General features: G+C 56.8%; 3 protein-coding genes across 12 annotated transcripts; 1 reads left to right on the forward strand and 2 right to left on the reverse strand.

Moving 5' to 3' along the window:
- The first annotated feature begins 6145 nt into the window (after positions 1 to 6145).
- Pick1 (protein interacting with PRKCA 1) lies at positions 6146 to 24190 on the forward strand. 7 transcript variants are annotated; one of them, XR_009225441.1, is made up of 14 exons: positions 6146 to 6471; positions 6618 to 6715; positions 7781 to 7892; positions 13796 to 13924; positions 15581 to 15647; positions 17009 to 17098; positions 19325 to 19378; positions 19730 to 19792; positions 20430 to 20563; positions 20885 to 20977; positions 22203 to 22253; positions 22870 to 23014; positions 23442 to 23695; positions 23846 to 24190. XR_009225441.1 is itself a non-coding variant. In XM_058574306.1 (14 exons), exons 2-14 carry the CDS (start codon positions 6675 to 6677, stop codon positions 24029 to 24031), a joined length of 1344 nt encoding a protein of 447 aa, XP_058430289.1. In that variant the 5' UTR covers positions 6147 to 6321; positions 6618 to 6674; the 3' UTR covers positions 24032 to 24190. The 7 variants fall into 7 exon arrangements, 5 of the variants coding, with proteins under 5 accessions (XP_058430291.1, XP_058430289.1, XP_046285153.1 ...); XR_009225442.1 differs by having other exon boundaries at positions 23926 to 24190; XM_058574306.1 differs by having other exon boundaries at positions 6147 to 6321; positions 23437 to 23695; positions 23926 to 24190.
- Positions 24191 to 25931: 1741 nt separating this feature from the next.
- Positions 25932 to 30288, reverse strand: Slc16a8 (solute carrier family 16 member 8). Its single transcript, XM_046429201.2, has 4 exons — positions 30075 to 30288; positions 29237 to 29380; positions 28174 to 29019; positions 25932 to 26426 (listed from the first exon to the last, which is right to left on the reverse strand). Exons 1-4 carry the CDS (start codon positions 30286 to 30288, stop codon positions 26116 to 26118), a joined length of 1515 nt encoding a protein of 504 aa, XP_046285157.1. The 3' UTR covers positions 25932 to 26115.
- A 2023-nt stretch (positions 30289 to 32311) lies between these two features.
- Baiap2l2 (BAR/IMD domain containing adaptor protein 2 like 2) lies at positions 32312 to 60715 on the reverse strand. Of its 4 annotated transcripts, none has more exons than XM_046429203.2 (14): positions 60487 to 60714; positions 59416 to 59491; positions 58465 to 58551; positions 58033 to 58094; positions 47178 to 47249; positions 46911 to 47027; positions 46131 to 46277; positions 35560 to 35712; positions 35156 to 35294; positions 34831 to 35059; positions 33805 to 33918; positions 33338 to 33536; positions 32889 to 32932; positions 32312 to 32742 (listed from the first exon to the last, which is right to left on the reverse strand). In XM_046429203.2, exons 1-14 carry the CDS (start codon positions 60535 to 60537, stop codon positions 32667 to 32669), a joined length of 1566 nt encoding a protein of 521 aa, XP_046285159.1. In that variant the 5' UTR covers positions 60538 to 60714; the 3' UTR covers positions 32312 to 32666. The 4 variants fall into 4 exon arrangements, with proteins under 4 accessions (XP_046285159.1, XP_058430294.1, XP_058430295.1 ...); XM_058574311.1 differs by having other exon boundaries at positions 46131 to 46289; XM_058574312.1 differs by lacking the exon at positions 58465 to 58551 and having other exon boundaries at positions 46131 to 46289; positions 60487 to 60715.
- Between the last annotated feature and the right edge of the window lie 233 nt (positions 60716 to 60948).

Consider the following 60948-nt stretch of genomic DNA (forward strand, 5'->3'; position numbering starts at 1 on the left):
ATGGCTCAGGGGTAAAGCACCTGCCTAGCGTGCATGAGGCCCTGGGTTCAATCCCCATCACCATAAAAAATAAACAACAGCAGCTAAAAGTGTTGTTGGAAAACATTAAAGAAGACCCCACATGAGGAGTGCTGGGATGGAGAAGGGGTGCAGCACGGACAGGTTGTGGCTGAAGACAGATGACCACTGGGGACCCTGGTGAAGATGGATGTGGGTCAAAGAGCCTTGTTGTTCTCTAATTATGTGCATTGAACATTTTCTAGTATTGCTCTTCTTTTTTCTTTCTTTCTCCTTCTCCTCCTTTTTCTGTACTACAGGGATTGAACCTAAGGGCACTTTACCAATGAGCCATGTCCCCAGCCCTTTTTATTTTTAATTTTGAGAGACGGTCTCAGTAAGACACTTAGGGCCTTGCTAAGTTGCTGAGGCTGGCCTCGAACTTGCAATCCTCCTGCCTCAACCTCCTAAATCGCTGGAATTGCAGTGTAAACCACCACGCTTGGCTGAAAATTTCCTTAAGGTGAAAATTTTTTTAAAAGGACCTCCCTTGATGCAGAGAATCAGGCGATGTGCACAGACTCAACGTGAAGATGTCAGTTCTTCCCAAATTAATGTCTACATTCAATTCAATTCTGACGGAAACCACCATAGGGTTTTTGGTGGAGTTTATCAAGCAGATTCAGAAAACCAGCAAGAAAGAGCTAAGTATGAAGACTGGCTGAGATGCCCCCGCAGGGGCAGAGGGACCCTTGCCCTGCCACCTGGAGGCTTAGGATGGACTCTAGCCAGCGTGATACCCGCTGCCCTGCGGGACCTGAGCACCAGGTACAGAGCCTGGCCCAGGCCTCTCCCAAGTGGATACGGAGGTGGGCGTGGAGAAAGGAGGGCAGGCCTTTCGTCCATCTTCAGGTATCAGAGCCTTCTTGTGGGGTTGGCCTGGCTCTTAGAGTCCAGCATCCCAAGCTCCCATTTCACAGTCGATGTCACCAAGGCTCAGAGAGGGCCAGTGACCCCCAAGTTCTTCTGGCCCTGATCCGACCAGCCTCCCCAGCCTGTGCCTGAGCCTCTGGCCCCAAGCCAGACTGCGTTCACAGTCTCGGGTGGGGTGGGGGCAGGGAGTCTGAGCGCCCCTGGCAGAGAGACGGGGTGGGCGGTGGGGGGAGTAGGAGCAAAGACCCGCCGCTGCTGACGAGGAGGGGTGGGGAACAATCGGGCACTGTCCCTCGCCCCCTCAGCCCCTGGGCTCCCAGCAGCTTTCATCACTAACCTAACCCCGAGGGCAGGGTGCTGGGGGGGGGCCAGGTCAGAGGTCAGCCCACAGGCCAAGCTGAGCTAGGAATGGAGCCTCCTGGGGGTGGCTGCAGGGACTTTGGGCCCCACGGAGGCCCGTGTCCACCTCTGTGAGGGCAGCTGACCAGAGGCAGCCAGTGAGGAGAGAGGAGAGGGCAGCCCTGTGACCAAGGGCGGTGAGACCCCGGCTCCCCCGGGAAGCTAGGGATGGCTTCGGGAAAGAAGCAAGCAGCCCTCGTCCCTTCCCCAGCCAGTCCCGGGGTGGGGGGGACACTTTCCTGCCCCTAGGAAATCTGGCAGACCCACTGTCCCCCAGACTGGCCCACCTGGAGGTTCCCTTCTTCCTCTCCTGCCCAGCTGCCCTGTCATGCTGTCCCCTCTCCCACATTAAGTCAAGCTGGGGGATGGAGACAGTGCCCCCACCTCTATCATTGGGCCCCTCTGGACCCCTCAATCTGCTCAAGTAGCCAGTGGGCTCTGAGCTCTTCTGACAGCTCTCTCCCTCCCCCGCTAGGGTCCCAGAGTCAGGCACATGCCTCCGGGTCTGGTTCTGGTTGGAGGCCAGTGGCAGCCCAAATTGGCCCATTTCCTTGTTTAACGGGCCCTTGCCTGCCCGTCCTGTGAGCTTGTCTCCTTCCCGGATGTGTCCTCATGACCTGGACATGGTAGATGCTCACTACATGTCCACTGGACAGTGCGTGGAGGAGCGAAGGAGTCAGACCCCAGGTGGATGGGAGGCTCTAGCCATGGCCGGCGCTCCTAGGCCGGGCTGCTGGTTCTGCTGTTAGTCCCCTTGGGCTTGGAAACCACACTCTCACCTCCAGGCAGCTGGTGAACTGAATCCTCATGACCCACCCTTGGTTTTTTTTTTTTTGGGGGGGGGTGGGGGTACCAGGGATTGAACTCAGGGGCACTCGACCACTGAGCCACATCCCCAGCCCTATTTTGAATTTATTAGAGACAAAGTCTCACAGAGTTGCTTAGTGCCTCGCCATTGCTGAGGCTGGCTTTGAACTCTCGATCCTCCTGCCTTGCTCAGCCTCTAGAGCTGCTAGGATTAAAGGCGTGAGCCACCGCACCTGGCTCACCCTAGGTTTCTTGACCTTTATTTACAGAAGACTTCGATGCTGGGTGGCAGGTCAGACAGTGAGGATTGCAGACCTTGTGCTGGGGAACAGTGATGACCTAGGGGCCAGTAGTTAGGCACAGCCCAGCTGTTGACACCAGCCTCATCCATCATCCTTAAACTACAGTCTCCAGGCTCAGCACCAGAGAGGATGGTGGCGGTTCTGGTTTCCCAGGAGCTATTTCTCCTAACAGCCACCAGGTGGCAGCACTTCCTCAGGGAAAGAGTTGGCGGGCCACCTCTTGCCATTGAATCTGAGGCTGGGGGTCATAGGGATGGGGTCCTGGTGGGAACCCAGGCCCAGAGAGGGGTTGCAACTTGACCTCCTTCTCACAGCTTTCAGTGGCAGGGCTGGGCTGGGTGAAAGATCACCCGCCTTCCTGGAGAGACAGGAGCAGCAATGGGGAGAAGAAAGAGACGCTGGGAGAGAGGCTCGGAGCGCCAGCCCCGCTCAGCTCCCTGCAGTGGGTAGCTGTCCTCCCCCTGGGTCAACTCCCAGAACCCCTCGCTTCCTCAAGGAAGGAACTGCAGCACTGCCTTCCGAGGCCCTGGCTGACCTTCCTCACCACCATGCTGACAGAGGTGGGCTCACCCTGAGCCTCCCTAAGGACTGGCAGAACAGCCACCTCCTGTCAGTCACCATCACACCACAGACTGTGACTCCCTGATGGCAGGGACTGTGCCTTGTACCTGCACATCCTGCCTAAGAAGCCTGTGCACCCGCCCTCCCTCTGCCTGGGCAGCACCAGCACCTCCTTCAGGACTGCAGATGCCCTTCCTCCAGGGAGCCTGGCCTGCGGCTCTGGCAGCTGCTCCGCTTCTAGGACCACACAACAACCTGGCCCCAAAGGGACGCCTGGTGCCCTAAACAGCCCGACCCCAGGTGTGGAAATGCTGTGCACCCTGGGCCTCCGACACAGTGGTGTGCAGACCGCTCTTGGCAGGATGTCACCCCTAGAGCTTTGAGAAAATGCAGACTCCGGGGTCTCCCTCTCCCCAGAGATTCAGGTCCACAGGTCTGAGATGGAGCCCAGGAAAATACATTTAGGACGGTTCCTGAAAGGGTCTGATGCCAAGACCCGGGCACCAGTGGCCCTGCCTTCTGAAGTGATTGGCAAAACAGTTACCCTTCAGAGCGACAGTGCAAACCTCTGACACGTGCCACTCACCGCTCACAGAGCAGCATTTCCCTTTTATCTTCTTCTTTGTAGCTGCTCTCTGGGGAGGACTATCGCTCCACGGGAACCTGAGGCTCAAGGGTGACCTTGTCCACTATCCCGACCTGAAACCAGACCCCTGGGGAGGGTGGGCGATGGTCTGCATGCAGGTCTCCAGATTTGGAAACTGTTTCTCAAAATCCAAAATTCAGGACCTTTCCTTAGTCTGGTGATTCCAGCTTCATAGAGAAAATCTGGGACACTGCCAGGGTCTCTGTCCAGTTGGGAAGACAAGAAGCATTTACTTTGCTGATGAAGCAAGGTACTTGAAAGCTCTTACCCCTCAGATAAATTGTGGTCCCAATCAGGCCTCCTCAATTGGCCAGAACGTGTTCCTGTGCTGGGTGGGCTGACCCAGGAAAGCCAGTCACCAAAAATAAATAAATAAATAAAGTGGGTCATGGTATTAATTACAAAGAAATCTGGTTTCCTTTTTCTTGTTTGTCTGTTGATGGATTCCTAGCATCTATGGAAGACAGGAATCCCGGGATGGTAAAGTCAGTAGAGAAGGAAGCCCAGGAAGGAGAAAGTTGGGAGAAGTATTTTACAATTTCTCAGGATATGAATCCTAAGCCTGAATTTTAATTATTCTCATTTTTTCAACACTGAGGGATTGAAGCCAGGGCCTCACATGTTCTCTATTACTGAGCCACATCCTCAGCCCGCTAAGCCCCAGTTTTAAAGGGGAAAAAATCCTCCCCCCACAAAATACAGCATGTAATAAGTCAATCCCCTCAGAAGAGGTTCAGGGAAACCATCAAAGGATTTCACAAGACAAAGTTGCCAAAAGAATGATCCAAATAATAACTGCTTCAGGAGCTTCAGGGAAAGGAACCAGATTTGAGGCTGCTGAGAGAGAGGGATGGCAGCTGAGCCTGGGGGACGGTGCGAGACAAGGCAGAAATGGGGGGGGAGGGAACAGAATAGGTTGGGGGTTTGGAGGTTCTGGAAACATCTGTGTCATATGAATTGTTTACAAAGCACTTCAAACCTGTTTCTCCTTTTAATCTTGACTTTCACAAATATCTGTGGGAGGGACTATTTTCCCATTCAAGGCTCAGAGTTAGCTGTGACTTGCCCACAATCTGCTACAAAATGGCAGGGCCCGGGCTTGAGCTGGGGCTGAGTGGGTGGAAGAGCCACAATGCACATTAAAGCACCTGGGCTGGGAGGCAGCCATTCTTCAAGACTGAAACTGTGGCCTGAAAACAGGTGATCCCAGCTTGGTGATCCCAGCTCTGCCCAGAGCATGTGAAAAAGGCGGAGCTGCTTCTGAGCCTCAGTCTCCCTGCTTGCTCTCCTCTCAGGGTGGTGGTGAACTTTAAAATTCTGTGAAAGTGATCTCAACTCCAGAGCAGTGGGCACAGGGAGAGCTGTTGCCACGGCAGCCCTCTGCATACCTGCCCAAACTCAGGTCAGCTCCCTACGGAAGGGGTGGGAGGGCTTCCATCAGACCTGGGATATGTAGATAATCATCCCTCTGCATCCTCTTCCCTCATGGACCCTGGGGCAGCTGGGGAAGGACCCTGGATAAGTCGGTTCCCATGCAGCCTGAATGTGGTGACCAAGAGAGCGGTGGTCCTGTGACAGCCAACCTCCTCCAGGGAACCCGTTTTACATAATATCAAGTGGGAAGATAAGATGCGGATTCCTCCACTGGGAAACACTGATGGCGTTTGTTGAGTCTCAGAGACGTGGAGGCTAAGGTCACCTCAGTGTACTCAGGACTTAGGGAAGGAGTGGGGTATGAGGAATCTTTCACCAAATACCACGGAAAGCATCTACTCAATGCCATTAGTTTGTATATGGGGAAACTGAGGCTCATAAAGAAAAAGTGACAAGTCCAATCAGTCCTTATCAGAAGTGAATACACCTCTCCTGGATCCAGATTTAGTGTGAGTGTTCAAAGGGCACTGGACACCTGGGCACACTGCACACGCTTGTAATCCAGCTACTCATGAGGCTGAGGCAGGAGGATGGCAAGTTTGAGGCCAGCGTGGGCAACTTAGTCTCAAAAATAAAAAGAGCTGGGGATGTGCGCAGCGGTAAAGGAGGAAGGGAAGGGCGGGGGAAACCGAGGCGCCAACGGCGGCAGGGGTGCTCGCGGCCAGGATCTAGATCTTCCTCCAACTCCTTGTGGCTCTGGACAAAATGACTTCCTTTCTCTGGTACTTCGTTTCCTTGTCTGCCAAGCTGGCTGGGGCTGGGACCTCCAGGGGCCCTTCCGTCTCTGGTACCGTCACTCTAGTCGACAAGTCATGGGCTTTTCCTAGGACGACACGGTGACGACGTGAAAGGCAAGGTCTCCGAGTGTGTGGTCCACTGAACTCGGCCGGAGGTAACTCCGGACCAGGGATGCTTCCGTTGCCATGGCAACCGCCAGGGCCGGCGTGGTCCCCAGCGTGCCGCGGAGGAAGCCGGGAGGACCTGCCCTCCGGTGATGGCGGCGTCCGCGCGAGGGACGGGGCCCGGCGCTGTCGGCCGGTGAAGGCGTCTCCGTTGTTTCCGCTTTTCCATACAAAGGCGAGCTCCCTCCAGCGCTTTTCTCTGCCCCGGTCCTGAGAGCCGGGGAGCGGGAAGCGAAGGGCGGACGGCAGCCACCGGGGCACGTACCCGGGGGAAGGCGGGACTTCCGCGTCTCGCCGGAAGTGACGCGACAGTTGCGGCCGCCGCCAGGTGGAACGACAGGTGGGTTCAGGTGCCAGCCCGGCCCCGACCCTACTGTGGGACCGAGTCTCCCGTGAGCGACAGAGGCAGCTCCCAAGGGCCTGGAGACCCGTGGGGCTGGCTCTGGGATCCGAGCCCGCCGCCCTGGCCTGGAGTCCCTCCCTGTACCTAGTAAGAGCCGCCGCCCACCCCGCACGCCGCGCCCCCTGCCCGAGGCCGGGGAGGCCCTGGGTCCTTGATGGGGTGTGGGGGCCTGGGGCCGGCCTTCGGGCACTCCGGTCCCCTGAGCCCTGTGCTCCTTTCTTTCCCTGACCCAGTTCCCCATTCCCCTGCCGAGCCTGGCCGTTGGCCAGCCCACCCCGACTCTCGGAACCATGTTTGCAGACTTGGATTACGACATCGAGGAGGATAAACTGTGAGTACTTTGTTCCCCACAAGACCTAGGAGTTCCGGGGCTCAGGTGACCCCCATTTCCTTGAACTTCCCAGCTCCACAAACCCGTTCTTCTCAATGGGGGAGTCGGGTGTACCGTAGCAGAAACAGGCCCTACCCTTCAGGAGCTCATCTTCCGCAGGGGGTTGTGGCAGGTTAATAGACGACTACTGTGCAGGCCACAGGACACCTACAGCATCGGCCAGTGCTAAGGAAAGCAGAGCAGGTGGAGCAGTGCCTCTGCCTGCTGGGTGGTCAGGGAAGGCTTCACAGAGGTGGCCAGGCAGCCAGGTTTTGCTGCAGTATAGATAATTAGTAAGACAGAGTTGCAAAATTAGAGTTATCTGCTCATTAGAATGTAGTCTCAGACAAGGACTGGGTCTAACGCCTTTCTGTGTTCTCAGCACTTAGTAGGTTTGGGTTAACTAATAGCTTGTTAACAATTGTCTTTTGAATGAATAAGTTAATACACTTATGTTTTTTGCCATAGAATGTAAATAGCTGCTAATTTATAGTGAAACTGAGGGGTAATTGAGTAGAGGAATTGAGAGATGGCAGGAGAATAGTTGAATAACAGGGAAAGACTCTCTAGAGGTGGTTATAATGTTCCACATGTTTCTCCGAAGGTGACAGAGCCTGGCTAAATCTTTTGAAAGTTTGAAGTCAGGGAAGAGCAGGAAGGTGGTGATTTTCTATCAGTTGTGACCCAGGAGTGGGGACAGCCCTGCTGGGTTGGCCCTGGTGCCTTCCATGCCCGTTCTGTGGGAACTCGGATAAGGGAGACTCTTCCCGTTTTATGGACGAGGAAATTGAGATGCAGAGAGGGTGATTTACCAAGTCCCATGGCAGAGCAGTGGCAGGGCTGGGGTTTCTTTTCACCTCTGCACAACTCCAGGAGCAGCATATGTTCTAGCACAAATTGCTGTTTCTGGCCAAGTAAGGAAGAGGAGAGGCTGCGCAGCCTTTGGTGCCTTGTGGGCTGTTGGAGGGCCCTCCCCCTCCAGCTCCGTCCTCCAGGAGGCTCAGCCTCATTTGCTTCTCTTTCTAGTGGAATCCCTACTGTGCCTGGGAAGGTGACCCTGCAGAAGGATGCTCAGAACCTGATCGGGATCAGCATTGGAGGAGGGGCCCAGTACTGTCCCTGCCTGTACATTGTCCAGGTATCCGGCACTTTGGAGGTGGCAGTAGGGTCCGGATGGAGGGAGTCATCTCCCTACTGGGTATGGCAGGGGCAGGTTCACCATTCTGCTCTGAAGAACCTGGTTCCTTCTCATTTTTGAGATCTGACCTCAGCAAGGCCTTCGGACCAGCTGCTGCCCATGTTTTTCTCTGTCATTTGAACCCCTTCTTTGCCCGTGGCACTTGTCGCCATCTATAATCATTCCCTTGCTACCTGTTCTACAGCTGGCTGCCCTGCCAGGCTTTTGGCATTATGAGGGCAGGGTTTCAGTCTGCTTTTTCACCATTGTTGATGCCAGGTACAGTGCCTGGCATGCAGTGGACATTCAGTGAAAATGTCTTTGATGAATCAGCAGAGCTGTCAGCCTTGGGTGAAGTGGGAAGGCTATGAAATAGCTTCCCTGATTACTAGCAAGTTCTTTAACCTCTCTGGGCCTGTTTCCTCTCCCAGAAAGTGAGGATTTGAAATACATAGGCATAAACATCTTTGGATTCTTATAAAAATTGAACAGAATGACAATACACTGGTGCTGAAGAAGCCCTCCCTGAGCAGCAGCTGGCAACTCCTGGCCACATCACATTTCCTTAGCTGCTCTGCCTGTGATAATGGACAACTTTGTGGCCCCTGCTGAGGGAGCTGCCCTGATGTTTTTCTATCAGTTGTGACATAGGAGTGGGGACAATCCTGCTGGGAGGTCTCCTTACCATGTGGCAGTTAGTCAGTGACTTTTCTATTGCCTTGGAAGGTCTGGATTGCAGCTGTTTCAGCCCTCCTGGCCAAGTAGCCATTGGGGGACGTGGGCACCATGGCTTTTGGGAGGATCCTCTGGTCATGTCTCTGCCCAGGGTGTGAACTTGGCCTCCTCTGACCCAGGAGGCTCTAGAGAGGCCTCTTCCAGGCCTGGTCTTCTTGCCATGTGCCTGTTCAGCCTCTCTGGTACCTCCCTCTCCCCGTCTGTTGGAGCCTTGGTGGGCGGGTTTGTGTAATATGAACTGGGATTATAAACTATTAGAGTGTCTCCTCTAAAATTCAATTTTGTTTTTATCAAAGTACCATCTGACTTGCCTCTGACGCGTCAACAGCACTGAAAGGCCTGTGTGTGGCTGCGGCTCCCTGCCCCCCACCCCCTCGCTGTTTCTTCACACAGGGCCACACTTGTCTCAGGGCGCTTGTCCCGTTGCTTTTCGTCTATCACCTGTGAAGGTCGGTGGCCTGCGCTGGTGCACTCTGCTCCCTCCCGCTCCATTCTCCCCACATGGCCATCTTGGCATTTTGGGCTAAGACACTAAGTTCGACAGGTGTTTTGCTCAGCAGATCTTTTCTGAATGCCTGGCAGCTCTGTTGCAGTGACAGGGGTTGAAGAGATGGAGAAGACAAGCCCTTTGCTTCCTGAGCTTTCATCCTGTGGCTCTGTGTTGAACTGTTTAAGAAACCTGTTTCTCTTCTTAGCTCAGCCTCTCTTTCCTTTTCTTCATGATAGTCTCCTGGTTTTCTCGGTACGCTTTCCACTCAGACCTTCCCCATCCTCCTGCCGTCTGTTCTCTGCCCCCGTCTCCCCACCGCGCCCTGGGCCCTCTCCCTCCCTGTCCTCTTTTGGAATCCTCTTCTCCAGGGTCCCTGTCTGGGTGGAGACCGGCCTATAGCTTTCTGAGAGAGGTTGTGTGGAAGATCAGCTTTGAGATCTTTGTCTTTGAATGCCCTCACATCTTTTTTTGACATTGTCACTTCCATATTCTTTTCAGTTGACATTTGGCTTATCAGACTCAAGAATAAATGTCAGAATGCTAAGTGAAGTTAGCCAATCCCAAGTGGCCAAATGCCAAATGTCTTCTCTGATAGAAGGAGGCTGACTCATAGTGGGGTAGGGAGAGGGAGCATGGGAGGAATAGATGAACTCTAGATAGGGCAGAGGGGTGGGAGGGGAAGAGAGGGGGCGTGGGGTCAGAAATGATGGTGGAACATGAGGGACATTATTATCCAAAGTACACGTATGAAGACATGAATTGGTGTGAATATACTTTGTATACAACCAGAGATATGAAAAATTGTGCTTTATATGTGTAATAAGAATTAATTCTGCTGTCATAGATAAATAAAAAATAAAATAAATTTATTTTAAAAAGAATAAATGTCAGGGGCTGGGGTTGTGGCTCAGTGGCAGAGTACTTGCCTTGCACACATGAGGCACTCGTTTCTATCCTTAGCACCACATAAAATTAATAAACAAAGGGGCTGGGATGTGGCTCAAGCGGTAGCGCGCTCGCCTGGCATGCGTGCGGCCCGGGTTCGATCCTCAGCACCACATACAAACAAAGATGTTGTGTCCGCCAAATACTAAAAAATAAATATTAAAAAATTCTCTCTCTCTCTCTACCTCTATCTCTCTCACTCTCTCTTTAAAAAAAAAAAAAAAAATTAATAAACAAAGTTATTGTGTAACGTGTAACTAAAAAAAAATTTTTTAAAAAGAATAAATGTCAGGCCAGAAGCCTGTTTGACTAGAAGTCTGATGGCGTGGCCTCCTCCCTGTGGCCTCCGAGCTATCGCCCTTCTCTTTGGAGACCCTTTATTTCTAATGTGCCTGTTATTGCTCTGTCAAGGGTTTTGGGAACTCCTCACCCCTGGGATCCTGAGGTGTCACGGGGACCACTGCTGGCATGGGCCTTCTTTGTTGTCTGGGCTGGCTCCCCAGGGGACGGCTTCCTCAGAGCACTGCTCTCTTGTACATGAGAGTTTTTGTGTTACTAATAGAGGACATCCTGCCCTCCATGGTCTTTGCTCTCGCTTCCATTTTGCAGTTTTTTAATTGTAGTAAATGTACATAACATAATACATAAACTTTACCATCGTAAGCTTTTTTCTTTTTTTTTTTTTTTTTGGGGGGGGGGGTACCAGGGATTTAACCCAGGGTTGCTTAACCACATCCCCTTTTTATTTTTTATCCTTGAGACAGGGTCTCGATAAGTTGCTGAGGGCCTCACTGAGTTGCTGAGGCTGGCCTTGAACTTGTGATCCTCCTGCCTTAGCCTCCCGAGCTGCTGGGAGTACATGCATGTGCCACCATGTTTGACTATCTTAACCATTTTTTTAAAATATTTTTTTAGATGTTGGTGGATCTTTATTTTATTCATTTATTTTTATGTGGTGCTGAGAATCGAACCCAGTGCCTCGCACATGCAAGCGCTCTGCCACTGAGCCACCACCCCAGCCCCTATCCTAACCATTTTTAACTACACAGTTCACCGGTATTAAATATCTTCATAGTGTGGTGCAGCCATTGGCACTGTCCAGAGCCCTTCATCTCATGACATTGGAACTCCACACCCATTAAACACGAGCTCCCCAACCCGCCCCCTCAGTCCCCGGCAGCCCCATTCCACTTTCTGCCTCTGGTTCTGACTGCTCCAGGCCCTCGTGCAAGTGAAATCGTGGGTGGTGTTTTTTTGTTCCTGGAATGTTTTACTGTAATGTCCTCTAGGTTCCTCCGTGGCATGGTATGTGTCAGGAGGTCCTTCCCCTCAAAGGCTGAGGAATGTTCCACTACACGCTGCTTGGCCGGTCCTCCCCTGGTGGACATCTGGGCTGCTTCCGCCTCGTGGCTGTTGTGAGCCGGGCTGCTCTGAGCCAGCTTGCACAGAGCTCTCCTCAAGACCCTGCTCTCAGTTCTTCTGGTGTCCACCTGGGAGCGGAATTGCTGGGCTGAGGGCCGTTCTGTTTTTAGTTTTCTGAGGATGCGCTGTGCTTCCCTCCACAGGCCTGTGTGGCTATTCGTTCCCACCAACAGCGCGCAAGGTCGTTTCTCGCATCCTCGCAGCGTGTGTTATTTTCTCTGTGGTCTGCACCAGCCTTCTGATGGGTGTGAGGTGGTGATTCCTGGTGGCCTTGCTTCTCATTTCTCCAGTGATTAGTGAGATTGAGCATCCGCTGTATTTACAGGCCACTTATGTCTCTTTGGAGAATCTCTGTTCAGTCCTTTGCCCATGTTTGAGTTGGGTTGTTGGCTTTGTTGTTAGTTCTCTGTATATTTGTATATTAATATCTTATCAAATGCCATTTTCTCCCATTCTGTGGATTGACTTTTACTCTGTTGATAGTGGTTTTTTTTTTTTTTTTTTTTCCTACCAGGGATTGAACTCAGGGGCACTCAACTGCTAAGCCACATCCCCATCCCTATTTTGTATTTTATTTAGAGACAGGATCTCAGTGCCTTGCTTAGCGCCTTACTGTTGCTGAGGCTGGCTTTGAACCTGAGATCCTCCTGCCTCAGCCTCCCAAGCCACTGGGATTATAGGCGTGCACTACTGCACCTGGCTGATAGTGGATTTTGATTCACAGATTTAAAAAATCTTTTGGACTGGGGTCGTGGCTCAATAGTGGAGCACTTGCCTAGCACAGGTGAGGCACTGGGTTTGATCCTCAGCACCACATAAAAATAAATAAATAAAGTTAGTGTGTCCATCTACAACCAGAAAACTTTTTTCACAAAGTTCTTTTGTGTTCTTTCTTTGTTTCCCATGCCTTTGGTGTCATATTCAAGAAGTCATTGCCAAATCCCTGGGCCGAAGCTTCTGTTTTCCTCTCAGTTTTACAGTCTTAGTCTTACATCTAGGTTGCTGATCCAGTTTGAGTTAGACTTGGCGTATCATTTTAGGCCACGGACAGGCTTCATTCTTTGCATGCGGATCCCCTTTCCCTCGGCACCCACTGTTGAAAGACTTTCCTTTCCCCATTGAATGTTCTTGGCTCCTGTCAAAAATCATTTGACCGTATACACAAGGGTGTATTTCTGAGCTCTCTGTTCTGTTCCTTTGGTCTGTCCATCTGCCTTTATGCCGGTACTGTTCTGTTTTAATTACTGTAGCTTTGTAGAAACTTGGGAAATCAAGAACTCTGGGTCTCCCGGCTTTGTTTTTCTTTTTCAAGATTGTTTTAGCCTTTGCAGTCCCTTGAGATTCCAGGTGGATTTTAGGGTGGATTTTTCTATTTCTGTTTAAAAAAAAATAAAAATCTCTTTGGGATTTTGACAGTGTTCGCACCGACTCTGTGGATTGCTTAGGGTGGTGGTGTCATCTGAGGGATGCTCGGGCTGCCCAGCCGTGAACGTGGGATGCACTTCCGATTACTTGTCTTTATTACTTTGAGCAGTGTTTCATCGTACCTGTCGTACCTGTCTTTCACTGTTGTTTTCAGTGTGATTCTGGGATGCAGCAGAAATGTACATCTTAATTATCTTATTTTTCCTTGTAATATTATAAGTTGTGAAGCATTCTTTTTCTTTTTGTAGAAAATTTAGAAATTGCAGGTAGGGCAGAAGGAATACAATATCAGAACCACTGCTGATGATGCGGGCCTCTCTCCTGGTGGCTTCTTGGGTACAGTCTGCTGTACACCAGGTGGCCGACTCTCCCTGCTGTGTCACTTGTAGTTCTGATCTTCAGCAGCAGACACACAGCCTCACACAGCCAGTGGGCTTGGATCCTATTGAAGGGGTCACTTGGGATTAGGGGCTCACAGGCATTTGGGGCCCCTGTTCATGACAGACATGGACTGTTCTTTGGGGACCAAAGTGAGGTGTAGAATTGATAAGAGGCGCTTTGGGATGCTGAGTCAAGAGGTAACATTGGAGGAGCAAACCCTCACATGGATGTGTGACGGTTGGTGTATTTGCCATTAGAAAAGGAATGTCTCGTCGGTTCAGATTTATGTCCTGTCCTTCTTCAGGAACGTGGGGTCATCCCTCCCTTGCTTGCTCTACACAAGAAGCCACAGGGCAGAGCTGGAGACTGAACCAGGCAGTGTGGGTGGAGGGAATGACCGTCTCCCAGCTTCACCTCAGTCCGTTGTGTCGTGTCTCCCCCCCCCCGCCCCCCACGTCATCTTCAGGTATTTGACAACACACCTGCGGCCCTCGATGGCACGGTGGCAGCTGGCGATGAGATCACCGGCGTCAATGGCAGGTCAATCAAGGGGAAAACCAAGGTGGAGGTGGCCAAGATGATTCAGGAGGTGAAGGTAAGGCCGCTGCGGTGGGGCCTGGAGCCGCCAGGTCTGCTCTGAGCCCTCTGTGCAGACTGCAGGGGGGCCGCTGCTCCCCTCCTGGTATCACAGTGTCAGGGGTACACCCGGGTCTCCCTCCGTTTCTCCCTCCTTTCTTCAGTAAATACTAATATTGTGCTTGTGCTGGGCCTGGTGAAAGAGCCCCAGGACACAAGGCATCTGTGGGGCGCCACTCTTGGGGGTTCTGACGCACTTGGGCAAACCATGGTGTCCCTGGTCAGGGCTGGAGCAGAAGCTGAAAGCCCAAGGGGACCCTCCCTGGATAGTAGATCCTACTAATGTTAGCGGGGCCATATTGGTCTCTACAGGGACCTCCTCCCTGCGCAGCAGGCAGCAGCCTGGCCACTTTGGAAGTGAGCCCAAGGCCCTTCTGCCACTTCCTAGACATCTGGCTGCTGGTGGCTCTTGGGAAACTGGTACAGTGAGGGAAGCAGCGTGAGGCAGGGAGCAGGGTGATTGGCAGGCCCTGGGGGCAGGCACAGCCCACCGTGGAAGAGGCTGGCTCAGTGGTTTAGCTGCCCCCTGCCCCAGGCCCAGCACTCCCACTCCCCGCTGGGATCAGGGCTGCTCCCACCTCCCCACGTCCCTTTTCTGGCTCCACCCGGAAGCCCCTTCTGTGGCTTCTCCCCCAAGGCCCTGTGTGGCCAAGTCATCCCCATGTGCCTTCCTACCTCAGGGAGAGGCTTCGAGTTCTGCGAGGCCGCCTTCTAGCACCCCTTCAGCCAAGGAAGAAGCCAGGGACTGGGTCTCAGGGCTCCAGCTGCTAAAGGCAGCAGCCAGATTCACTGAGCCCATAGCCACCACTGCACGGCTGTGTCACAGGCGTTACCTGGTGGCCACAAGTGACAGGCGGCCTTCCATGCATACCCGGTGTGGGAGGCATGTGCCCCTCCAGCAGCCCCTTCCTCCGGCTCCTTGCTACGGGCTCGTGGACCCTGTCCTCGCAGGCCTGTCTCCCCAGCCCCTTGTGCTGCCGTGAGGACGGGGCTCCTGTTCCTACGCAGCCTTGGCCTGAACATGGTTCCCCCAACTCTCAAGTTTGAGTGCCAGGCAGGAGTCACTGCCCCACACTTCACTGGTGTCCAGAGGAGGAAGTGACCTGCTAAACTGGCTCAACTGCGTGAACCGGTCCTGGGCCCGGCCTCCCCCCACGGCAGCCTCCTTTACCCCAGCTGCTCCGTGGGCTGGTTCTGCAGAGCATCCCGCAGCCTCCTAAGTGGTTTCACCCGCTCCTGATTCCAACTGTGCTGGCTCATTTCCATTCCCACTGGGGACGGAGTTTTAAATTCTGTTTTATATTCGGGTGGATTTAGTCCCAAGTCCAAGTGCCTTAGGATTATAACGACGAGTGGCCACTGTGGCCTGTGGTCAGGAAGGGCTTCGTGGAGGAGTCCAAGCTCTGCAGAGAAGCCCTCCCCTCTCAGCGCTGGAACACAACTCTTGTGACTCTCTGATTCTCTTTGACCTCCCCTGATGGACGGGGCCCCAGGGCTTGGCTGTCCCTGGCCCCTTCTCCTAGGTGTCCTAGCACTAGGCACAAATAAAGAAGGCTTCAGGGAGGGGCCTGGGACTCAAGAGCCTTGTCACATGCTGCCTGTGCTGCATTTGCAGGGGGAGGTGACCATCCACTACAACAAGCTGCAGGCGGACCCCAAGCAGGGCATGTCCCTGGACATTGGTAAGCTGGCCAGAGCAGCGGCGCCATTGCCCACCAACCCCAGCCCTACACAGAGGAGCTCCCATCCTCCTTATGAAGTCATCAGTAGCTCTGTGGCTGTGGTCTCTGACAGTCTGAAAGGCCTGGCAGGACCTGGGGTACTCTCCCTGTGGCTGACCTGTGCCCGTGTCTCACTGCCCACTTTTACCCTATCCCCTAACTAGCCCCGCTGAGAGCTTGCTGTCTTAGGGTTGTCCTCTGTAGGCCGCTTGGATTTACTGCAGTCCAGAAAGGGAGGCAGCCAGCCTTGGCCAGTGCCTCGTGTCCACCTGCCCACCCCTCCTCCCTGACCCCCTCCCTGCCTTCTGCTCCCAGGAAGATGCAGGGTTAGAACAGACCTTAGCCACTGGGTAGAAGGTCATAGGCCAGCCCTTCTCCCACAGCATGCTCTGGGACAGGGTGCCTCCTGCCAGAGGGGCTGGGCTTTGGTTCTGTAGAAGCTTTAAGAATAAGAGGGGCCAGGCGACGTGGCACACGCTGGAATCCCAGTGCCTCAGAAGGCTGAAGCAGGAGGATTGCAAGTTTGAGGCTAGCTTCAGCAACTTAGTAAAAAAGTGCTGGGGAGATGTGGCTAGTGGTAAAGTGCCCCGGGTTAGATTCCTGGCACAAAAGTAAAATAAAGGACCAGTGGGACAACAGCTTCAAAGTCTTCTGGACCAGCCCCCCTCCCCCCCCCACACACACATTAGGGAACAAAGGCCGAGTCCCAGTGACCCCTTCATGAGCGCACACCCACGTGAGCCTACATCCACCCCATGCCTAGGTCCAGAGCCACCTCCTGGGTCAGGGCAAAAGGCAAAGGGCAAATCAAGTCAGTCTGGAGCTTCCTTCTTAGCACCCCTGGGTTCTGTCCCAGGATCCCTCCAGGCACTGAGCTGGTCAGAAGCCATAACTGAGACTGAGCCTGAGGCCAGTGGTCCCGATGGCACCCACAACATTGATGTAACCAGCACAGACACTGACCCTTCCCCTTTCCCTCGTAGGGGCCACTCTAAGTCCTGATGAAAAGCGAAGAGGGCGAGGGACAGGCTCCTGACTGGCCTGGTGGCTGTTGTTGAGCCTGGGCCATCTGGGCCCTCAGTGATGCCAGCAGCTGGCGTGAGGTGGACCCTGGGCCGCACACCCCACGTTTACCTCCCCCAGCCTGCCAGCCCCCCGAAGTGGGGGGTGAAGAGTGCAGGCCATCCCCCCTGGACACTGCTGCTTCCTAGACTCCCAGCCCGAGCCCCAGTCCAGCTCTCAGCCAGTTGTGAGGGGACCCAGGACAGGGATGGCCTGGGGCTCAGTAGCAACTCACTGGGTCCTTCCTCTCCTGGCCCCAGTGTTGAAGAAGGTCAAGCACCGGCTGGTGGAGAACATGAGTTCAGGGACGGCTGATGCCCTGGGCCTGAGCCGGGCCATCCTGTGCAATGGTGAGTCCCCTTGTCCCACCCAGCTCTGGCGCAAGGACTCTCACTCAGGCCCGTGGGCTGGGGCACTATGGCTGCCTGCCAGGCTGGTATGGGTCCTGCTGGCCGGGCTCTGCCTCTGCCTGAGGGGCTGATAGTCACCATCTCTTTGTGTCCCTGGAGGCCTTTCTGGTTCCCAGAGAGCTCCCACAGCTGTCACCTGGGCCACCCTCACCACCAGGGCCCCTCAGATCACAGAGGAGGAGACAGACTCAGGTCAGGTGCCTCCTCCACCTCTCCAGGCTGGGGGCCGAGAGCCAGGGCCAGCCTGAGAGATGGCTCCCCATCTGCATCCTGGTTCCCGCTGCCTCATCAGCCCCTCCCTTCCCCAGGAGGTGGCGCTGCTACCCTTGTCTCTGGTCCCTGTCCAGGCTGGCTGTGGAGGTGGCCACCCCGGCGGGGAGCAGCCACATGCCCGCGTGTACACACACGGGTACACGCACGCCTTCTGTCCTGGGGAGGCCAGAGAGACATAGGCCGCTCCCTCCATCGCCAGCCGGGCTCATAAATAGCACCGCTGTGCCATGGCCGGGGAGAGAGACCTGAGAACTGTAGGCTTAGCTGGGCACGCTGGGCTTTGTTGGCTGTGGCTGTGGCTGTGGGGGTGGGGCCTGAGCCTGTTCCAAATGGGGTACAAAAGTGGTAGCTGCTATTTTGGGCCTCTTGGTGCCTATAAATCCTGTTCCCGTAGCGACCATGCGTTGAGATGAAATTAGAACTGGTTGTTGTGTTTTTCCCCCGAAACCTTGCAATTTCCCTAGCCATAAATAGGGTTTCTAAAATCAAAGCTGTCATGATGTCCCATGACCCAGCTACAAACAACAGCGGGTGCCTACACGGCTCCTCTCCTGCCGGCCACGTGCTCAGGCCCAGGGAGCCAGGGCCTCCCGAAGACCTCTAGGGTACCCTTCCTCCCCAGCAGCCCACTCCCCAGCCACCTTCCCCCCTCCTCTTCTTGCACTGAAGACTCTAACCCTGGTCAGTACAGGACACTAGGGAGCAAGAAGACCCCGATTTAGACCTTCTCAGCTGTGTGACTTGGGACAAATTGCTTTACCTCTCTGTCCCTTGGTTTTCTCAGTAGAATGGGGGAAGTAGTTCCTGTCCCAGCAGCTCAAACTAAGGAGGACTGAGACCTGCCCAGGGAGCCTCCAGCGGGCCTGGTGCCCAGTGGTCTGTGCTGTGGGTACAAATGCTGTTACAGGCCCAGCCTGCCCTGGGAGGTGGCTGCATAAAAAAGCCACCAGCACAGGCTTGTCCCTTACGTTGCTCCCCATGGAGAGGCGTGTGTGCCCTATGTCCTCACCAGGTGGAGACCTATCTGGGATTGCTGGGAGCCCTGGGGAGGGTGGCAGTTGTTGGCTGGAGGAGTTCTGGCTCCTCCTCAGGCTGGCCCTTGGCTGGCCTTGTGTGCTCCCTGTACTGCCCCCTCCCCAGGCTGGAATCCCGCCCATCCCTGGTCATCTGTGTCCTCCCATTGGGCGGCCCTTCTGTGAGGCTGTGGGCCCCCACTTCTCCCTGTGCCTCTGCTCTTGGAGCCTAGAGCAGGACTTGGATCATGTTCACCCTAGTCATTCCCTGGGCCTGACACGGTGGCAGCACATGGCTGGTGCTTGGCCGATGCCTGCCAAGCCAACAGCTGGGCCACCAAGTCCTACACCCAGTGCCAGCCCTTCCCAGACCCCGCTCCTCTGCCTCCTGTCTGACCTGCCAGCCGCCTCATGCTTTGCCATGCCAGCAACCGCTCCTAGCCTGCCTGGGAAACGGTTGAGATCTCCCTGCCTGTCCCCTGCCTGTCCCCTGCCTGGCTGGGCTGTGTCAGCAGGGCCAGAGGCCTGGCTGCTCACCAAGAGCCTGCCTCCTACAGCACGGGGAGCTGTTCACCGGCTTCATCTTGGGGGGCCCAATGTTTTTGCACTGAAGACCTTTGGAAGGACCTGTGCTCCTGGGTTGGCCCCAGTGGGTGGAGTGGGGACTCATCCCAGGAGCAAGTCCCCTGCTCGCCTCTCATTTGGGTGCCGAGGCCATTTACAGATCACTCTTGAACTGCCGACCCTGGGGTGCCTGGGCCCCCATCTTGTGTAGAAGCCAGTTTTTTGGGCCCGCCCCTCGTCCCCACTCCTGCCCTGGCCTCCTCAGGCCACTCTCCTCACCTCTGACCTGACTTCAGCTGTTCTCTGAACCCCACAGATGGGCTGGTGAAGAGGCTGGAGGAGCTGGAGCGGACGGCTGAGCTTTATAAAGGTGCGTGAGGCTTTGGATAGGAAGCGCCCGGCCCTGGCTCTGCCTAGGAACCTGTCCAGAGAGAGTGGCCTTGGAGGCAGGGAGGCCAACCTGAGAAATTCTAGGACCTCTAAACTTATGAGTCCCCAGAATCCCTGTGCTCCCGAAGGTGCAGCCTCTGAGAGGCCGTGTCGTCCTGCATCACACAAAGTCCCAGTCCCCTGAATGAGGGGCCTCTTGGTGGGGCTGTGGGAAGACCCAGTGGCTCCAGTACCAGTGAAGGCCTGAATGGGGTGGGGGTTGGGGCTGTGCCCTGGCCTGTGTGGCCTGTGACATGTGCCCCCATCCTCATGATTTGGGTCTCCTCCCCAGGGATGACGGAACACACGAAGAATCTCCTCCGGGCTTTTTATGAACTCTCACAGACCCACCGGGGTAATGGCCTCCCCAAGCCTGCTGCATGGCCCGGGCAAGTCCCTGCCTCTCTCTGGGCTCAGTGACCCTAACAGTGAGAAAGTGGCCAGCTTCCCTTCCTCCCGGGGCCTTGTACCCATGCTGGGGAGAAACAGCTCAGCCTCCAGCTGGGGTGGCAGCGAGGGCCAGTGGAAGCTCTGGGCCGCTGGCCTCCTGAGGGCCCACCCTACTCCTTACGTTGCCACTTGAATGCATGCGTTCCCCTCGTTTGTGTCCCATTTCTTACAAGGCCGGGAGACTGTGCGGGACATCCACGGTGAGCCCCGTTTGTAGGTGGGGAAGTGAAGCCCAGGCAGGAAATGGCCACTGGGTGGTCCTGACATCAGAACCCAGATTCCCAGACCAGTGCTGTGCCCTCAGCGCTACCACCTCAGGCTGGCTCAGCTCTCCTCTGGTCCCACCATTGGGGCGCGCAGCCCGGCTCCCCAGTTTGTGTGCTCCCAGTTCTTCCAGAGCCGTTGCTCGGAGATGCAGATGCCCTCCCGGGGCGCAGACCCCACGTAGACTTGTCTTCCAACATGCCAGCCCCCTGGTGACGCCCTGGCTTTCCATCAGGGGGTCAGGTGGGGGCAGCCTTCAAGCCATGCTTGTCATGCAGCCTTTGGGGACGTGTTCTCCGTGATCGGGGTGCGGGAGCCCCAGCCGGCAGCAAGCGAGGCTTTTGTGAAGTTTGCCGACGCGCACCGCAGCATGGAGAAGTTTGGCGTTCGGCTGCTGAAGACCATCAAGCCGGTACGTCCAGCGTGTGAGGCCAGGGAGGGGACAGCGTGGCGTGCAGGGCTCTTCCACTGCAGCCAGGGGCTGGGGTGTGGGTCCTGCCTGGTCACCTACGTGGCTGCCGCACTGCTCAGGCCTGTGGGGACCTGGAGGCTGGTCAGCCTTGTACCAGATCACAGCTCATCACGGCCTAGACTTGGTCCTAACCTTGAGATGGGAAAGGCCATTGGGCAGTGTCCGTGGGCTGTGACACCTGAATCAGGTGACACAGTGCCACTCTTTGTCACCCTGGCACCCCCTGTCGGGAAGACCTAAGCACATCCCCCCCACCCCCAGATGCTGACAGACCTGAACACGTACCTCAACAAGGCCATCCCGGACACTCGCCTCACCATCAGGAAGTACCTGGACGTGAAGTTCGAGTACCTGGTGAGTAGCCTGCAGGTGAGCCCCGCTGGAGGCCTGCCCTGCCTTGTGTCATCCAGCTACATACAGCCCCGTCACATCTGACTGGGACATGGAAATTCCAGACTCTCTGGAGATCCGGGAGCAGCTTAGGCCTGCTGGCCATGCAGAGGCACCTCGTTGGGCCTGGGGCTGGTACTGGAGCTCTGGTCGCGTCACTCTGACCCTGGGGGACTTTTTAATTTTTTTTAAATCACATTTTAACAGTGAGTGAGTGTTTCAGTCAGCTTTTTTGCCACTGCGACTAAAAGACCCAGCCAGAACAATTTTAGAGGAGGAAAGGTTTATTTTAGGGCTCACGGTTTCAGAGATCTTGGACCGTAGACAGCAGGCGCCATTCCTTGGGGCTTACTGTGAGGCAGGACCCTGGTGGAAGAGCTTGGTTGAGGGGGGTGATCAGGAAGCAGAGGGAGGCTCCACTAGCCAGATCCAAAGTGTCTGCCCCAAAGCCGCGCCCCCAGCGTCCCCTCCTCCAGCCACACCTACCTGCTCTCCTCCTCCTCTCAGTTAATCCCATCAGGGGACGAATTCACTGGGTTAAGGTCTCTCAACCCGGTGTCTTGCATTGTCTCACACATGAGCTTTTAGGGGGCTTTTCACATCCAAACCATAATGTCTAGGTCTAGGTAGTTTCAATTGGTGCCAGGGAATGTTGGTTTTAGGTAATAATTCTGTGGTCAAGAGTTGGGAAGCCAAGCTCCGTTGTGGGACTTCCCAGAGCCAGGCTGGGCCTGTGTGCCATCTCTGGAGGGAACCATTTTTCCCAGGGTATTTTTTCCCCTTCATTCCTGGGGCTGTTACCTAGGGCCTTGCAGGTGCCCAGCAGGTGCTATACCACTGAACCATGCTTCCAGCCCCCAGCGCATCCCTTGGGACCTGAATTGGGTCAACTCTGAGCCACCCAAGCCCTCAGGCCTGCCCTCCCTTCCAAAGAGAGCCCTTGCCCAGCCGCTCTTAGCCTCCCCAGGCCTCCTACACACCTGCCACCAGCCTCTCCCATATGGGTCGCAGCTGATCCCAGCGGGGGTCTGCAGGAGCCAGGAGGCCTGGCATACTGCAGTTCTTTGGCTGGGACAGCCTCCTGGGTCACCTGGGGGCATGGTGTGACATGGGCGGAGCTGGGAATGTTGGGGTGGATGTCCAGGAGGCTGCAGCCTCTTGACTGCTTGGCCTCACCTGTCCCACACAGTCGTACTGCCTGAAGGTGAAGGAGATGGACGACGAGGAATACAGCTGCATCGTGAGTATCGAGGGGTGAGGGGGCCCAGCCCTTGTATTGGAAAGGCTTGGGGCGCACGTACCTTCTCCTACCTGCCTCAGAGTCCCCAGAATGTCCTGGATCTGCCAGGGGCATCAGGTGGGTCAGGCCATCCCAGGAAAGTCCTGGGGGCCTGGTCGGACTCTTGTTCCTGGAGCATGGGGCCATCCACGCCCAGTCCCTCTGGGCCTTGGAGTGCCGGCCAGCTTGCCATGGGGCCACTCCTCAGTCCTGCTCCTCGCCCACAACCTCCAAGCTGGTGAGGCCCCTGCAGGGAGGCTGTCCAGCCTCACTCCTGAGTGGCACTTTAATTTACTCAATTCAATATCTTTGCTGTTGGGGTCAATCTTAGGACCCGTCTTCATTCGTTTAATGTGACGGGTTTGGGTCTTTTCTGGATTTTTCTCCCTCCAAAGCTATTGCCATGGGCTCCTAATGAGTGCTGGCATCTCAAACAAGGGACTGTGGTGGCTCTGAAAAATGCCTTGTGTTGTGGGGCTGAGCTGGGGGGTCAGCCCTGCAGCCCTCCCGCCCCGCCCCACCCCCGACCCAGCAGGCCCCACTGCACCCAGGATCCCTAACGTGCTCCCCGCCCCAGGCCCTAGGGGAGCCCCTGTACCGAGTGAGCACAGGCAACTACGAGTATCGCCTGATCCTGCGCTGCCGCCAGGAGGCCCGCGCCCGCTTCTCCCAGATGCGCAAGGACGTGCTGGAGAAGATGGAGCTGCTGGATCAGAAGCACGGTGAGGGCACAGGCGCACAGAGGCGCGCGGCCGTGGTGGGCTGTTCTCTGACAGCCTTGGTACAGGGTGGCGGCCTGCTTCTCCCCATTGTAGAGATGGGAAATCCGAGGCCCAGAGAAGTCAAGTGCCTAAGTGAGTCCCAGGGCCAGGCCCTGGCAGCTGCCCGTCCACCTTCCCGGAGCCTGGTCTGGGTGGGCCCCTGGAGGGGGCCCCATGCCCTGCAGCCTCTGCTCTCTCAACTGGGGGCCAAGACACCGGGTCCTCTGGGAGGCCGCCACACGGGCTGCCCGGTGCTCACCTCTGCCCCTTCCCAGGGCCTGAGGGGCCAGCTGAGTGCCCAGGGGAAGGAGGTGGCGGGGCAGGCTCACGGGTCTCCACGAGGCACACAGCCACCGGGCCTGTCCCCTGCCCTCCTGCCCCAGTCCAGGACATCGTGTTCCAGCTGCAGCGCTTCGTGTCCACCATGTCCAAGTACTACAACGACTGCTACTCCGTGCTGCGGGACGCAGACGTCTTCCCCATCGAGGTGGACCTGGCACACACCACACTGGCCTATGGCCTCAGCCAGGGCGAGTTCACTGACGGGGAGGAGGAGGAGGAGGAGGAAGAGGACACTGCAGCCCGGGAGCCGTCCAGGGATCTCCGCGGGGCTGCTGGACCCCTGGACAAGGGCGGAAGCTGGTGTGACTCCTGAGCACCCAGGGTGCAGATCAGGGGGGAAGGGCAGTGGGCAGACGGCAGCAGGAGCGGGGCTGGGCAGTGGTGCACGTGGTGGCGCATAAAGCCTGCTGGCTCGGGCGCCTGCCTCCCTGCTCCTCTGTCCTCGCACAGCAAACCCGGCTCCTGCCCAGGAAAGCTGCCAGGCTGAGGCCCAGCCCTGGACACCGGCCCACCCTCCCTCACCTCCCCAGCCAGGGAGAGCGAGGCCTCTGGACCTTACTTAGGAAGGAGAGGGCAGAAGGACGAGGGGCTGCAGGTGGCATCCAACCCAGGACCTGCTGCGCCTGCTGGGAATAGGCGAGTCCTGCACACCCTCCGCTGGTCCCACCAACCCCACCCCTTCCGCTGGCCCCTCCACCCCCCACACCTCGGCGGCCTTTATTTATTTGTCCTCAGCTCAGCCATTTCTGGAGCAGGGCTGGGCCTGGGCCTGTATCAATAAACAAACCAGATGGAGCCGGCTCTTTGCATGGCCACAGGCCCTCCTCGCGCCTCGCTGCCTCCTGCCTGCCTCCTGCCTGCCTCCCGGTCACAGGGTCACTGCTGATCCCATATTCCTTGCAGCACCCTGCAGGAGGGGTCACACTGTTGTCCCCACTGCTGTCCAGGGGACAGAGTGGCACCTGAGCACCATATGGCAGGTCCCAGGCTGTCACCTTTTCCCTTCCTCCGGAGTCCTTTACATCCTCCCTCGTCTTCGACCCCCGGGTGCTTCTGGACATGAAGTAAACCCCTATTTGGGGGAGGGGAGGGCAGGACAGATGTTGGTCAGGCCCGAGGCCCCCCGTGGTGGAGATGGGGTTAGCATCAGGTGCACCTGTTCCCTGTAGCCATGGGGGTGTTGGGAAAATGTCACCCTCTGCTCTGGGTCTCCATAAAGTGACAGGACAGGTGGCCCACAAGTCCTGCTTTGCCTGGCCAGGTCCAACCCACGTTGTGGCCCTTTCACACTGAAGTGCCCCATTAGGGCAGTGAGTATGGTCATTCCGAGGACAGGAGGGAGGGCGAGAGGCAGCAGGGCAAGTTCATGATGGGGAGGACGAGGAGGAGGAAGACACTGCAGCCTGGGGGCCGCCCAGGAATATCCGCGGGGCTGCTGGACCCCTGGACGAGGGCGGAAGCTGGTGTGACTCCTGAGCACCTGAGCTCGGTCCTGGCACAAACCCAGTGGCATTCTCGGCAGGTGTAGGGCACAGAGCGAGAGGGGCTGGCACCAGGAATCCCTGGGGTCCCTGCCGAGCTGACAGGCCACTCCACCTCTGAAGAGGCAGCCAAGGGCACTGACCCTGCCCCACAGACTTGGCTTCTGCCACCCTGGGCCTCAGTTCCCCAGACTGCAAAGTGTGGGCCGCAGTGGTGGACACTGATGGCCCCGGCCTCAGCGGGTGGCTGGGGATCACAGGAGTTGACATTTGGAAAGGTGCTTGACCCCAGGTCAGCCCTCGGGGGCATTAAGTGCAGTGTTGCTCTGGTGGCCTGGGGAGACGACTGGTATAAAGGATGGGTCAGCCAGGCACCTGTAGGAAGGTCCACCCAGACAGTGGGAAAGGGCCACCATGGCTGGGCTGTGCTGGCAGGACAAGGTCCCTGCACATGGGACAAATGCAGGAGGGAAGACGCACTGAGACTCCTGAGGAAGCAGATAGATGCCAAGGACAGTGATGACCAGGTTGTCCACAGGCCACAGGTGTCCTCAGGAGCACCGTCCAGCGCAATAGCCCCAGGGACAGGCGAGTTCTCAAGAGGAAGGGTGCCTTCAGGACAGGGAGGGGACGTGCACCCCTTGGAGAGGACAGTAGGGCCCCATGCTCTCCTGTTTGTCCTCAGCTCTGTGAGGAGGTGGCCCAGGCCGCAGCACAGCTTCCAGTGCCCACGCCGACCCTGGGACCTTCTTTCTCTCAGGCTACTCTGACCCCCATCTGTGAGCAACACCCACCCTCAAGCCTAAGGTGCTACCAACACCCGGCCACCTGGACGGGGAGAGGCAGGTAGACGGCAGCCCACGGGCTTCAGTGCACAGCTCGGCCACAGCCCGGGTCTCAGCCTGGGACGTCTCCCTGGCCCTCCATCTGTCTTTGGCACTGCCCAACTCCAGCAGCCAGGGGCCCTGGGGAGACCCCTCAGCACCCCCACCCTTCCCCCAACTTGGTGGTGACCAGACCCCGGATGGAGGTGCAGGCACAGAACTCGTGCTTCAGCTGAGCTTTATCAATTTGAGTTCCTGTCAGTCCACACAGCTTCACTGGCGAGGGGACAGAGGCCGGCAGCGGGAAGGACATTCCTGGGATACCCAAGGGATCAACTGCAGCCCAAACTTGCCCCCTGGAGGGACCACCCTGACCAGGCCCTCTGAGAGGGCAAGCCTGGGGTCGCGCCCAGTGCTACACAGACTCCCGGCTCCGCCCTGGGTCTGCCTCCCGCTCCTGTCCCACAGACCCAGCCCGGGGGCTGGGCACCTCCAGGCTCTCGAGGCTGCGGGGCTCCTGGGTGCCGGGAGGCAGGGGCTCAGGTTCCCCCTCCGCCTCAGCGTCCTCAGTGTCACTGGCCCCAGTGGTGGGGCCAGGTGGGGTGTCCCGAGAGCGGCGCAGGCAGCAGTAGGTGGCGACAGCCATGAAGACCCCCGCGAGGGCCACCTCTGAGCCAGCCAGGTAGAAGATGATCTCGTAGTTCTTGAGTGCGTCCACCAGGCGGCCTGGGGGTGGGGACAGGAGGTCAGGGCCTGGGCGGGTCGCCCTCAGTGAAAGGCAGCGCTGCTGATGTGGTAGGGCTCATTGGTGACTGTCACATGCCCCTGTCTTTATCCTATTCTACAGACACCAAGCCCCACACAGGTTCTGCCCCTTGAGACTTTAGAAATGTCACTCCCTCTCCCTGGGCCTCTTAAGCACTGTGGGACTCGGGGTGAGGCAGCTCTTTATAGAGTACAGAAGGTACTGCATGTGTCCAGGTATAAGTGTCCTGTGACTTGCCCAGGTGGCAGTGGGGAGGGGCCCTGGTTCAACCCTTTCTCCTGGGACTCCAGCTCTTGCTCTCTCTGCATACGGCCCTGGTCTTCAGGGACATGGTTCATCCTCCTCCAGCCTCCTGCCCTCCCTGGGCCTCGAGCACCCGACTGAGCAGGCTTCAGCCTCTGCCCTGGTGCGTGTGTGTGCGTGTGCTTGCGCGCATGCTCATGTGTGCATGTGTGCACACTGGGGATTGAATCAGGCAGGACCTCACAGATGCTGGCACCTGAAAATTTTTCTGACTGCAAGTATTTATCCCCTAAATTGTGGTTCCTCTGGGGGCCCCACCCTCTCTCTGGAGCATTCTTGTAGCTGACCAATCAAGTCTGTGACCTTCAGGAAGTTCCCTGGTATCCCCCAGGCCAGCTTCCCCACCTATATTCCTCTGAGCAGTCTTCCTCCAAACATCCTGGTCCCTGCCCAGCCAGCCAGTCCACCCCTCCCAAACTCAGCCCTGTAGAGATGCATTCTCTGGTCATTAGAACCACTCCAGGGACAAGAAACGGCAGGTGGGCTCCTACGCCTCTGGGGGCTGGATTTAGGATGCCCATGAGTGACACTGGGTCCGGCAGGTTAATAAAGCTTGATGAGGGCAATGCTAGTCCCATCCTGGAGGGAAGATGGCAGCTCCCCCCAACTCAGCTGCAGCCGGGGCCCCAGCACAAGTGGCCTCCTCCATCCCTGTCACTACCCCATCCTGCTGTTCTGGCAACCCAGGAAGACACGTGACCCCGACTCCCGTCTCTCCAGTCTTAGTCCTGCCTCACTCCTAAGGTTCAAGGCAAACCCTGCACCTGTTCATGCTGTGCCCACCCCAGGGAGCTCTACAGGACACCACCCCTGGCCATCATCATGGTGACTGCCCAAGGCAGGTGATACGGAGAGCGCCCTGCAAGCAGCCTGCACAGTGAAAGGCGCAGGTGCCTCTCCTCCTGCCGGCTGCCCTCTAAGAACCCTCACACTGTCCCTGAGACTGGTTCCCAAAGACATCATAGCTGTCCCCCTTACAGGCCCAGGAACTAAGCCATCCAGACACTGTTTTCAAGGGGTGGACAGTGAGCATGGGCAGGTTATGGCTCTAACTCTGGGACTGCAACTTGTCCTGGCCCGCAGTGCCTCAGTGCCTCAGTTTTCCCATCTGCAAAATGAGAATAAGCACCCACGCTTCCCGGGCCTTTGCACCCCTGCTTGCCGTGGCTGGGGGCCTTATCAGGTTGGCTTCTTCCTGGCTCCTCCCTGGCTTTTCCTTCTCCACTCACAGCTGGTTCCTGCTTGGGGGAGGGGTTGGCCACAAGGGGAGTCCACCCACCAGCTGCCTCTGTCATTGGTCCCTTCCCCTCATCCCCAAAGTTCCATTTGGGACAGGGAGAGAGCTTCCCAGGGACTAAGTGGCACTAAGCCTTGCCATCCATCCCCTCCTCCTGCGGGGGGCACCTGCAGAAGGCGGTCCGATGAGCACAGCCACGGCCTCCACGAGCAGCACCAGGCCCAGCGCGCTGGGGAAGCGGGGCGCACCCACAGCTGCCATAAGCACCTCGAACTGCAGCGCACCCACCATGCCATAGGAGAGGCCGAAGGCAATGCAGAAGGCGACAAGGGTGCCATAGGAGCGCGCGCGCGCACTGCTCAGATCGGTAATCCCGTTGGCCAGTAGAGCCAGGCTGAAGAGGTAGGGGACGTGTGGTCTCAGGCGCGCCAGACCCGCGAGGGCTCCGCACGCTGGCCGCGCCACGATGTCCACAAAGCCCACAATGGACAGCAGGAAGGCGGCCTCGGTGTCAGGCACACCCGCGTCCTTAGCGTAGTTCACCAGCAGAATGGCAGGCACGAAGAGCCCGAGCGCCATCAGGAACTTGGTGACCACGTACACGATGAAGGCACGATCGGTGCAGACGGCCACGTCCAGCAGGCGCCGGCGGGCCCGGCCGCTAGGGGGCGCCTCGCGCAACCGCAGCCTCGTGCCCTCGGCATCCGCCTCCGCCTCTCCGGGGGCGTCCCCCGCGCAGTCCTCCTCGCGGTCTGCACGTGGCCGGGGCCCGGGCCCGGGCGGGGGCCGCATGACAGCTCCGCAGGCGCAGCAGTGCAGCAGGAGGCCGCCGAACAGCAGGAAGCCGCCGCGCCAGCCGAAGAGCTCGAGCAGCAGCTGGCCGAGCGGCGACAACGCAGACAGGAACACGGGGCTGCCCGCCGCCGCCAGCCCGTTGGCCAGAGGCCGCCGCCGCTCAAAGTACAGCCCCAGCATGATGAGCGACGGCTGGAAGTTGAGGGCCAGGCCCAGGCCTGCGGGCGAGGCGGCGCTGGGCGCGGCTCCCCAGGGCACCCCGCCCGGCCCGGCCGGAGCGAGAGGTCGGGCCGACGGGAAGGGCAAACCCCTGGGGAACTGAGCCAGGGCACTTTGTGGGGAAATTAAGGAAGGACAGGAGGGACTGTCTGACAGGAAGGACTCCCGACCCGCACCCCCACCGGGCGGGGGAGAAAGAAGAGCAGTGCCCCTCACCTGTGAGCACCCCGGCCGTCAGGTACAGCTCCAGCAGGCGCGTGGCGAAGGAAGCCAAGATCATGCCCGCTGAGGCCAGAAGCCCACCCGCCAGCATCACCGGGCGACAGCCAAAGCGAGTCACAAGAATGCTGGACACGGGGCCTGTGGGCAGGGCAGGTTCACCAGCGAGGCCAGGTGGCCCATCCCCCCGCCCCAGGGGACATCAGCCAGGCTGGAAGGGATAAAGTCGCACACGTCCAGAGACTCAGAGAGGGCGGTGTCTGGCCAGGTCACACAGGCTGGCGAGGACAGACGGAGGGGGCGGTGGGGAAAGGCTCTGTCCTGAACCAGAGCTCCCATCCCTCATGGCTCTTGAGAACCCAGAACCCAAGGCAGAAAAGGAGGCTTCTCTGGCTTTTCGTCTTCACAACTCCAGGTCCCCAGGGACAGCCTGGAATCCCACCGGCTGCCTTCCTCCCCAGTCGCCCCCTCATCCCCTCCCCCATACACAGGTGGTTGGGGCAACAGGGACAGGATGCTTCCTGCCACCTCAGTTTCCATAGTAAAACCGGTGGGTGGGCTGGGGCGGCATAGAGGGCTCGCCTAGCCGGGGAGGAACAGTGGGTGCATGTCGGTTGGCAGGAATGGAGCCCCTGTTCCACCCTGCAGCTGACCGAGCTGGCCAGGTCAGCCAGGCCTGCTGTCCCTTTCCTGTCCCCTTCCCTCCCTCTGGTGCAGGGTTTCCGCAGGAAGGAGGGGGTTAGGGATGTTTCAGGGGTCTGGTGTCTGCTGGTTCCCGACTCAACCCTCCAGTCCTGGGCCCCTGGGGAGTGGAGGCCCTGGGAGGGGCGCTGACCGGTTCCGTAGAGCATGGCCAGCATGATGGAGGACACCCAGGCCGTGTCGCTGTAGCCAGCGCCAAAGTCGCGCATGAGCGCGCGGAAGAAGACGCTCACGGCCTTGGGAAAGCCATAGGCAAAGCCCGTGACCACGAAGCAGGCGACCAGCACCACCCAGCCCCAGCCGCCGTCTGGGGGGCCCACACCTGGCCTGGGTCCGCCAGCGCCCATCACCACCGCTGCTGCTGGGAAAAGACAGAGCAAGTGAGGCTGTAGCGCACAGCAGGGGGATGGAGGGCTCAAAGAGGAGACCGATGCGGAGGGGACCCCGGAGAGCCCCGCAGCAGGAGGGACGGGGTGGGGGGAAGCGCCCTGCCCCTCCTGCAAGGGGAGCGAGGTTACTGGTTACCTGAGGCTTGGCTTCAGGAAGGCTCCCGGGAGAGCACCTCTCCCCTCAGGACCTGGTGACGCAGGAGAAGGAGGTGAGAGGCTGGCAGCCAGCAGGTGCCCAGGGGGTGCTTGGGACTGCCAGTGTCCCCAGTGAGTACATGTGGCAGTCTCTGGACACAAGGAGCACTCAGTGGGACGGGTGTCAGCGGTAGAGAGGGCCTGAGCGGGTCGACCTTTCTCTGTGGCTTATGGGATGTTAATTTGTCTCCATGATCAGGAATGACTGTTGTCACCAGAACATTACAGGGAAACGTGTGACCACAGACCTCAGCCTTGTCTCAGAAGCGGGTGCTGAGGTCCAGCCCAGGCCCTGTTTGTTCTGTGACCTGGGCAGGTCCCTTGTCCTCACTGGGTCTGTTTTCCCACCTGTATGATGGCTGATGACCACTCCTGGGCCAGCTGGAAACCTCGGGGTCAGGGAAGGGGCTCTGGATCCCACTGGACAGTGAGATTTTATTTATTTATTTATTTATTTGTACCAATCCCTGAACCTTTACAAAAGGCTCTGGTTGGTTAAGTGCCAACCCAGGGGCACGGCACTTACTCACATCCCCAGCCCTTTCAGAGACAGGGTCTTGCTAAGTTGCTTTGATCTTTCCATCCTCCTGCCTCAGCTTCCCGAGCCGCTGGGATTACAGGCATGTGTCACCGTGCCTGGCCCAGTGGGGACCTTTGAGAGGCACTGCTCCAGTAGACCTGCCTCCAACCCTGGCAGCCCACCCTCCCCACCCACCCTCCATCCATGGATGACGGCTCCAGAGCTCAGAGACCCTGGAGCTCCAGCTGGGGGTCTCTTCACAGCCCTGTGGGCCCTGTGACCGAGGAGGAAGGTGGACCAGCCCAGAGGGCAGCAGGAGCCCAGGGCTCCCGGCACAGCCTCCTTCCCTCCTGCGGCTCTGGGTGTCTGTGCCCTCCCTCCTGGCATTGGCAAGACAGGCCCCCTCCCCAGGGGGGTCTGTGACTCTGCCCTCCACCAGCCCCAGGACTTGGCTTTACCTGTCCCCTTTCACCATAGCTGCGAGGACAGGGACCAAGGAGTCCTGGCAGGCCTCACCCACACTCACCAAGCCCGAGTTCGGGTGCCCGCCTCACATCTCCCGAGGCCTGCAGGGAAGCTTCTGGATGGGTCTTGCAGACCCCCTCTGCCGGGCGCTCCTGGTGCAGTGGCCAGAGCTCTCCTGCGGACTCCCTCCCCGGCCCGGGGCTTAGAGCGTCCCCCACCCCTGCCCCCGCCCAGCCTTGCGCTAAGAGGCTTTTGCCCAGGATGGGGGACAGAGCAGAGAGGGACCATGAACACTGGGCCAGGTGGGCCTCCACGGTGGGGTGACCTGTCCCAGCCCAAAGACGGACAAGGACACCCCTTCTACCTTTGGGGCATCAGGTGGAAGTCACACAGAGCCTGCCCAGGGGACCTGGTTCTGGGGGCACAGCCTGTCCTGGGCTGTCACCTCAGCCCCTTGGCTGCCCCACAGTCCCGGGCCACATTCCAGGAGGGCTCCGGCTCCCCCTGGATAAGGCTAATCCGGCCTGGGAACGTGGGGGTGGGGGGCTGGGACAAAGGCCGCTGTGTCCAGGCCGCCAGGGAGGCGGTGGTCCCCGACTTGGGCCATGCCACCTCCCCCACTCCTTCCTGGGTTTCTGGAGTGGACACGGGGACTGGATCTGAGGGCGAGGGCAGCCCGAGAGCGATGCTCAAGTGAGGGGAAGGAGAGCCGGGAGTGAGGGCCTCCCAGGAACCGCCATGGACTCCGTCCTCCCTCCCCAGCTCCCGGCCTGTCCCCGAGTCAGACACACCACACCTGGGCCACGCCCACTGCCTTTATTTTCATCCTTTACAAAAGTGAAAGGGGACACGTGGGGGGCAGGGGTCTCCTCCCCACGGGGAGAGTGGGGGCAGGGCTGGGGTCAGGAGGCTGCCCTGGGAGAGTTCTCGGCCCCTGAGGGAAGAGGCTGCTCTGTCCCTCAGTCCCCTGCTGCGCTGTGACGACCCAGACCACAGGCCGCTGTCCTGAGCCCTCGGGCTGAGGGGCGGGTGGGGAAGGCCCCGCGGGGTCAGGGCTCCAGCATCTGGGATCCGCGGGGGCTGCTGCTGCCATCACCGCCACCACACCAGCTCCACGCAGGTGCACAGGCCACCTCGGGCCCCCCAGGGGCGCCCCTCAGCGGATGATGGGTGCCGAGCGGTCATTGGTGACAGTGGGACGCAGCTTCACGGTGGCAAAGGGGTTCGTGCCCCTGTGTGGAGGGAGAGGCTACCATGAGGGTCCAGGCTCCTGGCTACCCGGGGCCAGGGAGGGTGCCCAGCTCCACCTCCGGGCCATCCTGGTCACCCCATCACCCCTCACCCCAACTTGCCCTCTGGCCCCGATGGCGGGACTCACCGGGGGAAGAGCTCTGGAGGGTGCTGCTCCCAGGACATCAGTTTCTGTGGGGGAGGGAGGAGGTGGGTCAGGCCAGCCCTGGGCACCCCAGCAGGCCAAGGCCTGGACGCAGAGACCAGACTTGGGGAGAGGAGACTGGCATTAAGAGAGCCCTGGGCACGCAGGCACCATCTCCTGGGACAGGCTGTCCCTCCCCTGGAAGGTCCCCTCCCTCCTCACCTGCCTGTGGTGGCCCCAGGACTCCGGCACTTTGTCAGTGGCCCCCACCCCGGGACACCAGGCTGCATCCCTGAGACACTTGTCCCCTCCCTCCCCGAGGCTCAGGACCCTGTCCCTCCCTCCCAGCACTGAGGGGCAGCCTGGGGACAGATGGGGGCCCTGCCAGGCAGCACAGGAAGGCTTCCCTGTCCCGCCTCCTTGCCCAGGGCCGAGGATGGCTGGGGACTTACCTTGACATCATTGACACCCCCCATGCTGCTTCGGCGGCTGCCAGGCAAGGGTGCAGGCGCAGGGCTAGGGACGCGGCTTGGGGCCCCGCTTGGGGTGCGGGGTCGAGACTGGCCATCCCAGTACTCGGAGGACACTGCGGGGTTGCCTGGCCGGTCCAGGAGGTCATCAAGGCTGTGGGTGCCCCGGAGCGGGTAGGACCTGAGTCCAGAGAAAGGAGGGAGAGACGGGGTTCAGGGGTCGTCCCTGGTGTCCCCACCCCATCTGCTGGTCCCCTGAGCATCCTCCAGCTTCTTTCTCTGGACCTGGGTGAGAGGGAGTCAGCGCAAGGGAGCGCCTGCAGGGAGGCAGGGGGATGGACACAATGACCTTCCATGCGCCCAGGGTGTGGCACTCTGCCTCCCCTTGCCGCGGCCACCGGCCCACCCTGGGAAGGCACCTGGAAGGTAGGCCCACCCCGGGAAGGTACCTGGAAGGTAGCTCGTTCGCGGGGTTCAGGGAGGTCACGGGGCTCGCGGGGCTCAGGGGGCTCCCGGGCACCTGCTCCAAAGGCTTCACGTAGGCCTCGGGGAACCAGCCGCTCCTGCGGGGCAGAGGCCAGGGGCCTTGAGCAGGCCCAGAGGACCCCGGGACAGCTGCCCCCCAGCGCCGACCGCCCCCACCTGGGCGCCCCTCTAGAGCAGCTGGGCCGGCTGGCCGGAGGGACACGGTGGCAGTTCTCGGCCTGATCACTCTTCAGAACACCCGGGAAATGTCCCCAGGAGCCAATCACAGCGTCCCGGCCGGCCCCGCGAGGCCTCCAGGCACAGACACAGCCATTGGCTAGCCTCCGCCTGTTTTCAGGGATGTGCCTAAGATGACACCTCCTGTCACCTTCCCACAGAGGAAGCAGCCCTGAGCCAGCAGGGGAGTGTCAGGCCGGGGCAGGCCGCTCCCACAGGGCGGCTGTGGGCACTGGAGGGCGGCCTCCACCCACACTCTCAGGCGTCTGACCCCTTCTGCTCTGGGTCCGGGTCACCTGCCCAGCCCCGACCTTGCACTTCACTCACATCTTGGGCCAAAGACCCACAATCCACCTGGGCGGCCTCCCACTAGACGCCTACTGCGCATCCACCAGAGCACCCACTGGCCCAGGTCACCCCACCCACCCAGCAGTCCCCCACCCGTCTGGCCACCCACCGCCCACCCACCCAGCCCTCCATCTGCCTGTGGCCATCCCCAGCCCCACTCATCTTCCCATGGACTGGGGCCACAGTGGCCACCTGAGCACCTGTCCACTCACTCGGGGCCCTGCTCCTCCTCCGTGGGTGGGAGTGGGCACCTCTAGCTGTCCTGCCACAAAGTCCCTTGGGCGGCACTGCCTGGTCCAGCAGGCCCGCAACTTCCCCTTTTCTCCTGCGGACACTGGGTCCCTCCACACTCCCTTTCTGGAGACCAACCCAGCTCTCCCCCAGGCCCCCACCCGCCCCCCTCCCTGCCTCCTGCTCCCACTCACGCGGAGGAGCCCTCCAGCTTGCCGTAGAGCCAGCCGTTCTGGGCCTCGGGCACTAGCACCTCCACCACGTCTCCGGCCGAGAAGCGCAGCAGCGTGTGGTTGGCGCCCTCGGAGTGGGAGACCAGGGCGCGGACTCTCTTGGCGCCCCCGCTGCTGCTGCCGCCGCCTCCCGGGCGCTCGCCGAAAGAGTTGGAGCGCGAGCGCTGGGAGCTGCTGGTGTAGAGCGAGGCTGCCGGGGCAGAAAGCGCAGCGGAGCATGAGCGGGAAGTCCTCCCAGGAGTCTGCCCTCCATCCCTCCTGCTGCAGCCCAACCCGGGGTACTCACCGGCCGACGGCGTCCGGGGCAGGGACCGGCGGTCTGGCTCCAGCTGGGACGCGGACCTCGCCTCGGCGGGCTCAGGACCGTAGGAGCCGGAGCCGTGCCGGCTGCGCGGGGAGCTGAACTCTCCCAGAGGCCTGGGGGGCTGCGGGGGAGAGGGCAGGGCGGGTGGGGCGGGCGGGGGCGGCCGCGCCCTAGTCCAGCCCCCACCCCCAGCCCCAGTCCCAGACGTCGGCGTAGGGGTTGTGGGGCCGCCGGCCGGGCCACCACGGGGGCGCCGAGGCCGCGCCGGGGCGGAAGCGCGGCCCGAGGGGCGCGGCGTAGGGCGGGAGCCTGGGGGGCCGCAGGCTCCAGGGCCCCGCCGGGAGCGGCGGGGGCGCGAAGGGTGGCGGGGGCGCCCAGGGCCTCACCATGTCCAGGCGGGTGGGCGTCAGGCGGCCCGCGGGGTAGGGCGGCCCCAGCGCGGGGCCCAGCAGGCCCGGGGAGTGGGCGCGCGACGGGCTGCGGCTGGCCTCCGACTGCTCCTTCCACAGCAGCACGCGGCTCTGGAGCATGCCCCGGGCCTGCCGGGAGGACACGGGTCAGCCGCGTCCGGCGGCCCCCGGAGTCTGCGGGCTCCTGGACGGGCCCTGAAGCTCGGGATGGCCGATGTCCTCTGGGAGGAACCGGGAACCCCTGGGGGCCGCTCAGGCCGCTCACTGCCACCCTCGCCCCGCCTTGTGTCAAAGTCCCTCCAGTCCTCCTTGAGGCGCTGCCCCTGTCCGGCCCAGCCTGTGAGCTTTGTCCTGCAGGCAGCTTCATGGGTAGCAGAGAAGCCCAGGCCTGGCCACCAGGCGGCCCCATCATCCTGATGACAAGAGATGGGCTTGGGCATGCTCCCTCCCCAAAGCTGTGACCCAAGACCCCAGCCCAGTACCTACCCTGGAGCCATCTGGCAATGCCCAGGTAGAGTGGGGCCAGTACAGGAAGCTAAGACCTAAGCATCAGATGGTGGCGGACTTCCGATGGCATACTTTTGTGCAGCTGGATCAAGCTATATCTGAAATCTCTCTAGTTAACTAACCCTTTTTCATTTAAGGCACTTTGAGTGGTTTTCTGAAAGAGGTCTCTCAAACAGTTTCCAGTGTGTCCCTGTAGCTCACAAGCTACTATTTCTACCTCACACTCAGCCTCGGCTCCTGTTGAACACTTTCAAGGACAGGGAGCGCAGCAGCTGAGCACAGTCCACACCTACAAAGTCCCTGTAAATGTTAGACCGCCGCGTGTCTGATCATGACTTTTATTTCCGGTATTTTAAGATGCTTTAACATCCTGGGGATTTGCTACTCCTGGAGAAACCAACCGTCCCAGGGGAGTGAGCCGCTTGCTGGGGACCTGCCCTTCTTGTGCCAACCAGCCTGGAGGTCGGGCCGTCTCTGAGTGACCGCAGCAGCAGTGTCCAGGGGTGCCCAACATTGCCCACTCCATTTTGTGAGTGGTGGTCTGCCATGAGCTACTCCAGGCTGAGTTGAAGGCTGAGGTGGAAGACTCCACACCTTGTTTGCACAGGTCAACAATGCCACCTGCTGGCACAGACCTGAGGCACAGCTGATACGTCATCATGTGCATAAGAATGACATCTGGGAGGTGACCTTCTGGGAGGCCACCACACTAAGAGAAATAAGCCAGGCCCCAGAAAGCAAAGGCTGAAGGTTCTCTCTGATGTGTGGACCCACTGCCAGGAGTGGGGGGACAGGAGTTCAGGGTCAGACAAAGGGGAGGGAGGGAGGGGGATGGGGGAGCAGGAGAATGAGGTGGACCTGACTCTCCTGTGTTCACATACGAATACACCACCAGTGTTTGGGATTTGGTGGCAATGGAGCTGAAGGCCTCCCCTTGCTAGGCAAGCACTCTACTGCTGAGCTATCCCTAACCCTTTTTAAAATTTTTGTTTTGAGGCAGGGTCTTGCTAAGTTGCTGAGGCTGGCCTCCAACTTGAGCGCCTCCTGTCTCAGCCTCTGAGTTGCTGGGATTACAGGTGTGCACCATCCTGCCCCCTTTATGACCAGACTTTTCAATGATTCCTTCCTTGAACCCAGCCCAGCACCACTAGGCAGCGATGAGTGTCCCATCGGCTGGCCTGGTTGCTCAGTGGACACCCCATCGTCTCACGCAGTGTTTAATTAGTAAAATAGCCAAAGGCAGAGCCTGGGGCCTCACTGCACTTGTCCCAGAGGCAGGAAGCAAAGGGAGGCTCACAATGCATAGCTCACAAGCTACCATTTCTAGAATGCCTCACACTCAGCGCATCTGAGGATGGTAATTTTAAAGGGGTTTCTGTCTGCATCAGGGGAAAACACCGTGGGCACCAGGGGGTCCTGGGAGGGACGACCAAGCCCCCAGACACCGCCTGGACAGCGCTCAGCTGCCCCCACCCGGGCAGGTCGCCGGACTGGAAGGACCTCTGTGTGGACCTAGACGCGAATTCCAGGTTCGTGCGGAGAGGAAGAGCCTGCTGAGCAGGGCAAACCCTGACTCTGGACAGAAGCACAGGGACACCTGGCCACGGGGGACTCTTCCATATGGCACAACCCACTGGGAATGTGGGAGCCGCCCGCCCAGGAGTGAGCATCCTGCTGGAGCCCGGGCGCTGGCCTGGCATCGCCCAATCCCCTTCGCGGCCACGCGCGGGACACCCGTGGGGCCTCATCGCCTGCCTCGAGACTCCCTTGTGGGTCCCCTATAAAAATAAAGGGACTCCGGGTGCGGGCTGTCTTTTCCAGCGGACCCTCAGGTCGCAGGGCCGTCCCACCCTCCATAGGAAAATTACTTCTGTGTCCGGCGCTTTTCCGCCGTTTTCGAGCCTAATGTCGCGGCCAGCTCTTTTGAACCCAGTTCATCTCCTCAGCGCGGGTCGCTGGCGGGAAGGGAAATTGGGAGCAATACCCGGCGGACTGACAGCAAGTCATGGCCGAATGCAGCTCAGCGACACTTGAAAGTTCTATGAGTGATAAGAAAGGATCCTGACGCGCAGCACGGAGCCCGCCTGAGACAGCGGCTGCTCATCGGCGCCTTTCCAGCGGCCAGGAGCAGACATTTTGCTCGGAGGCCACTGTCCAGGGCACGGAAAGGCGCGATCCCAGGACCGTGACCTCACCTGCTGTGCACACCCCAGCCAAGTCACCGTCCAAACCTGGGCTGTCGGGATGAATGAGAAGGACACCTCGCTGTGCCCAAGCACTGATACTTCAACTCTTGTTCCCACTGTGCCTTATGAACAGAGTGACAGGACCATCTGGTCCAGAGAAACCCAGATCAGAAAAGCAGCCTGAGCCCGGCTGGTCCAGGGGCTGCACTGGGCACTGAGGATCAGAAAGTTCAATGTGTTTCTCAGCCGCCGCGGGGAGCTCGGGCAGCGCCCTCCCGAGGCAGCCACACTGCAGCTGCTGTGTGGAGCCTGCAGGTGGAGCCAACACCGCCACCCTGTCCCCAAGCGCCTGTCGCAGCCCAGGTGCACCTGGCAGAACAGAGTGGAACAGGCCCAGAGGGGATTGTCCCCGGGGCATTCAAGTCTGAACAGCAAAGAGAGCCAACTCACTTCTCCTTTGCGTTTGGTGGCTCATGTGACCAGCTGAGGGGTCGAGGATCTGAACAGGTGGTGTGAACACACTGGGGGACTCCACCCCGGAAGTCTGTGTTCCTGGGCACCAGAGGGGTCTACTGTCCCACGAGAAGACTCCTAGGAGGCTCCCGAGAGCCACACTCCCGGCCCAGACCTGCAGGCCCTGGGGGGTGTTGATCTAATCTCTCCCAAGTAGATGCCACCAACAGAGCCCCCGAGGCCTGGTCAGACTCCAGTGCCACCCGCCTGAACTCCACTCATGGAACTGCGGCAGCTCCACCCTGGGAGGGCACCCGTGTGGTCGGCAAACCCCAGCTGACAGCCCTCCCCTCCCATCCTACCTCACACGGGGGAAGGGAAGCTGAGAGTAACTCCAGGCTGCTTCAGCCGCAGGCCAGGCAACCAGCAGCTCAGAGAGCAGCGCAAAAAGGGGAGGGGTCCGCACCCCCACCTGGCTGCTCTCTGTGCATTGCTCGCGAAGAAACAGAGCCGGGCATAGACGGCGACCACCTATGGTCCTGTCAACTATTTTGGCCACCTCAATGGAGACGATCTCTTCATTTGTCATTAAGATTCTATCCTCTGAACATTCAGAGTATTAAAGATATAAGTAACCGTGATCAGAACATACGGAACTCTAGGGCAGCATCCGAGTGAGGAGGGTTGGGAGAGGCGGGCGAATGGAGCTGATGACCTCTTCAGGGAAATAATACAGAAGAATGTCCAAACCTTGAGAATGAGAGAGACAACCAGAGTCAGGAATCATTCAGAACCCCAAATAGACAAGACCGAAAGAGAACCTCTCCACAGCACATTATAAGTAAAAGGCCTGACGTAGGGAGAGAATTTTAAAAGCCTCAAGAGAAAAACATCAGGTCACATTTAAAGGCAAACCAATCAGAATTACTCCTGATTTTTCAGTACAAACTCTAAGAGCCAAAGGGCTTGGAAAGATGTGTTCCAAGTCCTAAAAGAAAATACTGTCAACCCATATTGCTATATCCAGCAAAGCTATCCTTCAGAATTGAAAAAGAAATGAAAACCTTCCATGATAAGCAGAAGCTAAAAGAATTCATGAGTGCTAACCCTCCACTACAGAGCTTACTTAAGAAACACTCCGCACAGAAGAAATAAAAAACAAACCTCAGAGCGCACAAATGAACAAATATCAACATCTGAAAATTATCTTGACAAATGAGAAACAGACCAAATTAAACAATATAAATAAATCAAAATGGCAGGGATTAATAAACATCTCTCTATAATAGCATCAAATGTAAATGATTTCAACTCTCTTAAAAGACATAGGCTGCCGGATACAGGGGTGCACACCTGTAATTCCAGTGGCTCCAGAGGCTGAGGCAGGAGGATCGTGAGTTCAAAGCCAGCCTCAGCAAAAGCAAGGGGCTAAGCAACTCAGTGAGGCCCTGTCTCTCTATAAAATACAAAATAGGGCTGGGGATGTGGCTCAGTGATAGAGTGCCCCTGAGTTCAAGCCCCAGTACCTGCCTCCCAAAAATGACAGAGGCTGGCAGAACAGATTTTTTAAAAAAGGTCTAACTAAATGTTGTTTGCAAGAGACACACCTCACAGGCAAAGAGAGCCACCAGCTGAAAGCGAAAGGATGGAAATTGACATCCCACACAAACGGATCCTGAAAACAAGCTGAAGTGGCTACACTCATATCTGACAAAGCAGATTTCACACCAAAATTAATCAGAAGAGACAAGGTCAACAAGAAGATATAAAAATAATATTTACACCCCAAACGAGGGTGCAGCTAATTCCATAAAATTGACACTACTCACATTGAAGATTCAGACAGACCCCACTACATAATACTGGCAATTTCAATACACCTCTCGCACCATTAGACAGGTCACCTAGAAACAAACTCAGTAAAGACTCTTTGAACCTGAAAAATATTATAAATCAAATGGACTTAACAGACATTTATAGAATATTTCTTCCAATAACAGCAAAGTATACTTTCTTCTTAGAAGCTCCTGGAACATTCTCCAAAATAGACCCTATTTTAGGCCACAAAGCAACTCTTAGCATGTACAGAAAGTTGCTATAATTCCTTGTATCTTATCAGATCATAATGGAATGAAATTAAAAAATTTTTAAAAAACCCACAGAAACTATATAAACACCTGGAGATTGAACAATACACTTTTGAATGATAAAGGGTGATAGAAGAAAGCAGGGGAGAAATTTAAAAATTCTTAGAGTCAAATGAGAATAGTGACCCAACACATCAGAATCCCTGGGACACTATGAAGTTAGTTTTAAGAGGCATAACTATGAGAGCCTACATAAGAAAATAGGAAAAAAATCCCAAATAAACAGCCCATCAGTGCACATCAAGTTCCTTGAAAAAGAAGAACAAACCAATTCCAAAACCAGCAGAAGAAAGGAAATGATTAAGATCAGAGCCAAAATCAGTGCACTTGAGAATGAAAAAATAATACAAAGGATCAATGAAACAAAGAGTAGTTTCTTTAAAATGATAAACAAGGTTGATAAGCCCTAAGCCACACTAACCAGAAGAAAATGAGACCCAAATTAATAAAATTAGAGATAAAAAAGAAGAAATCACCACAGATATCACAGAAATCCAGCAGATCATCAGGAACGACTTTGAAAAATTCTATTCTAATACATTGGAAAATCTAGAAGAAATGGATACATTTTTAGATAAATACAATATGCCAAAATTAAATCAAAAGGACACAGAAAATGTCAACAGACCAATAACTTGTAATGAGACAATAGCAGTAATAAAAGAAAAGCCCAGGACCACATAGATTCTCATCTGAATTCTACCAGACCTTTCAAGAAGAACCAATATTGCAGACTTGGTGGTGCCCACCTGTAATCCAAGGAGTCTGGGCTGGAGGATTGCAAGTTAGAGGCCAGCCTCAGCAACTTAGCAAGGCCTTAAGCAATTTAGTAAGACCCTGTCTCAAAATTAAATAAATAAATAAATGAATGAATAAGGATTGGGGATGTGGCTCAGGTTAAGTCCCCTCGGTTCAATCCCCAGTACCAAAACAAACAAACAAACAAACAAAAACAAAAAAACAATGTCAGTATTCCTCAAATTATTTCATGAATAGCAAGGGATGGAGCACTTCCAAATTCATTCTACAAGGCCAGTGTCCCACTCATACCAAAACCAAAGAAAGAAAACTATAAACTAGCATCCCTGGTGAACTTAGATGCAAAAATACTTAATAGAATATTAGCAAATTGTGTTCAACAACATATTAAGGTTATACATCACAACCAAGATGGTTTTATTCCAGAGATGCAGGGATGGCTGGACATATGCAAATCCATAAATATGATCCATTATCTCAATATAACTGGGGACACAAATCTCTTAGTAATCTCAATAGACGCAGAGCAAACCTTTGATAAAATTCAGCACCCATTCATGATAAAAACATGGAAGAAACTAGGAAGGAAGGAGCCTCCCTCAACATCATACAGGTGTGCATAACCCAAGCCAACCTCATGGGGAAGCACTGAAAACATTTTCCTTAAAACCAGAACAAGAATGTCCACTCTCGCCATTCTTCTTTAATACAGTGCTAGAAATTCCATCCAGAGCAATTAGGCAAGAGAAGGAAATAAAAGGGATAAAAACAAGAAAGGAAAGAGTTAGATCATCACTGTTTGCAGATAAGATCCTATACTTAGAAGATTAAAAAAGAAAAACACCAAACTTTGACAAAGCAGCAGGTTACAAAATCTGCAAACAAAAATTAACAGCTTTCCTATACCCCAACAAAGAATCAGCTGGAAAAGAAATCAGGAAACCACTCCATTCCCGATAGCCTCGAAAAAAAAACAAAACCTTAGGAATAAATCAGACCAAGGATGTGAAAACCTCTACAATGTACACTATGGAATATTGAAGAACGAAATTGAAGAAGACCTCAGCAGATGGACACTTCTCATGTTCATGGAGAGGCAGAATTAATAGTTAAAATGACTGTCTACCAAAAGCAATATACAGATTCAGTGCAATCGCCATCAAAATACCAGTGACATTCTTCACAGAACTAGCAAAAAGAAAAAACAATTAATTTTGAAAAATAAAAGACCCAAAATAGCTAAAGGAGTTTTAAACCAAAGAGCAATACCAGAGGCGTCACAATACGTAGGCTTCAAATCATACAACAGAGTTACAGTAACGAAAACTGCACGGTACTGGCTTAAAGACAGACACGCAGACCAATGGTCCAGAATAAGAGACAATCACACACATCTACAGTCACCTGATCCTTGACAAAGGTGCCAACAACATACATTGGAGAAAAGCAGCCTTTGTAACAACTGGTTGTCCATATGTAGAAGAATGAAACTTCACCCTTATCTCTCACTCTCCACAAAAAGCAACTCAAAATGGATCGAAGACCTCGGAAATAGAGTAGAAACTATGCAACTCCTAGAAGAAGTCGTAGGGTCCACACTCCAGCATCTAGGCACAGGCAATGACTTTCTCAATAGGATCCCTAAAGCTCAGGAAGTAATGCCAAGAGTTAATAAATGGGAAGGCATCAAATTAAAAAGCTTCTGCACAGCAAAGGAAACAGGAATGTGCAGAGAGAACCCACAGAATGGGAGAAGATCTTTGCCAGCTGCTCTTCTGACAGAGGATTAGTATCTAGAATTTATAAAGAGCTCAAAAAACTTTACACCAAAAACCAAATAGCCCAGTTATCAAGTGGGCAAATGAATGAAACAGGTACTTCTCAAAAGAAGAAATACGAATGGCCACAAACATGAAAAAATGTTCAATGTCATTAGCAATTAGAGAAACGCAGATCAAAACTACACTGAGATCTCATCTCTCAGCAGTCAGAAGGGCAGTCCTCAAGAAAACAACAACAATAGGTGCTGGAGAAGATGCAGGGAGAGAAGGACACTTGGACACTCTTCAAGAGGTTGTAGGTTTGTGTGACCACTGTGGAAATCAGTGTGGAGCTCCTCAAAAGACCAGCTAGACCATGTCTTGGTATTTACCCTGAAGAGTGAGTCTCTTACTAGAGTGACAACCGCAAACCCACGTTCACAGCAGCAGAACTCACAAGAGCCAAATTGCGGAGCCAGCCCAGGTGGCCATCAGGGGATGAGTTGATAAAGAAAACGTGGCATTTACACGGAGTTTATTCAGCCATCAGGACAATGAACTCACATCATTTGCAGGAAAATGGATGAACTAGAGACCATTGTGTTAAGTGAAATAAGCCACACTCAGAAGGTCAAGGGTGATATGTTTTCTCTTATTTGTGGAAACTAGAGAGGAACAAGGGAAAGAAAGGTGGGTGTGAGGTGGGGACCTCATGAAAATTCAAGGGAGATCAACAGAGGAAAGGGACGGGTGGGGAGCAGGAGGAGGGAGGAGGTGCTGGGGAGGGGTGGTGGCCAGATTATACTGTGCCACCACGTGTTGTGTGCATGTATGCACGTGTCACAATAGACCCCACCATGACATACAACTATAACTCATCAACTAAAAATACGGGCTTGAGTGCTAGCCACGGGGAAATGCAGACCAGACCACGCCGAGGAACCACTGCACGGCCAGGAGCAAAAGAGGGCCACAGGTGTTGGCGAGGGTGTGGCGACGGGACACCCCCACGCACTTGCTGACGGGCGGGGACTGCAGCCACACCACCCAAGGCGCTGGAACAGTCACACACAGTCACCACCCGGCCCGGCCATCCCACTCACACCGAGAGCAGGAAGAGTCTGTCCACACAGAGAAGCGAGGCTCTTCCCAGAGGAGCCATTAACAGCCCCAGCGGATCGACCCACACGCCCATCACTGGGCGCCCGTCCATCAACGGGATCCGTGCACACAGCCGGATGCTGCGTGCCCAACAAAGGGAGCCGTCACAGAGGACACACTTGCTCGGTGGCTTTTGTGTGAAATGTCGACAGTGACAACAGGTGCATCTTCTGAGGCAGAGAGGAGATCAGCAGTGGTGGGGGCAGGAGGAGGGCGGACTCCGCCGCAGGGCGCTGGGGATTTCAGGGTGAGGGAGGTTCTAATGGACCCTTTCCGAGGGTGAGCGCTAGTGTGTGCTGTGGCTTGGGCACAGTTGAGGGGGTTCCCAAGGGCCATGGGCTGGCAGTTTGGTCCCCAGAGTGGCGATGCTTAGAGAGGTCTGTGGAGGAGTCAGGTGAAGGGCACCACCTTCTGCAGTGACTCAGAGTGCGCCGTCAGCCCTGCCCGTGGCCACAGTGAGTGGCCATTTCTCTCCTGCAGCTCCAGCACATTACAGTCCAGCCGAGGGCCTTGCAGAAGCAAAACCACGAATAGAGGGATAGATAGGGGACACATGGTGACACAAACACAGCAACAAGCAAAGATGGGTGGACAGAGTGAAACAAAATCAATTTCTGCGCCAGGCACGGTGACACATGCCTGCAATCCCAGCGGCTGGGGAGGCTGAGACAGGAGGATCTTGAGTTCAAAGCCAGCCTCAGCAATGGCGAGGCCCTAGAGTCAATGAGACCCTGTCTCTAAATAAAATACTAAATAGGGCTCCATGGTTGAGTGTCACCAGCTGTCCCTGGGTTGTGTGTGGGTCACTGTGCATCGAAGCCTAGTGGGTAGCAACCTCTAGTGTCTGGGAATGGTCAGACTCTAGACTATCTCTGGTGACTATCCCCAGCCAATTGCTCAGAGACGTTGTGGCTCTCTGTCCCGCTCTGCGGAGCCCCACACAGCACCTGAGATGGGTGTGACCTGCCCAGATGCCAATCAACCTGCTGACTCAAGACATCAGGAAGCAAGGCTGTCCCTTAAGTAAATGACGGAGCTGTCTTCCTTGTCCAGTTCCAGCCCCCATGTGGGCTAGATCTATCAGGGGCTCTGCTGTTTGTAAATATATTCCTGACTATTTGTGTTTTGTTCTTCACTATTATTTATGACTTTAAGTTTCAGGTGGCTTACACCCTCCTTGGCAGGAAGAAGAACCCCCCCAATGAGATGCTGATCTTAACCCCCTGTTAGTTGAGTGCCCCTGAATTCAATCCCTGGTACAAAAAAAAAAAAGTCAATTTCTGGTGGGGCACAATGGCCCATGCCTATAATCCCAGCGACTTGGAGGCTGAGATAGGAGGTTCAGAAGTTCGAGGCCAACCTCAGCAACTTAGGAAATCGTGTCTCAGAAAGTGGAGAGAGGGGAGGGGCAAGGCTGGGGGTGTGTCTCAGTGGTCAAGCATCTGTAGCGTCCATCTCTGGCACCAATTTCTTTTTTTTTTTTTTTTAAATAAATTTCTGCCCAGATGAAGGAAGGATGGAGGAGGACTCCTGTGTGCAGCCTCCGCCCCCCTCCCCCCGGCCTCCGCACTCACCCGGCCAAAGAACTGCAGGAAGGTGTTGGAGAGCAGCAGGTGCTTCTCGGCCAGGAAGCGGTAGCGCCGCTTCTCCTCGAGCTCCGCGGCCCTCTGGCTCTCGGTCACGAAGGCCTGCATCTGCGCGTGCAGCCGGCTCACGCTCTCCTGTGGGAGGCTCTGGTTGCTGGTCCTGACTTAGCCTCCTCTTCCTGCCCCCCCCCCAAGCCGGTCCCAGCTCCCGAGCCTACCCCGTGGGCATCCTCAGTGTCCCCCTGGCGGGGTGCCTGAGCCATCACTCTGCCCCTGGCACCGGGCACAGGTCTGAGCAGAGTGGCCCCAGGAGGTTGGGTAATGAAGATGTGGTGGCCAAGATCACCAAGGCCCGACTTGGGAGGGGAGACTCTCAGAGGGAGGTGAGCTCACTTAGAGGGGCCAGGAGAGGAGGCGGAGAGGCGGGGGCTAATCCTGGCCAGGGCAGGGCCCTCTGGCTGGGCAGGAGGAGGGGCGCTGGGATTGCACCTTTGCTGCAAGTTGAGGGCAGCAGGACCCGGGGCTCAGTTTCCTGGTGAAGTAGGAGGAGGGGGAGGGGCGCTGGGGTTCCAGGAGGGACCCAGGAGCCTGGGACAGGCCATGAGGCCCCGGGGCAGGTGGGGTGCCGAGCGTGGCCCTGGCACCAGCAGCGCCGGGGCCTCGGGAGCTGGCCAACCTCTCTAGCTGTGCTGGCCACCGTGGGGCTGGTGCCGGGCGGGGGACTTAGGGGGTGCTGGGGGCTCCCCTGAGACTGGACCCAGCGCTCACCTTCATCTCCCGGGCGTTCTTGTCCCTGTTGCGCTCCATGCGCCACAGCTCAGACATGCACTTCTCCAGGTTGGAGGCTCGGTGGCGGTACTCCATCTCGTAGTGCTGCCGGCTGTCCTGGGGAGGGTGGAGAGACAGGGGTCCAAGTGTCCAGGACACCCATCCCAGGGCTGGGAATGTGTTTAACCTGGGCCTGGTCAATGCTAGGTGCTGGGATAGGTGGCCTGCTGTGGGGAGCTGGGCGCTGGGTGGGGAGGGCAGACTCACCTTGATGAATTGCATGTCCAGCTTGGTGTTCTTCTCCATATGCTGCAGCAGGTCTCCATGGAATGTCTGCACCTGTGTGGAGTGCAGGGTGGGGCTGATCACGGCGGCCCTTCTGTTCCCAGGCCCCAGCACTCCCCGGCATTCTCTGCTGCAGTGTGCTGCCCACTGTGCTCCCGACACACCAGGCACCTGCCCACTGGTCAGAGAAGTGGGGATAAGAAGCTCACTTAGCTGGGGTAATCACCAGCTCAAAACACAGCCTTGATCAATGCGTCCAAGTTTTCTGGTTCCTGGGTTAGTCTTAGTCTGTGCTTTGCTCAGTTTCCTACCAGTCCCCAAGTGCCAGCTTCCCTGCCCTCTGCTGAGACTTCCTGCTTCCCCAGCAGCAGCCACGGATCCTCCCCTGCCCTCATGTGCTCTGGACATCTGTTCATCGATGGCTCTCTCCTGCAGCCACATGGCACAGTGTGTCCCTGGCCACGGTCAAGCCCCTTGGAGCTGCTGTGGCATAAGCCAAGTCCCGCCCACCTCTGTCCTCAGCACCATGGGCAGAGCCTGGCCCAGCAAAGGGGCCCAGATTGGGGGGGGGTGGCAGCTGGGGGTTCTCTTAACAAGAAGGAAGTAGGTGTCTGACCACCTGGGGAGGCTGTGGTGGGCGGCAGGGCTCAGGATAGCAGTTTGGGCAAGTGGCCACCCTCTCTGAGCCTCGTTTCCCTTACAGGACCTGATGAGCTTTGGTGCTGTGGGCTGGGTGGTCTCCTCCATGTCTCATGTACCCTCCACCCAGCTGCCTGCCCTTGGGCACAGGCTGTGCAGGGGACACAGGAGCTACCCCCTTGCTCCAGCCTACCCACCCCTGCTCACCCTTTCCCCATGGGAGCCTTCCCGCCACCCTGGGTCCGCCTGCTTTGCGCAGGTGCTCTGTCCCCAGGGGCAGCGGTGCTACACCAAACAGCAAGGCTGGCAGTGCCCCCAGTGTGCGGGAAAGCCAGTGCGCTGTAGCATTTCTAAAGTTAAAGTTTCCTCCCAAGATTGTTTCCAAATCCAGGGAAGTGCTGGTCTGCTGGGGAGCTGAGGGCCCCTCCCCCCTGCTGGCCAAGCCCTAAAACCCTGAGTGGTCACTGCCAGTGTGTGTTGGGGACAGAGGTGCTAAGAATGGAGCCTGCCAGGTGTGCGTCCTGGGAAGCACCGCGGGGGACGGGGGCAGGACTGCAGACGCGACAGGAGGCCTCCACCCGCTGGGCTCCAGGAGAAGAGGGTCTCCCCACCCTGTGCCGGTGCGGAGCTGGGGGCTGCCTCCTTACGGTCCCCACGCCTCCTGGCCTGGTCCCTCCAGAGGGCCGTCCAGGATCCCTGCTGGGACTCCACAGGCGGGATCCTGAGATCCTCAGCCCCTGCACAACAGGGCTTATGGGACGTGTGGGGCTGGGACGGGTCCTCCAACCCAGGCCCCTGCGGAGCCAGAGCTCTGATAAAGACGGGGAACTACAGAGAGGCCGCCTGGATTCCCGCTGGAGCCCAGGAGACAAAATGGACAGAGTGGACACGCCAGGGAAGGCCTAACCATGGCAGGGCCGGCCCGCAGGCACCTCGCAGGGGGAAGCAGAACCCAGCAGGGGGGTCACTGGGGGTCAGCAGGAGGGCACAACCTGCCCGAGGGCCCTGGCAGGCCCAGGAGGGCCTCCCCAGGAGGCCCCCGGCGCAGGAGCGCTTTTCAAATGTCCTTAAAATGCAGCCTCCAGAGCTCTGGGGATTCAGAGCGGCAGGAAATCAGGGCTCATTTCTTTCCTGCTCCCCTTGACCGTGTCCCCGTGCCCAGGACAGTCGCTTATGCAGATGCCGCTTCCATGCCGGGCAGCACGGATCCTCTGATCTGAGGTGTGTGGAAGTGGCCTTAGAGCAGTGCAGGCCGACGGCCATTCTTGCTGTGTGGCTGTGATTGACAGTAGGGCAGAGACACAGCGGCCGGGCACGGGCGCAGGCACCGGGGGGCTCGGGGGCTCACGGGAAGTCTTCCTCAAGCTCCTGAAGAAGTGGGCCTCCCGAGAGGTTGAGTTCTTGCTGTGGGGACCGGAGGACTGTGGGTAAGCAGCAGGTGGCTTTGGACACAAGGAAGTCACCAACTGCAGGGCCCGCTGAGGACCTCCCTCTGAACACCACACTTGGGCCACACACTTCAGAGGAGGGTTCTGGAAGCTTCTGGACACAGAAGCAGAGGAAGCTGAGAGCAGCCGCGGTGGTGAGACACGCATGGCAAGGTCAGTGGCAGTGTCCTCCCAGCCCCCAGGAGTCCTCTTGCAGTCCTTTCTCAGGAAAGAATGGTCTGCACCGGCCAACCCCCGGCTCTCCTCCCACCTCCTCCTGAGCTCCCTCAGCTCAGCCTGTTGAGAACGTTTTGTCAAAATCATGGCTGGCTCCACGTTGCTAGGTGACCGCTGGGCCTCAGTGACTGTCCTGTCATCGCCTTCTCCCATGGCTGACCTTCGCTCTGCTGGAAACACCTCCCTCCACTTCTTCTGGCCCTTGCCAGTCTTCCTCCTGTCTCCCTGGCTGCTCCTCCTCTGTCCTGTGCTAAGTCCCCTGTCCCCTGGTCCCTAAGGCTGGCTTGCTCCAGGGTACAGGCCTTGGGCCTCTTTCCTTGTCCTGCTCCGCCCTTGGTGGGCTTGCTCAGCCCTGAGCTGATGGCCCCAGGTGCACAGCACCCCCCGCCCCCCGCAGGCTCAGCCCTACCACTGAAAACCCCATGTCCCTCAACAGCTCTTCTGGAAACGGCACAGCTGAGGGCCAGCCCTCTCGCTGGTCAGGCTAAAACCTCGGCACTGTCCTTGACTTTTCTCTTTCCTTCACGCCTGGTATCAGAGCCTTCAGAAAATGCTCTTGGCACTACCTTCCCTCCGATGTCTCCCACACCAGTCCCCGTGGCGGCCACCCCTTCCTGGCCACCTCAGCCCTCCCCAGGAGGCACTGGCCTCCTCTCTGGCCTTCCTGCTCCTGCTTTTGCTTCCCCTGGTCCTTTACTCTACGACAGGATCTAGCGTCATCCCACCCAAACAGAAGTCTAGCAATGAACATCGTAAAATAAAATCACAATGCCATTTAGGACAACTTCAACAAACACCAAACACCTAGGAACAAGTCTATCAAAAGATGAGCAAGCCCTGCTGTGCTGGGGAGGCAGAACGTGGCCAGAAAAACAGGTAAATAAGTAAATAAATGGAAGATATACCATATTCATGGATCCGAAGATGCGACATTAAGACGACCCCTGAGTTCCAGATCAATACAACCCCTTCAAAACTCCAGCAAGCTGGCCAGGCGCCATGGCCCATGCCTGTCATCCCAGCGGCTTGGGAGGCTGAGACAGAGGATCGTGAGTTCAAAGCCAGCCTCAGCAAAAGTGAGGCGCTGAGCAACTCAGTGAGACCCTGTCTCTAAATAAAATACAAAACAGGGCTGGGATGTGGCCCAGTGGTTGAGTGTCCCTGAGTTCAATCCCTGGCACCTCCCCCCCACACACACACGCACAAATCCCAGCAAGCTTACTGGAAGAAGTGGACAAGTTGATTCCATAATTTATATGGAAAGACGAAGGATCTTGAAGAGAGAAAACAATTTTGAAAAACAACAAAGGAGTTCTTAGACCACTTGATTTCAATAAAAAGAAGTCCCTGCCCCCAGGATCAGGTGAGGAACGCTCTCTGCACACCTTACCCTGGGCTGCACTTTAAGAGAGGGTCCTGGAAGCCATTATAAAGCTACAGTAGCTGACACAGGGTGGCGCTGGGGGAAGGAGACAAATAAGTTCATGGAATGGGGTCGGGTCCAGGAACAGACCCACACACAGAGGACAAGTCGATTTTTAAACCAAGGCGTCAAGTAGTTCAATGGGTAAAGAAATCTTTTTAATATGATGTTAAGAAAACTGATTACCCTCACAGGGAAAAATGGACCTGGTTCACTTCATACACACAAAAAAAATTTGAGATGGATAATAGAAATAACCACAGAGCCCAGAATTCGGGGTATTTTAATACCCCCCCCCCATGACAGATTTCTTGGCTGGTACGTAAACGTGGACTATTTACAAAAATTAGAAATTTCTACTCATCAAAGATGGAAAGTATTAAGAAAAATGAACAGAGAAACAGGTGACAGAATGGGAAAGTATCCACCATCCAGGCTTTGGAGAGAGGAATCATATTAAATAAAGAACTCCTGTAAGTCAACAAGAAGATGAACCCAATAAAAAATGGGTGAAGCCCTAAACAAACTCCCGTGGAAGAAGGTGTACAAATGTCTAATAGGCCCCATAAAAGTTGTTACAAAGCAGGGCCACGCGGAGCTGCCATTCCCCACGCACCAGAAGACCCAGAGAAAAAGACGGTCCCCACCAGCCGCCGGGGTGAGAGCAACAGCCACCGTCGTTCACTGACGTGAGAGTGGGGAACAGTCCCAGGCTGCAGGGAGCTCGGGCAGCACCTTGTGACACGTCCCAGAGCCGCGGGGAGCTCTGGCAGCATGTGCCACGCCATGACCCACGCCGTCCCCTCCCGGCTCTGTAGCCAGCTCCACCCACAGGAAGACTTGCCCAAGAACGTTAGTAGCAGTGTTATTCATACCAGCCCATAATAGCCTTCCACTGGAAATAACCCAAGTGACCGTCATCACAGGAACCAGTAAACAAATGGCACCATGCTCATACCAAAGAGGACCGAGCAGTGAAACAGGACAGGATGTCCGCAGCCCAGCGACACGAGCTAGCCTTGCAGATCTGTGCCGGCAGAGGAGCCGGACACAGAAGAAAACAAAGCACTTGATTCTGCTCCTGTGACGATCTGGAACAGGCAGAATTAACCTCGAGAGACAGAAGTTAGAACATGGTGGCCCCTGGGGGGGGCGGGTCACAGGGACTTTCTGGGCTGATGGAAACGTCCTGGATCTCGTTTAGCCTGAGGTTATGTGGCACATACGGTTGTTAAACTCGAAACTCAGCATTTACTAGCTGGGCCTTTGGTGCATGGGAATTGCACCACGAGAAACCAAGTCGCCCTGGGTCTAGAACGAGAGGGCGAGGGAGTGTGGCTCTTAAGACAGACGGAGAAACCCAAGTGTGAAACCCAAACTCAGGACAGCCTCCAGAACCAAAGTCGGCGACAATGCAGTGGCTCTTTCTTACCCACACTTTGGCTTTCCATAGTTTCAGATGCCCTCAGACAACTGAGGTCTGAAAATACTAAGTGGAAATTTCCCGAAATAAATGATTCACAAATTTTAAATGACTTTTGCTTTAGTATATCATTATAATTGTTCTGCATATATTTCTTTTTGTTTGCTTCCTTTCTAAGACAGGATCTTGCTAAATTGCCCAGCCTGACCTTGAACTTGACCACTGGGATTGCAGGTGTGGGCCCGGCACCCAGCAGTTCTCTGCTGTTATTAGTTATTGCTGTTAATCTTTACTGCACCTAATTTATAAGTCAGACGTTATCGCAGGTGCGTAATCCCAGGGAAAACAGGGTCTGGGTAAGGCCAGTGCTCCCTGTGGCTTCAGGCCCCCTCGGGGTTCTCAACACACACCCCCCGAAGGGAAGGGACCCCCTATGTACCTGCAGCCCCCAGATACAAGCACTGTCCGCCGTGAGATCAGTGGGGGCCAGCACAGGGAGCAGGAGGCATGGAGGTGACTGGGTGTCCAGGGTCCTGGGCACAGGAGCACCGCACACAGGCCACTCTGAACAGCAGCCGAAACCCGGAGGGGGGCCTGCTAGTCCCGAAGGGCCAGGGCGGGGTCCCTCATAGAGGCCCCAGGGCTGGAGAGCTGGGTGTCCAGGAGCTCTTGAAAGTGATCAGCCAGCTCCATCCCAGGACAGGGGAAATGACACAGACGCCCTTAAGGGACAGAGAAAGTCACAAAAGCATGGGAGGGATCAGAACCAGGAGGCTGCAGAAAGGGTTCCCACGAGGGAGCCGCCATGTTTAGGAAAATATGACACTAGGGAGAGTCTTGCTAAGGTAGGAAACTGCCCCACTGCGCCTCCTCCCAAATTTCAGAGCGAAACTCATTTCCCATAATAAAGAGCAACAAAGGATCTGTGAAGTAAGATCCCATCGACAGTCACTAAGAGAGAAAACAGAACTCAGAACAGAGTAACATGCCACAGACACAGAAGCACACCAGAAAGATCAGCAAAACAGAAGGAAAACACAAGCTGCAGTTTTAAAGACATTAAGAAAGCCAGTGTGGTGGCGCACGACTGTAATCCCAGCGACTCTGGAGGCTGAGGCAGGAGGATCACAAGTTTGAGGCCAGCCTCAGCAATTTAGTGAGATCGTATCTTAAAAAAAAAAAAAAATGCTGGGGATGTAGCTCAGTGGTAAAATGCCCCGACTTCAATCCCTACTACAAAATAATTTTTTAAAAATTTATTTTAATTGAAAAAAGGACTAGCAATGGAGTTCAGTGGCAGAGCACTTGCCCGGCATGCTCAGAGCCCTGGGTTCGGTCTCTGCACCAAATAAATAAATAAACGCCCATTAAGAAGCAGATACCAGACAGAAGTGGGTGACAATTCAGGACAGAAATAGAAATTTAAACAGTAAAACATAAGTTCAGTAATGAAGATCAGACTTCAAGGAGCATGAAAGTGAATTAACTATAACGCCTTATGAGAGATATAAAGGAAAAAGGAGGAAAGGAAAATTTTAAACAAAAAAGCAATAAAGCAACATGTCCACAGGTTTGGGGGGTAATGAAATGTTTCAAAATTAGACAGAGAAGATGGTTGCCTCAGTCTACTAATATACTCAAAGGTTCTGAATTTATAGTATGTGGATTATATCTCAATAAAACTGATACCTGCAAATACCTGTGGCTACAGATCCACGTTACGGTAAGGTCCTAGCTCCAGGCATTAAACCATAGTATCTGGCAGCAGAACTAAATAGAAATAAAGAAAAAAGTGGAAAACATCCCAGAGGAAGAGACAAATGTTGAAGGTAGGCCATGAAGACCTACATAAGGGCAATAGGTGTCCCTAGTAGAAAAGTAAAGAAAGGGAACCAAAAAGAGTCTAAAAATGTAATTCAAGGTGGGGCTGGGGCTGGGGCTCAGCGGTAGAGCCTTTGCCTGTCACGTGCGGGGCCCTGGGTTGGATCCTCGGCACCACATAAAGATAAATAAAGGTATTGACAACTACAACTATTATATATATATATATATATATATATATAAAAGGTATTGTATCCATTTCCAGCTAAAATGTTTTTTTAAAAAGTGATTTTAAAAAATGTTATTCAAGGGCTGGGGATGTAGCTCAGCACAGAGCATTTTGCCTGGCGTGCCCAAGGCCCTGGGCTCCATCCTCAGCAAAGATAAATGAATGGATACACAGTAGTGCTGAGGCTGGATTGGAAGTATCATGATTATTTGAAGTATTTTAACTTTTTTCCTTTTTTGTACTAGAGATTGAAACCAAGGGCACTTAACCTCTGAGTCAAATCCCCAGCCCTTTTTTACATTTTATTTAGAGATAGGGTCTGGCTAAGTTGCTCAGGGCCTCACTCCATTGTGGAGGCTGGCTTTGAACTTGCAATCCTCCTGCCTCAGCCTCCAAGCCCCTGGGATTGCAGGTGTGCGCCATCCCGCCTGGCTGTTTAATCCTATGTGTCTCTAGAGAGCTCTCCGTGTGTAGCTGTGCACAGGGACAGCTGTGTGTTAGTGAGATGCAGGTATGGACGTGTGTGAGGAGGTGTCCACACGTGCACAGTGCAGGCCACTGGGAGAGCTGGAAGCACAGTTCAGTGCAGCAGCAGTGAAGGCTCCTTGAGCCAGACTGTGGTCTCAAAATACCACCGGCCAATGAAACCAAAGACACTAGGCTTTGAGGAGAAAGTTAGATTCCCGTTTAAAGCAGCAGAGGAGCTAAAGAGGCCAGGGCTCCTTGTCTTGCAGGCTAGCAGAAAAGCTGTCAAAGCCACTGGAGTCCTTCCAAAGTGGAAGGACCAGGCAGACAGAGGAGGCCACCACTGGCCAGAGATGTACACTTTGACCTCCCTGCAGATAACGGTTGCAAAGGACCGAAGCACATCTAATGGGCTCAGATCTACATACAAGATTTAAGCCTGGACTGGACCCCAGGGCCTCGTGCGAGCTGGGCACGTGCTCCATCCTGAGCTACACCCCAGCTCTGAGGCTAGTGAAAAATCAGATGTGTCCCCGCAGGGGAGGGGACAGGAAGCAAATTCACTCCTGAGGACTGACGAGTTAAAGGGAAGGGTTGAGCCTTTCTCCGGCTTCTCCCATGTGAACCGTGCGGCTGGGGGCAAAGAGCAGGCGGCGCAGCCTTGTGCACAGGTGTTCTGGCTCCCTGTGCTCTGGGCACAGCGCCGTGACTGCATGTACAAATGGCCTAGACACACTGCTGTCCCTGAGTCTTGCCAATGTGCTGGGACAGAGGAGGCCGAGCAAGCCTGGGCAGGACGGGCACCTGCTAAGCTTCACGGGGAACCTAGGATCTGCGACTTTTATCTGTGGGAGCCAAGTCACCCTGCCCAGGTCTCCCACAGACAGAGAAAGGAAAAGAAATGGACGCAGAGGACCAGCAGGTTAAGAGAAACTCCAAGCTATTTTTTATAAGAGTGAAACCTCTTTCCCGTGTCGCGGGATGTCCATGCAGGGGACAAACAGGAAGGAACAAAGCGGGTGTCAGCTCAGGCCAGATGCCCCTTCTGGGGGCGGGGAGGAGGAAGGGTCTGGGAGTCTGGCCTCCTTCCACCCCTGAGAGCAGCCTCCGGGCTGGCTGGCCTCACCAGCTCTGATTTGTTCCACGGGAGTCCCTGTATCTGGTTTTTAGTTTACAATTTTTAAAAGTCGGAAACAAAACAACAACAAAACCACTCGAAGCCAACACCTCACACACCCGAGCCAGGTCCTGTCCCTTCTTGCTCAAAATCCACAGTGGTGGCATTTTCGTAGAGAGGACAGCTATCAGTGGCCCTGGTGCCGGCCCGTCACCCCCCACGGCCTGCGCTGCCCACTGCAGCTGTGGAACTCTCCACGGCGTCCCCTTGGCCCGCCAGCTTTCCCGGGCACCTCCTGGCACACCCCCCCACCACCTGCAGGCCTCTCTCATATTTTCTGGTCATGTTTTCCTTGAGCGCCGGCCAAAAATGGCCCCAGACACCGCTACGGGCCCTCTCTTCTCCACAGCAGGTTTGCACCTAATGCGTCCACACAGCCGCAGCCCGGCTTGTCTGCCCCTCGGTGGGGACAGGGCTTTCTGCTGCCGGGCCTCTGGTGCCCGATCAGTGCCTGGCACTGAGCTCCAGGTGGAGGCGACTGTGACACTGTCCTACCTGGCATAGCCCTGGCTGGGGGCCTGCCCAGTGTCACAGCCAAGACACCGTGCCTGGAGAGGGCAGCTCTCCTTACAGAGCAGGCCTGGGTGATGCTCACCCCTGGCCAGCACAGGTGTACCACCAGTGGCTTGGAGAGCCACTGAACACAGGACAGGACAGGAAGCCATAGGCTTCATAACCACTGCCCACCCCGAGGGGCCGTGGGGCTCAGAGCCACACCCCAGTGTCCAGGGAGGGCTTGAGCCCCGGGCCCGGGGCGTGGTGCTCCTGTGTGGATGTGATGCACACTTTTTGCTGGTAAAATTGGTCTCTGCACCAAACAGGTGGCATCTTACAAAGAGCACCCTGATTTCCACGGACCCCTCACCCCGTCTGGGGACAGTCGATTGACTTTCCTTCTGAGCCCCACATCACCGCACCCTCAGGCCCACCCTCTCCCCACTCTGCCAGCCTCTGGGCTCTGCCTTACTTCCGCCCGGAGCTGGGTCCTTCCAGAAGGCTCTCTGCTCCCCTCCACCTAGCCAAGCTCCTTCCACACTCCGTGAAGCCCTGCTGGGACCCCCAGATCCTGGAGCTACAGGGAAAAGAAGACCCCCCCAGCCCCTGCTCAGCCCCCCGTGTCCAGGCGAGCTGAATCCCGCTGCTGGTCATTCAGCTGAGGCTCGGCAGGGCGCGGGGTCGCGGGGGTCATGGGGGTCAAGGGGGAAACAGTTCACACTAACTCATTCCATCCACCTGGGAGCCCTACAAGGCAGGTAAACTGAGGCACGGTCAGCGACTGGTGGTGCTGGACTCTGAGCCCAGTGTTTGGGCTGCGGCGCTCCCTTTCCTGACTGCCACGTGCCAAGAGCAGTCAGAGGCACCTGTGGGGTCAGCAGGGAGGGGTGGCTACAACTGCTGGGGGTCAGGGGAGGGGTCATGGAGGAAGGGACACCATGCTGGGCAGTGGGGGAGGGGCTGGCCATTCTAGGCTGGGGTAACAGCAGGTCAGCAGCCCAGTGCAGAAGGCTAGCTCTTCCAGGAGGCTGCGCTGTCACTGGGGGTCTGGGTTGCTGGGTCAGTGGGAGCCCATGTTTAGTCCTGAGGGTGGCCGGGGCATGGAAGGGTTCTACTCCTGAATGAGATGGTCCGATCAGGGTGCTGCTCCCTGAGAGGTGGCGTGAGCAGGAAGGGACGGGAGGGACTGGTGCACCGGGCAGTGGTCCCTTCCCTTCCTAGCTCCCCCTCTCTCTGGGGGAATAGCCAGGACTGGTTCTCTGAGAATCAGTCTCCTCTTCTGTAAAGTGGGGATGGAAATGGCCTGGGCCTTCTGGTGGCCCAATCAAGCCATCGCAGGATATGTGCCCGCAGAACCTGGCCAGGGCAGCTGCTGGGAAGAGTGGCCTTTGTCGCATCATTCAGAGCCAGGTGGGGGCAGGAGGTCCTACCTGAGAAGGCTCTGGGGGTAGAAACACAGCCCACTTCTTGAGTGACCCCAGGCCTGGCGACCGATACTCACCACCACCTCCAGGTCTGAGTTCAAGTGCCGCTGGGTGTCCGACATCTGCACCAAGATCTCCCCTAGGGGCAGGAGGGGCGTGGCTTTAGTGTGGGGGAGCCTGCCCCACCTGCCCTCTTCCCACACCCGAGGCTGGATTTGGGGACCAAAGTCCAGGGATTTCCCATGTAGCTCTTGGGACTCTGCCACCCTTGTCCCAGCCCTGCGGCAGCCCGGAAAGGAACAGGGAGGAGCTTGGGCTCCAAATCAGCATCTGGGCTCAGAGCTGCAGGCTGGGCCAGGGCCTGTGGGGTGGGGACTCCTGGAACGGCCAGTGCGTAAAAGGACCCCACTGGGCCCCAGAATGCGGGGCCTGGGCTTGAGGGGGGCATCAGTAACACAGGTGGGAGGCCCAGACCCGAGAAATGGGGGGCAGTGGAGGTAGTGCCTCACCCAGAATCTGCGAGGTGGAACTCTGCAAGGCCTGCTCCCCAATCTTCTGGATGGCCCTGAAGTACACCTCAGCTGCCTCGGACAGGGCTACAGGAGAGAGGGGACGTCCAGCCCAGCCCCAGCCCGGCCTCTGACCCCGCCTTCTGGGTCTCCCGCTTTGGTCAGAAGAGTGTGTGTGGAGGGGACCTTCTGGGGTCTGGAGTGTGTGTGGGTGAGAGGGAGGAGTGCCCTGGGCAGAGTGTGGCATTGACCAGGGGCAATAGAGCGGGCTCTGCTGCAGCCTGGCACTGAGCAGGATGCTCCGTTGTGTCCGTTGCAGGTGGGTGCAGCCTCTGTGTGTGCCCGTGACGAGGGTGTGCACAGGTGTGTGGAGAGGCTCGGGACAGGGCTTGGCATGGGGTGGGGCAGGGCTTGGCATGGGTTGGGAGAGCAGGACTTGATTCTGTGGTCCCAAGAGGCAGGGCAAGTGGTGGCCTCAGCTTCTACCTTGTTGGGTGCTGAGAGATGGGAGTGGCCACACGGGGCAGGTGAGGGTGACTGTCCACACAGGGGTGCTGCAGTGTACCTGCAAGTGTGGCCAGCTGTGGTGTGAGGCTGGGTGCAGAGGTGGCACTGGGTCTGGGAGTGGGTTTTGTAGATGGCATACGGGTGACACAGCAATGAATGTCGGGGCGTGCACTTGACTCTGAGGGACCCGCAGGGCCTGGTGCTCACTCCCAGGGGCATCTCAGGGCACAGGGGGTGTGGACTGGGATCGAGGGGCAGAGACTGCACAGGAAGGGCTGGGCGTGGCCTCTCTGGCTGCAGCAGAGCAGGTGAGGTGCGTGGGGCTGAGGCTGAGCCCCACGTCTCGTGAGGGCTGCAGAGAACATGGCCTGGAGCTCAGGGGACTGAAGCAGGTGGGCGAGGCCGAGCGGCGCGGCGCCTGGGCGCCTGAGACAGGGCACTCACCGTGAAAGGCCCGAAGGTAGTTGTTGCCCAGGTGCACCAGGTTCTCCAGGGCAGGGTTGAACTGCTCCATGATGCTCTGGACCCAAGGGCAAGGGAGGCAGGGCACGGAGATGAAGAGAGGGTCAAGGAGCAGGGGCACTGGCCCCGCTGAGAAGCCTCCGGCCTCTGGGAGCCGCCCAGAGACCTGGGGTGACTCACGACCTGGCTCTCAGCTGCAGGTCCCTCAGAGGCCACTTGGGGAGGCCCATTTTAGGCCAAGGTCCCCTCACAGCCAGCTCCTGTCCTCATCACACCTGCCCCGGCTCCGGGGATTGCCTACTTCAAAGATTCTCCTCCTCCCTGGGCTGAGCCTGTCCATGGGCTATGGCCCTGTCCGCGTCCAGGTCTCACAGGGCTGAACAGATGGTGCTGCTGAAAGTCACCTCAGGGGTGGGGGTCAATCCTGTCCTTCTCAAAGAGACCCCTGGGTCACTGTGTGTTACACTTTGTGATAGTCCAAGCCTTGGCCTTGGACTTGAACTTGTGTCTTGATTCAAATCCCTTCTTTTGTGACCTTGAACAAGCTGTTTAAGCTCTGTGGTCTCCGTTTTCTTATCTGTCAGGGTGGTTATCTCCTACTTCACAGGTAGGGCGATGTGAGGCTTACACGTAAAAGGGCCCTGCGTACAGCAGGAGCTCAATAAGTGCCTATGGCAATGGTGGCAACCTCCGGAGATGAAATAGTTCTGACTGAGATGCTTAGAAATGGGAGAGACAGAGACAGAGAGCCCCCATTCCCCATGCTGGGCCCGCTCCCCCCATGGGGACTCCCATCTCGGCCCAGCTCCTCTGCCCTCTGCGCGCAGCTTCAGCCCGCAGGGCCTGGGCCCCGTCCTCCTTGTTGAGAGCAGGTGCAGTTGGGGTCCTGTTGGGCGGTGTGGCTGATGGCTCCAGGAATGCCCACTCCCTTGCCCACTGCTTGCCCAGCCTGGGCCCAGGCCCTCCTTCCCAGAGCACCTGCAGCCTGAGGCTGCCCCCTGCTCCTGGAGCAGGCCTGACCTCCACACCTGGCCCGGGCTGCCACATGCTCACCTTGTAGATGGCCATGGTGGACCTGTAGAACTGGTCCATCTCGGGTGCCATTAGGGTGGCTGTGCCGGTGCTGAGCAGGAGACGGGGAGCACTGAGGGTCGGTCTCTACAGGCACCCGGGGTTCAGTGGGCAGCGAGGAGGCTGCAGAGTGCGGCCTGCAGACGGAGGCCTGCCTCAGAGGAGGAGGCCGCTTAATTATTCACCAGCCGGGACGTCAATGCGATCTGGGGTGTAACCAGATCCGGCGGGGAAGGCATCCTGTGACGCGGGTGGGTTCATGTGACCTGCCCTTCAATTATTTACCCCAATGAGGGAAGGCCAGTGGGCATGCGTGCACCGGCCACTCTTCCCAGTCACCTCCTCTTCCAGGACCCCCGGCCCTGGGGAAACCCTGTCCTGCCACCCACCTCCCCAGGGCCCTGCCTGACGCACTCCTCTGGGCCTCCTGGGAACGCCTGGCAG

Source organism: Marmota monax, unplaced genomic scaffold, assembly GCF_021218885.2.
Source record: "Marmota monax isolate L192 unplaced genomic scaffold, Marmota_monax_Labrador192_F-V1.1 WCK01_AAM20220418_F8-fsc00051, whole genome shotgun sequence".
NCBI lineage: Eukaryota > Metazoa > Chordata > Mammalia > Rodentia > Sciuridae > Marmota > Marmota monax.

Excerpts from the sequence above, each read along its gene's own strand:
- Pick1 (XM_058574306.1), top strand. The coding sequence starts at position 6,675 with ATGTTTGCAGACTTGGATTACGACATCGAGGAGGATAAACT. Across the intron at positions 7,893-13,795 it reads CCTGCCTGTACATTGTCCAG|GTATTTGACAACACACCTGC; the intron begins GTATCCGGCACT and ends CGTCATCTTCAG. Across the intron at positions 20,564-20,884 it reads TGCTGAAGACCATCAAGCCG|ATGCTGACAGACCTGAACAC; the intron begins GTACGTCCAGCG and ends CCCCACCCCCAG.
- Slc16a8 (XM_046429201.2), bottom strand. The coding sequence starts at position 30,288 with ATGGGCGCTGGCGGACCCAGGCCAGGTGTGGGCCCCCCAGACGGCGGC. Across the intron at positions 29,381-30,074 it reads GGCCATGCTCTACGGAACCG|GCCCCGTGTCCAGCATTCTT; the intron begins GTCAGCGCCCCT and ends CCCTGCCCACAG. Across the intron at positions 29,020-29,236 it reads GACGGCCGGGGTGCTCACAG|GCCTGGGCCTGGCCCTCAAC; the intron begins GTGAGGGGCACT and ends CCTCGCCCGCAG.
- Baiap2l2 (XM_058574311.1), bottom strand. The coding sequence starts at position 60,537 with ATGGCACCCGAGATGGACCAGTTCTACAGGTCCACCATGGCCATCTAC. Across the intron at positions 47,250-58,032 it reads ACTCAGACCTGGAGGTGGTG|GTGCAGACATTCCATGGAGA; the intron begins GTGAGTATCGGT and ends CACTCCACACAG. Across the intron at positions 32,743-32,888 it reads CCTCCAGAGCTCTTCCCCCG|GGGCACGAACCCCTTTGCCA; the intron begins GTGAGTCCCGCC and ends CCCTCCACACAG.